The sequence below is a fragment of the Malus domestica genome, chromosome 10, assembly GCF_042453785.1.
Source record: "Malus domestica chromosome 10, GDT2T_hap1".
Taxonomy (NCBI): domain Eukaryota; kingdom Viridiplantae; phylum Streptophyta; class Magnoliopsida; order Rosales; family Rosaceae; genus Malus; species Malus domestica.
In genome coordinates, this window is record NC_091670.1 from 25122393 (window position 1) to 25194481 (window position 72089).

At 38.6% G+C, this 72089-nt stretch overlaps 2 protein-coding genes and 1 long non-coding RNA gene across 5 annotated transcripts; all 3 read left to right on the plus strand.

Moving 5' to 3' along the window:
* The first annotated feature begins 22702 nt into the window (after positions 1–22702).
* LOC103445299 (brefeldin A-inhibited guanine nucleotide-exchange protein 1) lies at positions 22703–31819 on the plus strand. Of its 2 annotated transcripts, none has more exons than XM_008384289.4 (11): positions 22703–23830; positions 24173–24490; positions 25006–25348; positions 25491–25916; positions 26445–26737; positions 27341–27614; positions 27929–28431; positions 28768–29089; positions 29412–29772; positions 29982–30664; positions 31138–31819. In XM_008384289.4, exons 1-11 carry the CDS (start codon positions 22815–22817, stop codon positions 31744–31746), a joined length of 5148 nt encoding a protein of 1715 aa, XP_008382511.3. In that variant the 5' UTR covers positions 22703–22814; the 3' UTR covers positions 31747–31819. The 2 variants fall into 2 exon arrangements, with proteins under 2 accessions (XP_008382511.3, XP_028965675.2); XM_029109842.2 differs by having other exon boundaries at positions 22713–23830; positions 24996–25348.
* Positions 31820–44319: 12500 nt separating this feature from the next.
* LOC103412133 (3-hydroxy-3-methylglutaryl coenzyme A reductase-like) lies at positions 44320–47203 on the plus strand. Its single transcript, XM_008350730.4, has 3 exons — positions 44320–45856; positions 45992–46520; positions 46647–47203. The coding sequence occupies exons 1-3, from the start codon at positions 44814–44816 to the stop codon at positions 46890–46892; spliced, it is 1818 nt and encodes a 605-aa protein (XP_008348952.1). The 5' UTR covers positions 44320–44813; the 3' UTR covers positions 46893–47203.
* A 2639-nt stretch (positions 47204–49842) lies between these two features.
* LOC108172742 (uncharacterized) lies at positions 49843–50400 on the plus strand. 2 transcript variants are annotated; one of them, XR_011572263.1, is made up of 3 exons: positions 49843–49974; positions 50085–50171; positions 50260–50400. It is a non-coding gene; the product is annotated as an uncharacterized lncRNA (long non-coding RNA). The 2 variants fall into 2 exon arrangements; XR_011572262.1 differs by having other exon boundaries at positions 50250–50387.
* Positions 50401–72089: the final 21689 nt, after the last annotated feature.

The following is a 72089-nucleotide window of genomic DNA, read 5'->3' on the forward strand; positions in this document are numbered from 1 at the left end:
CAAAACATGCACCTACTGATAAAAAATGAATAACTTACCCGTGATGACGCGATGATCTTATTCGGCATCCTGTTGTGTTATGACATTAATGTGTCCAGTCACTTGCTGTTCGAACACCCCAATTGCCATATCGTCCACTGCGACTACCCTGGGTACGACTATCAGAAGCTCCTCCAGAACTCTGCTAAAACTTCTGGCTCTACTACTGTGTGCCTGAACTAATGGCTTTGCCATAACCTAAACCGTCGACTCCATAGTAGCCTGAACCACTAACTCCACTATAGCCTGAACTGCTAGTTCCTCCATAGCCTGAGTCAGACGTAATACTCTCAAAAGGTCAGCCGGTAGGGCAGTCACGGGTATAGTATCTGATGCCATCACATCTATAACACAAGTCGGACCTGGTGACACAATCTCCTATTTGGCGTCTGCCACATCGTATACATATTATAACGAGTGAGAAATGGTTGAACGACTGCTTAGATGCCTGAGTACCTTACCTCTCACTAGAGGATTTGGACCCCTGTTCACGACGCTTGAATGATAAGAAGCGTCTCGGGCCGATGTTAGATGATGATGAACACTTCTTAGTATTCCATGATCGAAAACCTCTACCCCGAGAAGGCTGAAAAGACTGGTTAACACACACACCACACACACGCATGGCCCAACACACACACACACACACACACTCACTAAGTCCATGCATGACACAGCCCGCAGGCCAAATAACCAAAAGGGAAACTGGGTTGGTCCAAGTACGGGCTAAGGCCCGTGAGTGTTTTAAGAGGGCCTGGTGGCCTGTAGGGTGTCAGGGAAGAACACCGGAGCTGCTATAGCTCCGGTCGACGGTGAACATATAAACCAATACCCAAACCAAGTACTAAAATGAAGAGGGAAGATAGTAGAGTATTTTCGTACCCTATTTTCACCGTGAACGACCGTGAGTGTGTGTGTTATGTGTGTGTGTGTCCGTGCATGTGTGTGGTGTGTGTCTGTGTCTGTGCACATGTGTGTGTGTGTGTGTGTGTGTGTTGTGTGGTGCATGTGTGCATATGTGCATGTGTGATGTGCTGGCGTGTGTTATGTAGGTTTGGGCTTAAGCCCAAACCACCATTTTTGTTCCTAAACCTATCCAAAACCCAAAACCCAAAACCCAATAGGTCATAACCTTATTTAACCTAAACCTAAACCTTAACCGGATCCAAACCCAAGACCCATTTGCATTTCTTGAAATTCTATAGTTGGGTAGTTTGATAAATTGTACATTTTTGTGCTTAGGTGAAGCTGCTAGTAGGGATTTCCCTAATCCTTTTTTGCATAATTTTGCTATTACGGAGTATCTGTAAGTGGACCCCTTCTAAAATTTGCATAATTTTATAGTTTATTTGCATAAATGAAATGCATGCCTTACGAGTTTATGAACTGATTTTTATGTTAAGCATGTTTATGAAATATGTTGTTTATCGTCTCGTTTTTTGTGAGGAATTAATTGTTGGCCTATATTGAGCTATATTTTAATATATCGTATTTTCTATAAAAACCATGAACTGGTAGACTATCTAATGGATGACGATAGGATGCTAGAACATGTTTTAGAAACCCCTCTTTATAGTATAGACAATTGATAACTTTATACTATGAAGTAGTTATTTATGAGAGGCGTAACTATTTGTGCGTACCTAGTGGACACTATGCCGCCTAGAGCGAGGATTTGGTGTTGGCAGATAGGCTGGGAGAAATAATCCCTACGAGCTGAGGGACATAGAGCAGGCATTGGGCCAGGAGTTGGTAATCTCTGGCTATGGGCGCATAGACCACGGTGCTGGCATAGGGTCGGAAATTATATTTATTCAGTGATCTTACTAGCAGTACATCGCGCTACGAGACGATCTGTGAGACGTTTGATATTTTGTTTTCCACTATGTCTCTTGAGATATTTTTGGCATGCTAGGGTTTTTAGTTAAACTATCACTTATTATGCTAGTAGTTTTCTTTATATAAACTGTGGGGGTTAGTATCTTGATAACTGTTTTATTATTATTGTATATATGAACTTGGTCCACTCACCTTTGTTTTGAGCCCCCATTCAGGACTTAGAATCGAGGCATACAATCCCGGCGTCAAGGCACTTCCGCAGCGGCATTTTCGAGTCCTCTTGGTGTAGAACCTACTCCTTTGTTAACTAAAATTTTATATTATTTCTTTTAGTATTCTAGTTAGTTGTATGCTCTAAACACGTTCCTTAAATGCATATTCTTTATTCTTTTATATTTTTAAGTCTTATTTATTCCTGTATTCTCAGCATTTGCACTTAATAAATGGCTTTCGTCACCCTCAGGTGTCGGTCAGCATGTGCCTATCCTGATATTCGAGGAATATCGGGATCGGGGCATGTCAGGTTTTGAAACTGACTCTGACTATTAGAAGTCAGGAATGGCCGCTCTACTCTTAAGGCTGTCTGGATCATACTATCATAGGTGCCATACTGTGCCACCAATATAAATGGGCCAAACTCGTCCCTCAGAGCGATGTCAAGATGGTACATCATGTCTCGCTGATTCCTGACTATTGAGGGAACATGCTTAACCAAATGCCAGAAATTGCAATCAATCTCTGTAATAGATATATTGCCTTGGCGAATAGCATAAAATTCCTATCTCTTTTTGGCTATGTACTAAAGACTAAGAAAGTAATCTGAGAATAGCTCCTGAAACGTCATCTAGGTCATAGGTGGGTTAGTAGGTCAAGATAGCTCAACTGAGTCCCACCATATCTTAGCACCTATTCTAAGGAAATGACCAACTGTATTTGCTCACTCATCCTCACGACATTTCATGACCCCAAAAACATCTTCAACTTTTTTCTAACCATTCCTCTACTTCCTCACAGGCACCCACAATGTTCAGATCAGTCACCCCGTGACTACGAGCAATCTCTACGTAAATGCGACTTTGACCGCGGTTCCCAGGGAATACATAACATAAAGCAACAGCTAACTGCTGAAATCCACCCAACATACCAGTACGTGGGCGCCGAGGTACATTACCGCCTCGAGGTACATTTCTGCCACGAGTGTTCATAATTCTGAAAAAAAAAAAAATCAAGCAAAGTTTAGCACCACAAAATATTTAACAATTAAGCACAAAAAGACTACAGTCAATGGTGGAAATAACACTCAATGGAAAGAAATAACAACTAATAAAAGAGGGCAACAATCAACTGAAGAACTTAACAGTTAATGAGCAAAATAACAATTTATAGAAGAAAATAGAGATCAATGGAAGGGAATAATAAGCAAAGGAAAGAAATAACAATCAAGGAAATAAGGAGAAATCCTAAGTATGCTTTGGACCCCCAACAATAAAACAAAAGGGAGAAATCCATGAAATCGGATTAAGGAAGCAAAACATTAGCACGAAATCAATAAAAAATCGGACTAACCTGGCTCTGATACCAAACTGACACACCCCAACCCAGATTTCCTAATGACACCTGGATGGCACGTGCGGGCCGACACTCAAGAGTGACGAAAGCCCTAAGTGTATGAACACACATGAATAACAGGAGACAATTAAGAATACAAAAGAATATGTAAACTAAAAATCGTATAAACGACAGAGAAATATGCAGCAAGAAATACTAAGTAACACATTAATGATGTAAAATCCGTAGAAGGAAAAAAAAAATCTACAATTATAAATTCGAAGTCAAAGATATAATATGTCTAGAGCATACAGATAAACAGGATGCTAAAGAAAGATGAACATCAAGTTACAAGGGTCAAGAAGAGTCATAGTAGATGAAAGAAAGCAGAGTCACTGGTAGGGAAAAGCCTCGAAGCTCGAATTGTACTCTTCGTCATTATGTCCTGAGGGGGCGCAAAAACAGAAAAGGTGAGTGGACCATAATTTATAATCATACTAATAATACGAAAAACCATTTATATCAGAACATACTAACCCCTTGTTTTGAAAACATATATATATATATATATATATATATATATATATATATATATAATTATATAATACTACGTATAGGTTTTATGAAAAACCCTAGCATGCCGTATAAAATATTCTTAAAACAAGTATGAGTGGAAATCATGCTCAACAACTGTGTTATCATCGCCCGAAGTCAAGTCCATAAATCTCATCAATGTTGCACTCTCTAAGGGTATCATAGTCGCCCGCAGGCAGTAACTGTCCATCACCCAAAGGTGAAGCTTAAAAAGCTAGCATAACATCCACACCGACACTAGCCTTGGCTAGTGAAGCTGTCCGACACCGCTTTCGACAGTGAAACTAGGGGTATAACATATATCATCTCCCTACTCCTCATCATCCTTGTCCTATGGTCATAGACATCTATACCCGTGGTGTGTGGATGTGCCGTATGATAACCCACTAGATAAGTACAGAGAAACATATCTCAAAACTCGTACTAAAACACTGGAGCTCGAAAGCTCAAAACCTCATTTCATAAATCCATAATAATGCACATATTCATAAATCCATAATATAAATCATAAATGAAAACTATAGAATTCTTATATGTAAATCCAAGAATTCATATCCATAGAAATGCATAAATGCCAACCCATAGTTCATAACCTTTTGGTAGAATGTAGTTTCGATAAATAAAAGGTATTCGTAAAAGTAATTTTAAATCTTAATTTCTCTTAAACCATAATTATAGTAAACTATAAAGGCATAATATAAATCATATTCAAATCATGAAATATGTCAAGCATGCGAGGCTAGTATTTTATTAAAATATATAAGTTAAGAAGGGGTCCACTCACAAATATTCTAACGTGTCATCGGACAAAGGTCAACGAAAGTCAATCTAAGAGGTGAAAAACTCTCATAGCGCGTTTATTAATCTATAATCAAATTGAGAGGAAATGAATTGATAAGGAATTGGATTGAGGAGGAATTGAAATAAGATGAAATCAGAATCAGATTCCTGTTGAAGTTGTTTACTAAAACTGTCCAGAATCGGAATACAATTCCATAAAACTGTTTACTAATTCAGAAGAATCAGAATATAAACCATATGATTACTAAAATGCCTTTGTCTCAAATCAAATATTTTATATACTTTTTTAATAAAATTTGATATAGTATATAATAGTAAGAAAAAATTAAATTGCTTTTTTATTTCATAAACATACTAAAATGATTTTGTTTATTTTTTTTTTATAAATTTAAGTATTGACTTTAATACCTAAATTTTCTCGCTCAAGTTGTAGTTTTTTCTCTAAGCACCGGTCAACGTTATACCGTCAAGGACCCAGAAGAGTTTCCCTCCAACCAGGAGGCTAATTACAGCGCGACATGTGACGACATCAGAAGCCAATCATAGCGCGACACGTGTCAATATCAGAAGCCAATCACAACACGACACGTGTCAATGTCAGGATGAAACTAGAAACTCTCTTCTATAAATAGAAATCATTCTCTCACAATATTTCCTAATGTCATTTGTACTAAATCATTCACTTGTACTCACTAAAGGAGAGCTTGAACCTATGTACTTGTGCAAACCCTTCACAATTAATGAGAACTCCTCTACTCCGTGGACGTAGCCAATCTGGGTGAACCACGTACATCTTGTGTTTGCTTCCCTGTCTCTATCCATTTACATACTTATCCACACTAATGACCGGAGCAATCTAGCGAAGGTCACAAACTTAACACTTTCTGTTGTACCAAAGTCCTCACTGATTTTGTGCATCAACATTTGGCGCCGTCTGTGGGAATGACACTTATTCCCACTCTCTTCAGCTTTGTTAAACTGGTTTCCACCATTCGTACACTCTCTTTTGACCAGGCATCCCTGTCCAACATGGGGAGCGAAGGAAATCACAGCACGCAAAATGACACCCCTCTTGTACTTGGTGTGAGGCAACGAAAGAAGGAAGGAAAGAAGGTTACTCTTCAAGCTAAAGTCGATGAGCTAGAAGCTCAGAACAACAAGATAGCAATGAAGAATGAGGTTCTCCAAGAGCAATATGAGAAGCTCTTTGAGACGCTCCACGAAACTAGGCGTACTCAAACACGTGAGCTCGTTACCCATGTGGACATCAACCATCATTCGGGTGCCCCCTAACACGAAGGGTCGCCTTCCTTCGACAGGGGTATCCCTGATGAGGAGTGAGCTAATCATCAAAATATTGATCAACATGAGACTTCTCTCAACCCAACTGCTTCGACCCGAAGTTGAAAAAGTGGAGGAAGACACCTCCTTATAGAAGGAGTAGAAGGATCGAAAACCGTCTTTCGTGACTGTCGAGATTTCCTAAAGCAATGTCTAGACAATCCCATCCATGTAAGCTCGAAGATCAATAACCCAAGGGTATCTGAAAGACTCGGTCCCCTCACATGTCCCAGGCCGGCTACTAATTTGGGGAAGGGGCAACAAGTCCTAGAGAAACAAGAAGGTATTGGGGACTCAGAGAAGTTTCGACAAACATACCTTGGAAGTCAGTACGGGGAATCCAGGGAAAAATCACATGCTCCTGATCAAACCTTCTTACTTCCAAGAAGAGATGAAGATTTACGAAATAAAGCTCTAGTGGTACATGACTCCACTCAGGACCCTCTTGTCCTATAACTTCTTAAGGAAGTAAACAAGTTGAAGGCCAAACGACAAGTTGAGATACTGATTGGAATCAACCTAGGCCTGACCCTCTTACAAGGAGGATCCTCGACACCCCTTCCAAGCAAAGACAAAGCAGAAGCTTTGCTTGCAACTCTATACTGGAAAGGAGGACCCGATTGAACACCTTAACCTTTTTTTAGTCTACCATGGCATACCGGATGCACACCGACTAAGAGTGATGTCTTCTATTCCCCTCTACCCTCTCTGGTGGAGCTCTAAACTGGTATAGCCGTCTTCCACCTGAGACGGTAGACTTATTTGAGGAATTGAGGAAACTGTTTGTTTCTCAACACATTTTCCAGACCAATCGCTTGCACTCTACAGACGACTTGTACACTATTCGCCAGAAGCCAGGCGAGTCATTACGTATGTATGCTGGCCGCTTCAGCCATGAGTATTCCCTTTGTGCCGAGGCAGACTACAAGACTGCCTTCAAAACCTTCACGACAGGCTTATGTGACTGTTTCTTCAAGTACATGACCAATGCCAACACTTGGAAGACTTACTCTGAGGTGATGGCACATGCTTACAACCATGCCTCCGCCGAGGCAATGACATATCAAGGGAAACCCCCCACAGCCACCCCTTATCAGCAAGTAGGGAGTGGAAGCCAGATCCAACCAAATGAGAAGACCTCGACCTTCCAAACGGCAGCGGTGCCTCCCCCTACTTTACTTAATACTTTGCCAAGTCAACATACATATCAATCTCAGGGCAAAAAGAAAGATTTCCATCCTCACCAGTCTCATTTTAGTAAAAGGAGTAAGGGACACTATCGCGATAACCAAGGGTATCGCCATGATAATCCTTAACCCCAGGTAGTCAACATAGTGGGTGAAGCATGTGTTAGGACAGCCCCTACCCCAAGGTATGAGGCATACAAACATTTAAACGCCACATGCGTGGCCATTTACCCCAGCATAGCACACTTGATACCGAAGCCAAAGTCGAGGCACTCAGATTGTCACCACCTTGTCACCAATATGTTTCTACCCTGAGGAAGAAAGAGGTATCATCCACCCTCACAACGACCCACTGATCGTGGAAGCTCACATAGCCAACTTTGAAATACGACGAATCCTGGTAGACACGGGGGGCTTCGGTTAATATCATGTTTGCTGAAGTTTTCAGGGCACTTAATGTAGCTGAACACTTGCTCGACCGCTCGATTTCCCCTCTGATAAGCTTCTCCGGTGATATCGTGCAACCTTTGAGGAGCATACATTTACCTTTCACTATTGGTACAGGCCTTTACGCAGCTACCATTACCACTAACTTTCTGGTGGTTGATTGCCCAACGACATACAATGTCATTTTCAAACGCACATGCATCAATGATCTCAAGGCCATGGTATCCACACATATGTTGTTGATGAAATTTCCAACCCCTTATGGCAATGGTTACATTAAAGGAGATCAACTTAGTGACGATTATGTTACAACACTTCGGTCAAGCAACAGCACCTGCATGTGCCCAAGGAAACCCTTTCTATACATGACCAAGTCATATAGACCAGCCTAGACGAAGCCAACTTGGATTTTTACAGTTGCAACAGTCAACCCGACGATCCTCGAGATGACTCTTTTACCCAGCAAGCACAACCCGCTGAAGAGTTTGAGAAGATCTCTATCTCAAAAGATTATCCAGATCGCATGGTAAAGATTGGTACCACCTTGTCACCACCCATTCGGTTGGCATTGATCTCTTTTTTGCAAGTGAACACTAAGGTCTTCGCCTGGTCATACAAGGACATGCCAGGCATCTCTCCCGATATAATTTGTCATCACTTAAGTATTGACCCTAAGACCAAGCCAGTGAGACAGAAGCGAAGATCTTATGATGCTGAACGGTACGAGGCAATGAAGGCAGAAGTTGAAAAACTCAAAGGCATAGGCTTTGCCCGCGAAGTTAATTATCCAACGTGGGTAGCAAATGTTTTCCTTGTTAAGAAGAATCCGACCAGGAAGGTCTCCTGCTCCAAAAGGTCTTGTGGAGAATGTGTATCGATTACATCGACCTAAACAAAGGATGCCCGAATGATAACTTTCCCCTTCCTCTCATAAACAGACTTATAGACTCTACGGCAGGGTGTGAACTCCTAAGCTTCATATATGCTTACTCAGGATACAACCAAATCCCCATGAACCTTCCAGACCAAGAACACACAGCCTTCACTACTGACAGGGGACTATATTGCTACAAAGTCATGCCCTTCGGCCTAAAGAATGCAGGAGTGACTTATCAGAGACTAGTCAATTCAATGTTCGTCGAACAGATTGGGAAGAGCATGTAAAGTTTACGTTGATGATATGCTAGTCAAGAGCAAACATGCTGACCAACACATCACCAACCTATCTAAAACTTTCACCATTCTGAAGATGTATTGAATGAGGTTGAACCCCAACAAATGTGCCTTCGGCGTAGGCTCTGGAAAATTCTTAGGCTTCATGATAAGCCAACGAGGTATTGAGGCTAATCTCGAGAAGATCAAAGCAATCCTCTACATGAAGGAGCCAGTAACTTCAAAATACATTTAGAGCCTTACTGGCAAGGTGGCAGCCTTAACTAGGTTCATCTCTAAGGCCACAGACAGATGTGCTCATTTCTTCAAAGCACTTAAGGGAAGTAAGAAGTACATTACATAGACTGATGAATGTGTTGAGGCATTCAAGAACCTCAAAGACTACATGAGTAAAGCCCATTTGCTCTTCAAACCTGAGATTGGTGACTCTCATTATCTATCTGTCGGCATCGGCTTTAGCAGTAAGTTCTGTTCTCATTCGAAAAGATGGTAATATCGAACGGCATGTCTACTACGCTAGCAAGGCCTTACAAGATGCGGAGACATGATACTCCAACATTGAGAAATTGGCTCTAGCATTGGTCATGTTTGCTCGAAAACTTCGCCCTTACTTCCAAGCACACTCCATCATCGTGCTTACCAATCATCCTATTCGACAAATACTCTAAAGTTCTGACACTTCCAGGCGAATGATCAAATAGGCGATAACATTGGGTGAGTTTGACATCTCCTACCAACTAAAGCCAGCTGAGAAGGGCCAAGCAGTGGCAGACTTCATCGCCGACTTCACATATCCTGTTGACATTGTTTCTATGCCTAAATAAATGGTTTCATTACCCTTGGAAACTCATAAAATATAACCAACAGCCCCAGCATGGAGTCTATATGTTGATGGCTCGTCCAACCAACAGGGTTGTGGAGCAAGACTAGTTCTTACGACCCCTGACAAAATGGTGATGAAGTATGCTCTTCGTTTCAAATTTAAGGCGTCGAACAATGAGGCCGAATATAAAGCCCCCCTAGCAGGCTTACATTTGGCCAAACACCTTGGGGTTAAACGAATTGATATCTTCAGTGACTCCCAATTGGTGGTTAACCAAGTCACCAACAACTTTGACGCTAAAGATAGCTCCATAGCAGCATATCTGGCATAAACGCAATTGTTGCTCAAACACTTCCACTACTAGATCACCCAAATTCCTCGAGTGGCAAACAGTCATGCAGATGCTTTGGCTCACCTCGCCTCAGCGGTGGAAGACAAGATTGGGAGAAAAATTCAGGTCGAATTGTTGGCAGTACCAAGCACCATAGATGCGGAAGTGAGCAACTTACAACAAGGAGATAGTTGGATTACCCCGATTTATAGATTCCTTGCTCATGGCACCCTTCCAAATGACAAAGTCCAAGCTAAGCAGATTCGATACAAGGCTACCCGTTACTTGATCATTAATGACCAACTCTACAAGCGGGGTTTTAACCTACCATACCTAAGATGCCTTACGCCCGTAGAGGCGGAAACTGTCATTAGGTAAATACATGAAGGAGTCTGCGGAGATCATGCTGGATCTCGATCTTTAGCATACAAGGCTTTTTGCCAAGGATATTACTGGCCAACACTCCACCAAGATGCCATCATAATATCCCGTTCATGTGATAAGTGTCAACGCTACACAACTATTCCTCACTCCCCTTCCGAGCCGCTCACTCTTATGATCAGCCATTGGCCTTTCGCCCAATGGGGACTTGATTTGATCGGCCCAATGCCTGTAGAGAAGGGCAAGGTTCGCTATGCAATCGTTGCAGTTGACTACTTCACAAAGTAGGCCGAAGTAGAACCCTTGGCAACCATTACTGAGGCAAAAATAGAAGACTTCGTATGGAAGAACATCCTTTGCAGATTCTGCATTCCCAATGCGATAGTCGCTGACAATGGGAGACAGTTTGACAACAATAAGTTTAGGATGTTCTGCTCTAAGTTCAACATCAATTTATGTTTTGCCTCCCCAGCTCATCCCCAGTCTTATGGACAAGTTGAAGCCATCAACAAAATAATCAAGCGAACTTTGAAAACCAGCTTAGATAAGGCTAAAGGTTGTTGGCCAAATTTGTACCCCAAGTTCTTTAGTCATACCATACTTCGTATCGAACATCAACAAGAGAAACCCTATTCTCACTTCCCTTTAGTACAGAGGTAGTTGTCCCAGTTGAGCTTGAGCAAGCAACGTTCTGAGTTCAGAACTACGTGCAAAGCAAAAATGACAAACAACTTACCCTCAACTTAGATCTAGTCGAGGAACACAGAAACCAGACTCATTTGAGGAATGTCGCCCACAAGCAGCGCATCTCCAACTACTATGACTCAAGGGTCAAACCTCATTTTTCAAAGTAGGGGACTGGGTATTGAAGAAAAGATTACTCTGCGACAGAGTCCTGAGTAAAGGAACACTTAGTCCAAACTGGGATGGACCGTTTGAAGTTGTTGGCATCAGTCGCCCTGGCTCTTACAAGCTTAGAAGCTCTGATGGCAAGACCCTTGGCCATCCATGGAACGTTGATCACTTAAAGTACTATTACAAGTAAACTCACATTGTACAAGTGTTAAGCTTCAGCCGTTCGGCATCCTATGTAACGAAGACTATTTGGCATAAATTCAATAAAGAGGTAATTTAGATAACTCAATTATAATCCTCTTACATTCCTAGTAATGAAACACTCGAGTTCAAAGCTTCAACATGAATGCTTCCAACATGAAACAAAGTCTAAGTATATGTCAAAAAGACTATACAAATAAACGAATAGCTTCACAGTATATTCGTTCAATCATACATTCCAACACATTCATACATAAGCCAACTGTGCTTTGAAATGGTTCAACATATTTTGTGTCATTCGACATTTGTTACAATGTGCCTAGACACCTTGCCCTTATTCTCACCAACCAAGTGATGAAAGGTGAAGAAGGAACCCATCTTCATGCCACCAACCAGGTGATGAAATGTACAACCCGTACTCTCCTTCATGCCACCAACCGGGTGATGAAATGTACAACCCGTACTCTAATATCATTTGGTAACTTGTTATTCATGCCACCAACCAGGTGATGAAATGTACAACCCGTACTCTAATATCATTTGGCAACTTGCCATTCATGCCACCAACTAGGTGAAGAAGGAACTCATCTTCATGCCACCGACCAGATGATGAAATGTACAACCCGTACTCTCCTTCATGCCACCTACCAGGTGATGAAATGTACAACCCGTACTCTAATATTATTTGGCAACTTGCCATTCATGCCACCAACCAGGTGATGAAATGTACAACCTGTACTTTCCTTCATGCTACCAACCAGGTGATGAAATGTACAACCCGTACTCTAATATCATTTGGTAACTTGCCATTCATGCCACCAACCAGGGGAAGAAAGAACTCACATTCGTACCACCAACCAAGTAATGAAAGCAACTCATCATTCATTCCACCTACTAGAAGACGAGTGGTACAACTTGTACATGTGAACTCCTAGCATTCACAAATAATCAGAAACCCTCAAGCTTGACAACTCAACTAGAGGAGCACTTATGCCCAACAAGAGTTATAGTCACCAACAAAGTCTTATTGCAAGCCAACAACAACTTCAGTGCATGACATACGAAGATCAAGCTATTCAGCCCTTTTGCATCTGCTTCAAACATTTCCTCTCTGTAACAATGTAAACACTACAACTCGTAGAAAGTTTCATACACTCTTGATTAAGACAATGTGAAGCAAAACCAATTTATGGTGCCAACAAGACCTTCATCAAAGGAGTTCAACCACAATTCTTAAAAGCTTCACACACTCTTGATCAAGACAGTGTGAAGCAAAACTAATTTATGGTGCTAACAAGAGCTTCATCAAAGGAGTTCAACCCCCATAATTCTCAAAAGCTTCACACACTCTTGATCAAGACAGTGTGAAGCAAAACCAATTTATGGTGCCAACAATAAGAGCTTCATCAATGAAGGGCAACCACAATTCTTAAAAGCTTCACACACTCTTGATCAAGACAGTGTGAAGCAAAACCAATTTATGGTGCCAACAAGAGCTTCATCAAAGGAGTTCAACCACAATTCTCAAAAGCATCACACTGTCTTGATCAAGACAGTGTGAAGCAAAACCAATATATGGTGCCAACAAGAGCTTCATCAATGGAGGGCAACCACAATTCTCAAAAGCTTCACACATTTTTTATCAAGACAGTGTGAAGCAAAACCAGTTTATGGTGCCAACAAAAGCTTCATCAAATGAGTTCAACCACAATTCTCAAAAGCTTCACACACTCTTGATCAAGACAGTGTGAAGCAAAACCAATTTATGGTGTCAACAAAAGCTTCATCAATAGAGGGCAACTACAATTCTCAAACCTTCGAAGCAAATTTAAGACTGTTCGAAGCAAATTCAATTTATATGGTTCGTCCAAAACTTCGACTACTACAAGGTGTGGCTCGCATCACAATCTCTTGCTCAACAATGTGGAAGCAAAATTTGTATATGTTGTCTCTTCCACATTTTCAAATTTCTAGTTTCCCAAAAAAAAAAAAAGGAAATTCAACAAAGCTTCATCAATGGAGGACAACTACAGATTCTCAAAAGCTTCACACTATCTTGATCAAGATAGTGTGAAGCAAAATCAATTCATGGTACCCAAAAAAAGCTTCAACTCCAAAGCTTCACCTACAAAGCTTCAACACAAAAGCTTCACCAACAAAAGCTTCATCAATGAAGGACAACTACAGATTCTCAAAAGCTTCACACTATCTTGATCAAGATAGTGTGAAGCAAAATCAATTCATGGTACCCAACAAAAGCTTCAACTCCAAAGCTTCACCTACAAAGCTTCAACACAAAAGCTTCACCAACAAAAGCTTCATCAATAGAGGACAACTACAAATTCTCAAAAGCTTCACACCATCTTGATCAAGATAGTGTGAAGCAAAATCAATTCATGGTACCTAACGAAAGCTTCAACTCCAAAGCTTCACCTACAAAGCTTCAACTCCAAAGCTTCACCTACAAAAGCTTCAACACAAAAGCTTCACCCACAAAAGCTTCACCAATAAAAGCTTCAACACAAAAGCTTCACCAATAAAAGCTTCATCAATGGAGGACAACTACAAATTCTCAAAAGCTTCACACTATCTTGATCCAGATAGTGTGAAGCAAAATCAATTCATGGTACCCAACAAAAGCTTCAACTCCAAAGCTTGACCTACAAAAGCTTGACCCACAAAAGCTCTTCACCCACAAAAGCTTGACTCACAAAAGCTTCACCTAAAAAAGCTTCATCCACAAAAGCTTCACCCACAAAAGCTTCACCCACAAAAGCTTCACCTACAAAAGCTTGACCCATAAAAGCTTGACCCACAAAACTTCACCCACTAAAGCTTCACCTACAAAACTTCAACACAAAAGCTTCACCTACAAAACTTCAACACAAAAGCTTCACACTATCTTGATCAAGATAGTGTGAAGCAAAATCAATTCATGGTGCCCAACAAAGCTTGACCTATAAAAGCTTGACCTATAAAAGCTTGACCCACAAAAGCTTCATCTACAAAAGCTTGACCCACAAAAGCTTGACCTACAAAAGCTTCACCTACAAAAACTTCACCCACAAAAACTTCACCTACAAAAGCTTCACACTATCTTGATCAAGATAGTGTGAAGCAAAAACAATTCATGGTGCCCAACAAAGCTTTAACCTCAAAGCTTCACCTACAAAGCTTCAACACCAAAGCTTTAAAATATATATATTTATTTAATTTTTTTTTCGGAAATTCGAAAAATTCAAAAATTCAGAAATTCGAAAATTTAAAAATTCAAAAATTCGAAAAAAAAATTTTGCCTAGGCCTCATCTTCTTTGGGCCTAACAACTTTCATAACAAATATATATGAAGAAAGAGTTTTGGGCTACCACTTAGAAAGGAAATGCCTCATTCGTCAACTCCCTCGACCGGAGACTTGAAGGACTTCTACCATATGCTGCTGCACCTTGATACTCGGAAGTCTCACGACCACTTAGTGACTTAGATTTTTCAAGTCTCCAAACGAAAAGTTTTCCTCACTAGGGAAATTACGGGAGCACTACCTCAACCTACATGCTTCACTCACAAAGCTTCAACATACAAGCTTCAATAAAAGCAAAAATTCAAAGAACTTAGTGAGGAAGGCCTTGGTGTATTTAACACAATACGTTGAAATGAAGCAAAGTTTGTTTATTGATATCTCAAATAAGTTACAAATATGTACATATATATGAATCAAAATAAACAAACAACAAGGAGCATTCACAAAGGTTGCTCAGGAGAAGTCTCAGCAGTCGGCAGAGCCCCAGAAAGAGGAGGCACCATAGGGTGATTATTCGGAGCCTCAGTACTAGGCAGAACCCTAGAAGGAGGAGGCACTGAAGGTTGATCATTTAGAGCTTCATTACGCGGTACAGCCCCAGAAAACGAAGGCAATAAATGCCTTTGGAACAAACCCACAAACCTCTGATGATCAAGTAAAATCTGACCATCAGATTCCTGCAGCTGGTCGAGCTTCCTCTTCATTTTTGTAGCATAGTCATGTGTGAGCCTGTGCAACTGTTTATTCTCATGCTTGAGCCCTTTGATCTCCTGTTTGAGACTTATCACTTCAACCACCAATGATTCAACTTGGCGAGTTCGAGCAAATAGGCGTTGGGCTATATTAGACACAGAACCTGCACACTGAACACTGAGAGCCAGAGAATCCTTAACAGCTAACTCATCAGACCGTTTGGAAAGTAATCTGTTATCTTTGGGAGTGAGAAGGTTCCTGGTCACCAACGCAGCGGTCATATCATTCTTCATCACAGAGTCCCCAACGGTAAGAGGACCAGTACGGGATAAGAAGAATGAGCGCCATATGTTGTCTTGAGAAGGCATGGCTACCTCTTCACCAAAGTTCAAGTCAAAACGACGGTCGGATATGCCAGACATTCTCAGAAATGATGAAGGAGAAATGAGGTGCAATAAATCTCTGAAGTAAGGGGAAAATTCCTACAAGCAATAACTCTATGAATGAACTCCTTGCACACAATAGGTGCCCTTATAAAAGATAGGGCAACAGGGCCGTTGGTTCAAAACTTGAAGAGGCACCACTCTCCGGATTCCGAAAATGCACCACTCTCCGGATTCCGAAGATGCACCACTTTCCACAAGCAACATCAGCTCCTCGGGTACCACAGATAACTTTGCCAAAGATCTCTGACAAAGTTTAGACACATAAATTTTGAAGGTCCAACTACCATACTATTACCCACAATGGTAAAGGAACAGCACCACTGCTTGATAACTAGAAAGTCTCAATGTGTGTTAACCTCCGTGCTCCGTGGCAAGGTAGACTGGCAAAAATGCCCAACCTTTACTCACATTCGAGAAAACACTCCCAACAAGATTGCTTTCTCAAAAATTGAAGAGGCACTGCTCTCCGAATCTCAAGAGCCAAACTCCTAAAAGGATTGTTTTCTCAAAAATCAAAAAGGCACTGTTCTCTGAATCTTGAGAGCCAGATCCCCGACATGATTGCTTGTTCGAAAACCGAAGAGGCACCGCTCTCCGAACTTCGAGAGCCAGATTTCCTTGGATAAAGCTTGTCTGCAATCTTCACACGCAACATCAGCTTTCCAGATACCACAGACCACTTTTTCAAAGCTCTCTAACAAAGTTAAAACATGTGAAGCTTGCAGCTCCCACTACATTGCTATGACCAAGAAGGGTAAAGGAATAACATTATTACTTGTTCAAAAATCGAAGAGGCACCGCCCTCTGAATCTCGAGAGCCAGACTCTCAACAGGATTACTTTCTCAAAAATCGAAGAGGCACCACTCTCCGAATCTAGAGAGCCAGATCCCCGACATGATTGCTTGTTCAAAAACCGAAGAAGCATCGCTCTCCGAACTTCGAGAGCCAGATTTCCTTGATAAAGCTTGTCTGCAATCTTCACACGCAACATCAGCTTTCCAGATACCACATACCACTTTTTCAAAGTGCTCTGACAAAGTTAAAACACGTGAAGCTTGCAGCTCCCATTACATTGACTAAGAAGGGTAAAGGAATAGCATTACTACTTGTTGTTAGGGAGATTCCTATATATGTCGATCTTCATCCTCCACGGACAGGCAGACTTGCAAAAGTGCTCAACCCTTCCTCATATCTGAGAAGGCACTCCCAATGAAACCTCTCGAAATACTCAACTTTCTTCCCCCTTTCCCAATAATACCTATGCAAACCAGCCACACCAGAGCAAGAGTATCTCATATCATCAGGGTCAAAAGCAAGAGTATCTCATATCATTCTTTTTCCCTGTCTTTTCATTTACCTTTGTTCTTACCTATAAGACAAGGAGAAAGAGAGCAATCAGTTAGCACTTGGAATCAAGCTTCCAATCAGGAACTGACTGCCTGGAACCCCTTGCCTGATTACTTACCTAGCATTGCTTTCGAGTACTCGTCTTCAACATCTTATGCTTCTATAAAAGATACCACATCTGCTTGAGGAACATATAGGGCAAGTGAGAAGGATACAAGGATGGAGACAAGCGCAACAGAACACATGCCGATTCATCTATTACTTCGTCAACAGCAAAAGTATCCCATATCATAAAGGTCGAACGCACTCTTGATTTGATGGACTTGTTTTGACCCTCAAATTCTTGAGTCGGCCTTATACTATGGAGGAAACCAGAAAACCCTCCAGCCCAGTTCAAGAATAAGCATGTGGAAGGTTACTTCTTCAAAAGTAAAAATATCTCATATCACCTCTTTTTCATTTGCTTCTCCTTATCCTTGTTGCTGTTTACGACACAAGGAGAAGAAGAACAATCAACTGGAAGCCGAAGCCGAACCTTCGATCCAGGTTACTTGCTTGGAAGTCTGATTGCTTACCTTGTTTGTTACCTCTTTCGGCAAATCTCTTAACTCGGCGACTTGGGGGACTCCTACTATAGGGTTTTGTATCGCACTTGACCAAGCCCGAAACTACAAGTAAGCTTCAAGTGAAATTGATACATTACCTTGTGCATTTTCATCGGTTAAAGATACCACCCCTGGATGGAGGAAAAATACTTCCAGAGAAGATGTCACAACTACGTATGAGACAGATAAGGCAAGTGAAAATGATACCACACTTCGGTACTTAGAAGTTTCATGATTACTCAATGGCTTGGATCTTGCAAGTCCCTAACCAAGGAGCTTCCCTCACTCGGGAACTTAGGGGAGCACTGTTCGTACCATACTTGACCAATCCCGAAACTACTAAGCACCGGTCAACGTTATACCGTCAAGGACCTAAAAGAGTTTCCCTTAAACCAGGAGGCCAATTATAGCGCGACACATGTCGACATCAGAAACTAATCATAGCGCGACATGTGTCAACATCAGAAGCCAATCACAACACGACACGTGTCAATGTCAAAATGACACCAGAAACTCTCTTCTATAAATAGAGATCATTCTCTCACAATATTTCTTAATGTCATTTTTATTAAATCATTCACTTGTACTCACTAAAGGAGAGCTTGAACCTATGTACTTGTGTAAACCCTTCACAATTAATGAGAACTCCTCTACTCCGTGGACGTAGCCAATCTGGATGAACCACGTACATCTTGTATTTGCTTCCCTGTCTCTATCCAGTTACATACTTATACACACTAATGACCAGAGCAATCTAGCAAAGGTCACAAACTTAACACTTTCTGTTATACCAAAATCCTCATTGATTTTGTGCATCAACAAACCATATGATTACTAAAATGCCATTGTCTCAAATCAAATATTTTATATACTTTTTTAATAAAATTTGATATAGTATATAATAGTAAGAAAAAATTAAATTGCTTTTTGATTTCATAAACATACTAAAATGATTTTGTTTATTTTTTTTTTATAAATTTAAGTATTGACTTTAATACCTAAATTTTCTCGCTCAAGTTGTAGTTTTTTCTCTTCGGCATATGTATGGAGTTGTGCATAATGTGAATGAGCATAGAATTATGCTTAATGAGCTAGAAGGACATGGGTTGGGTGAAAAGAAATGAGCTGGGTGAAGATAGAAAATAAGCTGGGTGAAAAGAAAAATAAGTCTAGGGTTAAAAGAATAATCTTGAAAATAATGAAAGGAAAACTAATGAAAAGAACTTCAAATCTTTACATTTAAATCAAAAACTACCCATTAACTTTATTTTAATAATAAGGACAAAAGACTAAAAAAGAAAAAAAAAACATAACAAACCCAATAGCGTGGGGCGCGTACCCCCCACCCTAGTCCACTTTTTTTCTCCTACCTTTTGTCCCATCATTCAGCTAGATTAATAGTTTTTTTTTTTTTTTTGCATAGAATTAAAAAAAAACTTCGAATTGAATTACATTCTCCTGTTTTATTTTTGTCTCCTGTTTTATTTTTGTGGTGTTGTTTTCTAATAGTAGTCATGATGATGAGAAACTTTTCAATGTGCCCAGAACACGGGATGGTATACTCCATACAAGTTGTGAGAATCTTGTGTTAAAAAAATTAATAACATAAAAAATAAAATTTTTCACCATACTTATATAATGACATATGGTATATCATTTGTATTACAGGCACAAGGAAAAATTTCTTGAAGATGACACCTAAGCTCAATAAATTGGATGGAAAGCTACATTTATTATTGTAGGTATATGAAAAAAGTGAGGAAATTTTAATTTGGTAATTGAAAACAGCTTTTTAAATATAATTACTGAGAATTAAACACTATTTATAAAACTTGACCAATAAGGGTCTAAGTTTCAAACCTTATGAAACTGAACCAAAAATTAAACACTATTTATAAAACTTCACAAATAAGTAGACACTATTAATGAAATTAGACCAATAAGTAGACATCATTTATGACACTAGATCAATAAGTAGACACTATTTATGAAACGAAAATAAGAATTAGGCATAATTTGAACACTGGACTATAAACTATTTATGAAACTAGAGTAAGAACTAGACAATATTTATGAATTATGACCAAGAAATAGGCACTATTTATGAAAGTGGACCAATAACTAGACACTATTTATGAAACCGGACCAATAAAGAGACTATTAATGAAATTGTACCAATTACTATGCATTATTTATGAAACTGGACCCAATAACTAGACATTATTTATGAAACATGATCAAGAATTAGATATCATTTTATGAAAGTGGACAAAAAACTAGACACTATTTATGAAATTGAACCAATAAATAGTATAGTATAGTTCAGTTTCATAAATAGTGCAGTTTCATAAATAGTGTTCAGTTTTATAAACAGTGTTCAGTTTTATAAACAGTGAAAGTGGACAAAAAACTAGACACTATTTATGAAATTGAACCAATAAATAGTATAGTACCGTTCAGTTTCATCAATAGTGCAGTTTCATAAATAGTGTTCAGTTTTATAAACAGTGTTCAGTTTCATAAACAGTGTACATGTACTACGCACGAGTCATGTTTTTTGTTTTTTTTTTTGGTTTTTTTTTAATTGTGTCCTTTTAGTTAAAAATTAAGTTTTTTGGTTTTTCATTAAAATTTAATTCTTTTTCATTAAATAAAGTTTATAGCATGGTTTTTTTGTTAAAATAAACTTAGTTCAAACTCTTTTCATTAAAGTTCCCAATAATGAAAGTAAGTGAGGGTATAAAGGGAAAAAATTTATCATTCCTATTGCTAGAGCAATCCAGAATTCAAATATCTTGTATATGTTGGGAATCTAAATCCTCCAAATTAAGGAATTGAATTCCATTTTTTGTGTGGGCCCCACACACTTTTGATTCCTCCTAATTTTAGTAAACACAAGTATAATCCGTAATCGGAATCGGATTCCTTATTCTCATTCCGATTACGGGTTAGTAAATGCTTATCAGAGTAAAGAAGGTCTCTCACGGAATGAGAGAAGTCTAGAAGCTGGGTATTGTTTTTCAACGAAAATACTTTGACAATATGAAATCAGGAAACTTTGTGCTTGGTATGTATCAGTATCAGCTTTCAAATTGCTGGTATTAGTCTTCCATCACACACCATTTCTTTATTATTTATTCAAATATTTATAGTGACAGATGGTAGAATTTACCAATAAAAAAAGATAGTAGAACAAAACAACTGTTACTGGTAGTAACTGTTAAATCAGATTATGCTTGATGTTGATGGTAACTGGGTCCATATTTGAACTAGAGCGGGTATTTTCTGAATCGAATACTAAAATTAAATCAAAATTTACTGAAACTAAAATTATCAAAATAAAAAATTATCAAACTTTACGGTTCGAGTTTGATAAGCAAACTTGGTTGGTTCGGTTTTATCGTAACCGACCTGAAATTTTTATTAATGTTATAAATATATAAAATATTAGTGTATTTTGTTGAGATTAAACTCAACCGTTGAATTTGATTGTGATTATTTTTAACCATTGGTTCATAAAGATAAACTCGTTCAATCATTTTCTCTCTTCTCCGTCGACTCATTCTCTCTCCATCTCGACTCATTCTCTCTTTATCCCTTTCGACTCACTCTCAGGCTCTCATCCATCATCAGCACTTAGCGGCAAAAGGTGAAATGCCACTTCCACCGCCTCCACCACTTGGTCCAACGACTCAACTATGTCCACCCCCACGTCCGAAGACTAGTTCAACTTCAATAGGAAGCAGTGAGATGAGTCGAAGAAGCTGAAGGCGTTAAGCTTCTACATCAAGCTCTTGATTTGAACTTTAGACTCTTACTTTGAATAATTTGGAAGTGTGATTTTTGGGAAGGATTAGTCCATGAAGTTCCACCTCACTTTAGATTTTGTTCCTAGACTACAAATTCATAATCATTAATTTACGTCTTTGAATTTAACGAAACGTGCACCATTGGTCCTTGCCGTTAACTTTCGTTAGAAAATCTATTAAATCGTTGACGTGGACATATGTGAGTCTCACATTTTATTTTATCAATGTAGTTAAAGTAATGATATGCCGAATGGAAGTCTAGTATTTCCAATGACATGGAGACAAAATTTAAAAGTTAAAAAGTATGTTTAATAGTTTTGTTGCAAATGAAATGTTTTTAATTTTTGTTTCTCTAAGCTATGGAGGAATCGTACTCAAGATATCATGTTACAAACTTATTGTAACATATTTGACTCACTTAAACAATGAATTCGATATTAATTATTATATCAGTATTTCACTTCCTTGTATGAAAAAATCGTTTGCACTAAAAAATAGTCACCAACACAAAAAAAAAAATTGTTTAGGAGAACTCGAAAATATTATTTAGCCATAATCCATTGACGTAAACACAAATCCAGATAACGTAGGTGGCATACTCTAGGTACCGTTTGGTACGCAGATGGGAACGGGACGGGACGGAACAGGACGGAACAGATGATGTAAATATTGAAAAAGATAAGGAGAAATTTTGTCATAAAATGTTATAAATTTGTGTTCCACGGATGTGGAACGGATCGTTCCAGGGGAAGAGGTGGAACGAAAAATCAGCCAAATTTCGTCCCATGGGACAACCGTTCCACAGTTTTTAGACGCACCAACGGAACGGCTCGCCCTGTTCCGTCCATCCCACATACCAAACGGTTCCCTAAGAATTTTCCGATTACGTAATTGTCGGCTCAGCCCTTCCTTCCTTCTCAAACTATAAATACTCTCCCTCTTTTATTTTTCTCTCTCCGAAATAACACCCAAATGAAACGAAGAGAGAGAGAGAAAGAGGGAGATCCGATCGAATTCGAATGCATAGTCCACTGACAATCCAATTCCCAAATCAATGTCCGCTTCCCAAACCTTAGGCGGCCCCTCCCGCGCCGGCCGCCTGCTCGGCCCCTCCCTCGACAAAATCATCAAGAACGCTGCCTGGCGCAAGCACTCCCATTTGGTCTCCGCCTGCAAATCCGCCCTCGACAAGCTCGACTCCGTCACTGACTCCTCCATCATCGATCCCAAGTCCCCCGTCTCCGGCATCTCCCTCGCCGACGCCGAGTTCGCCCTCCGCCCCGTCCTCCTCGCCCTAGATTCGGCTTACCCCAAGGTCGTTGAGCCCGCCATCGACTGCGTCTTCAAGCTTTTCTCCCTTGGTATCTTCCGCGGTGAGATCGACACTTCCGATCCCAAATCTGTGCTTTTCAAGCTCGTCGAGTCGGTGTGTAAGTGCGCGGCGATCAGCGAGGAGCCTATCGAGCTCGGCGTGCTTCGGGTATTGCTCGCCGCCGTGAGATCGCCGCGGGTTTTGATACGCGGTGATTGTTTGGTGAATATTGTTAGGACTTGTTACAATGTGTACCTTGGTGGAGTGAATGGGACCAATCAGATCTGCGCCAAGTCGGTTTTGGCTCAGATTATGGTGATTGTTTTCACCAGAGTAGAGGAGGATTCGGTGAATGTCAGCATTTCTAGGGTTTCGGTGAACGAGTTGTTGGAATTCACTGATAAGAATTTGAACGAAGGGAGCTCCATTTTGTTGTGCCAGAATTTCATCAATGAGGTTATGGATGCGAGCTACGGCGGTCCGGATGGAATCAAAACGGTTGCCTCCCCAGGTCCCAAATTACAAAACGGCAATGCCAGTGGTGAGTCTAATAATGATGGAGCTGAATCCGGCGACTGTGCTAGTAAGATTAGGGATGATGGGTATCTTTTGTTTAAGAATTTGTGTAAGTTGTCCATGAAATACTCATCACAGGAGCACTCTGATGATCAAATTCTCTTGAGGGGTAAAGTATTGTCCTTAGAGCTTTTGAAGGTGGTCATGGACAATGGGGGTCCAATTTGGCGCAACAATGAGAGGCAAGTGATCGTATGCCAATCATACTTGAGTCATTTCATGCTTATAAACGGGTATATAGTGTACTTTTACTTTGAAAGCATAGCAGAGTAGATATCTGGAGAAGTAAACCCAGTTTAAATTAGTGACTAAACAATGTTTAAGACTTTAGAAATTAGCGGTATACAATGCAGGTGCTTTGAGGGGCATTTTCTTCTTGTTAAGGACTTTAAATCTGATATGCTGTATTTTTGTTATTGTTGCTGATATATTGTTGCTGAACATATTGTTTACTTGAGTACACTTTTGCAATATTTTCACGAATCACTGTGAGGAAGCCAATAGTTTGCATTAACTTGGCACAGGTTTCTCAATGCTGTCAAGCAGTTCCTCTGCTTATCACTGTTAAAAAACAGTGCGTTGTCAGTCATGGCCATTTTCCAGCTTCAGTGTTCTATTTTCACCAGCTTGTTATCGAAATTCAGATCAGGATTGAAAGCAGAAATTGGTATATTTTTTCCGATGCTTGTCCTACGCGTGCTTGAGAATGTTCTCCAGCCTAGTTTCTTGCAAAAAATGACAGTCCTCAATCTATTGGAGAAGATCTCTCAGGATTCGCAGATTATCATTGACATTTTTGTCAACTATGACTGTGATGTCGATGCCCCAAACATCTTTGAAAGGTACTGCACTTGTCTGTTACTTTTTTACTTTCCATGTCTTTGATGCCATCAGAACATGAAGTTCCTATGGGTATTCCTTATTTTCTGTTTTGGTATTAATTTGCTTTGAAGCTTGAAGCTTACATATCTGAATGAAAATCTTTAAATTTGGAGGTAGTTGAATTCTACTTAGGAGATAATAACATTTATCTCGTAGTTTAAGGCTGCATATTTAGGACACTTTTGTTCCTGAGCTAGGATTCAGGACTACAACTAGGAAGTTTCCAAATTACTCTTAACCCAATAAGAGCTTGAAAATGGGGCTACATTCTTTTAGCTTAAGCCAATGTGAACGATTGATTTTTCCAAAAACTCTAGCTTGAACCCAGTTTTTCTGCTCTGGGTCTATTTAGCTCTCTCTCACACATACACTCAAAATGCATGCATATTTAATTTTTTTTACCATCATTCCTTTGTAAGCATTGTGTTTTTGTAAAATGTATTAAAACCCTTATAATTCCATCAGATATTTGCAGGATTGTCAATGGCCTTCTGAAAACTGCTCTAGGACCTCCCACTGGTTCAACAACAACATTGTCTCCAGTCCAAGATATCACTTTCCGGCATGAATCCGTAAAGTGCTTGGTTAGCATCATAAATTCAATGGGATCTTGGATGGACCAACAGCTGAGTATGGGAGACTCCTATCTACCGAAGACCAATGAAAGCGACACCTCAGCTGAGAAAACAGAAAATAGTTCGACCCCAAATGGTGAAGAAGGAGCTGCTTTTGATAATGAAGTACATCCAGAAGGAAGTGCTGAAGTTTCAGATGCTGCAACTCTTGAGCAACGTCGAGCTTATAAGCTTGAACTTCAGGTTGAGCTCTGCTTTGTTTATAGCGAAATAGAGTATACAATCATCAGGAATGCAATATGAATTTGTGTTTGTCCCCTCAGTCGATATGCCTCTGGCTAAATATGGCTCTTTCTTTAGTGACATTTTATTGTTTTTAATACAGAAAGGTGTCTCGCTGTTTAATAGGAAGCCTAACAAGGGCATTGAGTTTCTGATAAGCAGCAAAAAAGTTGGTAGTTCCCCAGAAGATGTGGCTTCTTTCCTGAGGAACAACACTGCTGGCCTAAATGAAACCATGATTGGTGATTATTTGGGTGAAAGGGAGGAATTTCCTCTAAAAGTTATGCATGCTTATGTCGATTCCTTTAATTTCAAAGGGATGGATTTCGGTGAAGCAATAAGGTTTTTCCTGCGGGGCTTCAGGTTACCTGGAGAAGCACAGAAAATTGACCGCATCATGGAGAAATTTGCTGAGCGCTATTGTAAATGCAGTCCAAATTCGTTTACAAGTGCAGATACTGCATATGTCCTTGCATACTCTGTGATAATGCTCAATACAGATGCCCATAACAACATGGTGAAAGATAAGGTTTGCATGCATAACATGTTCCTTTATGTTTTATGTCAAACCGCAATGAGTTTTGAGCCCTTTTTCTCTGTTGATAGTTTGCAGTAATTATTTGGGTGAGCTTTTCTTTTCTGTTTTTATTATTCTTAATTTGGATCACATGTAGGTGAATAGTCGGGTTATATTTTTTACATTCCCCAGATGTGGTTTGTCTAAATATAGGAATGTTGCTTTCTGAAGTTATGCCCAGATGTTCCCATTACAGGAGTTGAAATCCTTTTGGGAACATCGTTAATCTCATTTTATATTTTTTTAAAAATGTTGTGTCATTTTTTCTTTTCCTTTTTGTTTTATTTTAGAGGAGGGGGTACTTGAGGGAAATAACATTCTTTTTCTGTAGAATTTTAATATTTTTTTTTTTTAGGTGTGCAACTATAAATCAATAAAGTCTCGTGTTACATCCTCATTTTTATACACATCGTATAGCATTTTAGTGTCTGTCAAAATCTAACTTCTGTCTTCTGACATCTGTGTTCGCCGGTTATTCAGATGACCAAGGCTGACTTCATCCGGAACAACCGAGGAATAGATGATGGAAAGGATCTACCTGAGGAGTATCTTGGTGTCCTATATGATCAAATTGTTAAAAATGAGATTAAGATGAGCGCCGATTCTTCTGTACCACAGAGCAAGCAGGAAAACAGTTTTAATAAATTATTAGGCTTGGATGGTATCCTGAATTTGGTAACTGGGAAGCAGACTGAAGAAAAAGCATTGGGTGCAAATGGTCTTCTTATAAAGCACATTCAAGAGCAATTTAAAGCAAAGTCAGGAAAATCAGAGTAAGCTAATATAATATACAAGATAGAATTATCTTTCTCTTATTAGTAATATATTTTACCTATGACACTGATGGAGCATTGAGAAGTGGGTTAGTGTGGTCATGGTTTAATGAGTATAATATTCTTTTTTAATATCTTATGACACTTGTTTTGACTATGTAGAAGTGACAATCACACCTTCCATTGTTGTTCCTTCTACTGTCAAATACTTAGGTTACTCAGATACCGTTTTGGTACTATCAGTACTGTAGTTGGTTGGGAGAAAACTGAACTCTGCTTGATCATACTTAACCTCATACTTTTATTCAACCAGTTCCAAGCCTGACAGAGGAAGACAGTTGTAGGAGGTTGAAAGCCAATGTCTACATAGTCACATTCTATCAACATCTTTTGTTTATTACACAAAATAATTAAAGTAATTACCCCAATTAGGTCTAAGGCATTGTCGAGTTGGTATGAGTTGGTTTGGGACTTTTTTTTTGAGAAGAGAGTTGGTTTGGGACTTTAAGATCAATTGATCCGACCAATGTGGGATTTGAGCTTGCCTTCTGCCTATTCAGAGTCTGGCAACGTTTGGGAATTCATGTTTTCTTGGTGCTGCAGGTCTATCTATCATGCTGTGACAGATGTGGCAATTTTGAGGTTTATGGTGGAGGTCTGCTGGGGTCCTATGTTGGCTGCATTTAGTGTGACTCTTGACCAAAGTGATGACAGGCTTGCTACTTCTCAATGCTTACAAGGTTTTCGGCATGCTGTTCATGTTACTGCTTTGATGGGAATGCAGACCCAGAGAGATGCATTTGTCACTTCAGTAGCAAAGTTTACTTATCTACATAATGCTGCAGATATGAGGCAAAAAAATGTTGATGCTGTGAAGGTAAGTGCATGTTCAGTATATTTATTGAAAGAGCAAGTTAAGCATGTATCTGGATTTTCACATGTAACACCATTCCCCACATATATTATAATTGTAAAACAAATTTGATCAATTTGCATTACAATTTTCTTTCTTGACCCTTTTCATATAACAAATGATACCATAGAAATTTAGGGCTTAGGGTTACTGTTGGCAGAATATAGCACCAAACGTTTATTGCTTGCATTCTTTGGATAGTACAGGTGTCTGTGCTCAGTATGTTTCTGTGCAATGTCCTTTTATATCAGTTTTACCTATACATTTACTGTTTGCAGGCAATAATATCAATTGCCATTGAAGATGGTAATCATCTTCAGGAAGCATGGGAACACATATTAACGTGTCTTTCCCGAATCGAGCATTTGCAACTGTTGGGAGAAGGTGCACCCACTGATGCATCCTTTTTTACTGGATCAAAGGTCGAAACAGAGGAAAAATCACCAAAGCCTACTGGACTTTCTTCTCTGACGAAAAAAGGAACTATACAGAATCCAGCTGTGATGGCTGTTGTTCGTGGGGGTTCGTATGACAGTACTAGTGTCCGGGTGAACACTTCTGGACTGGTAACTCCAGAACAGATTAATAACTTCATTTCAAACTTGAATTTGCTGGATCAGATTGGGAATTTTGAGTTGAATCATGTATTTGCTCATAGCCAAAGATTAAACAGTGAAGCAATAGTGGCTTTTGTGAAGGCCTTGTGCAAAGTTTCCATGGCAGAGTTGCAATCTCCAACAGATCCTCGCGTATTCAGCCTCACAAAAATAGTTGAAATAGCGTAAGAGTCTTTTCTCCTCTATATTAGATTCTGTTGCGTGAGCACAATGACAGCAGAATTTATATTTTATTGTGAGATTACGCATGAAAACTTAAAATTTTCAAGCTCCCAAATGGCATGCTAAGCATGAAGTCCATGCAATCTTTTTCTCAATTCAAACTCTTTAGTACTTCTCCATGTTCTTTTTCTTGCAGATATATTCATTGCTTCTTGTCTTCACCTTTCTCTCACATTGATTATTAATTTTTCCTGATAATCAGACATGCAACTTCATCTGAACAAAATGAGAAGTTGGGATGAATTTTACGATCACAAAATAAATATCTTTCTTTGCAGGCATTACAATATGAACCGCATCAGATTAGTGTGGTCTCGCATATGGAATGTTCTCTCAGATTTCTTTGTATCAGTTGGCTTGTCAGAGAACCTCTCAGTTGCAATATTTGTGATGGATTCATTACGTCAGCTTGCTATGAAATTCTTAGAGCGCGAGGAGCTGGCAAATTACAACTTCCAGAATGAATTTTTGAGACCATTTGTGATTGTTATGCAAAAAAGCAACTCTACAGAAATTAGGGAATTAATTGTTCGGTGCATTTCACAAATGGTCCTCAGCCGTGTCAATCATGTGAAATCTGGCTGGAAAAGTGTATTTCTGGTATGCTATTGGGTTACAAGTTGAATGATTTATAGTGTAGATTAGTTAAATTTTGAAGATTTGTGATCCAAATTGAACTATTGCCACTGTGAAGTTTCAAATGATAAATTCAGGCAGTAACACAAAATATTGGTAATAAGTTCCCTCTATTTCTCTCGTTAGAGCTGTAAAGTTTATTTTTAAGCCTTTGTGTCTTATCATTCTAATGATCTCGAAGTAGGCTTGGGTTTGTTTTCCACAGCTTTAAGTAAAAAAATTCTAGTTATTTGCAAAATGACAGAAATAATGCCTTGTTTCTCACGTCATGCTGTTCTTTCATCAGGTTTTTACAGCAGCGGCAGCTGATGAGCGGAAAAATATTGTCTTGTTGGCCTTTGAGACCATGGAAAAAATCGTCAGAGAATACTTCCCCTATATAACAGAGACAGAGACAATGACTTTTACTGATTGTGTTAGATGCCTCTTAACCTTCACGAATAGCAGATTCAATAGTGATGTTAGCCTCAACGCTATTGCATTTCTCCGGTACTGTGCTGTCAAACTTGCTGAAGGAGGGCTTGTTTACAACAAGAGGAGTGAGCTTGATGTTTCATCCCTTCCAACAGCGAATGAGGATGCTTCAAATGGAGTGACTTTCAATGAGAAAGATGAACATGCATCCTTTTGGGTTCCATTGCTAACAGGTAACTTGATTTAATGCTAGCTTCCAGGAAAGTGCTACAACTTCTTAGCTTTGGGTAGTCGGTTTTATTTCTCTTCGATTCTATTTTGGATTCTTTCCATTATACTTGTCTTTTTTTATATCTATAGAGAAAGGTCTTGTTGGTCTTCAGTCTTTTCAAATTGATTCATCCTTTTCTTTCATTACTTAAATATTCTATTGTTGTCACAGGTTTGTCAAAGCTAACATCAGATCCTAGATCAGCAATCAGGAAGGGTTCTTTGGAAGTTCTTTTCAACATTCTAAAGGATCATGGTCATCTCTTCTCATGCTCCTTTTGGACTGCGATATTCAATTCTGTTGTTTACCCCATATTTAGCTGTGTATGCGGTAAGAAAGACACACATATGGAAAAAGACCAGTCTTCACCAGTTTCAGTATCTCCGCGTCCTGATGGAAGCACATGGGATTCTGAAACTTCTGCAGTTGCAGCAGACTGTTTCATAGATCTATTTGTCAGTTTTTTCGATACAGTAAGGCCGCAACTACCAGGTGTGGTATCCATTCTGACAGGACTCATACGAAGTCCTGTTCAGGGTCCCGCTAGCACTGGGGTTGCAGGTTTAGTGCGTTTGGCTGGTGAAGTTGGTGACAAGCTTTCAGAAGATGAATGGAGAGAGATCTTTCTGGCTTTAAAAGAAGCAACCACATCTTCCGTGCCTGGATTTATGAAGGTGTTAAGAACCATGGACGACATCAATATTCCCGGTCTTTCTCAATCTTATAGCGATATAGATTTGTCATCTGATCATGGGTTTACAAATGATGATCTTGAGGATGATAATCTGCAGACAGCATCATATTTGGTATCAAGAATGAAGAGTCATATTGCTATGCAGCTACTTATCATACAGGTTTTCTTCCTCCCCTTTCAGCCTTCGCATGCATTCAGGCATGATTTATGTTTGTAGTTCTTCCTTCCCCTTGCTCATAAATACAGCATGCATGCAAATATGATGTTCGTGTGATTGCTTAATTGCTCGTATTTTGATGTCTGTTGTGTCAATGCTTATGGTCACACAGTCACGCTTATGACATAATGAACTCGGAATTTGATTTTTTATTTCTAGCATATGTATGGTACCAAGTGTCCATGCTACTGATGCTAGTTAACTGAGACCTTCATGTATATTTTATTGACTTATAATATTGTAGACTAGCCGACATTCACCTCTCCTAGACCCTGCGTAAAGCGGGAGCCTTGTGCACTGGGTACGACGATAATATTGTAGACATGTAAATTACAGTTTAAAGTTAGAGCTATGCTTGCGAACCATGTCAAAACTGTGGAATTTTCATTATTTTCTCTTGTTTCTTCTCTCTTCAGGTTGCTACTGATTTGTACAAGTTACACCTTGAATCGTTATCAGTTGGCAACATTTCAATCCTCCTTGAAATATTTTCCCTCATTGCATCCCATGCTCACCAACTGAACTCAGAGACAATTCTGCACAAGAAGCTGCAAAAAGTGTGCTCCGTCCTGGAACTCACTTCCCCACCTCTGGTTCATTTCGAGAATGATTCTTACAAGAACTACTTAAGCTTCCTCCAAAACGCCCTCGTGGACAATCCTTCTCTGTCGAAGGAGATGAACATAGAAGCCAAACTCGTTGGAGTGTGTGAAAGTATATTGCAGATATACCTAAAGTGTACCGAGCTTCATTCTGCCGAGCAGAGGCCTGCCGATCAGCCAGTTTTGCACTGGATTCTTCCCTTGGGCACAGCAAAGAAGGAAGAATTGGCCGCGAGGACCGACATAGCCGTGTCAGCGTTGCAGGTATTGAACAGTCTGGAAAAGGTTTCGTTTAGGAGGCACGTCTCTCGGTTATTTCCGTTGTTAGCAGATCTTGTGAGGAGTGAGCACACATCTGGAGAAGTTCAGCTTGTTCTAAGCAACATATTCCAATCATGTATAGGCCCAATGGTAATGCAATAATATCTCTATTTTTTGTGAGACACTTGATTAATACACATTGCCATCATCAAATCACAATTTTCTTCTCCTCGAACAGACTGGAGCCACAGAGAGAGCCATTAATATAATTTCCATTAAATTTTGTAGTTTATACAAAATCAAGGCTGGATTTTCCCACCTTTTGAAGAGTGTATCATCTAATGTGTCAATAATATCTACATCTATTACAGTACGAGGGTCATAGTCAGTGAGACCCAAAACTGTCTCTGGTATGATTTTCGCGACGGGTTTTGTTTCAAGTTATATCTCCTAAATGGTCATCGTGCATTTTTTTGGATTCGACAGTCATAACGATTTTGAAATGCCCATAATAACTCCTCTCCTGTTATTGATTTGATTAATAGTTCATTTTCAAGCAGTGTTCAAAATATTGATATAGATGAAAATATTGATATGCAAATATATAAATCAAACCAGTCAATCGATTATTAATTAATACATAATCGTTCGAACACTAGTTGAGAATGAAAACGGCTCTTTTTCTCATAACTGAAATGTTTATGCCTTTAATTTTTTTTTTCTTTTTTTTGGAAACTATGCTTTTAATCTCATACACAAAAACACAAAACCCATGAATAAAAAACGGAAAAAAAGTATAAAACTTTTAGTCTTATTCAAGATATGCCAATTTTGTAGATCCACAAAAATAAAAACCCACAAATCCGATCTCACCCTGAACTTTCTCTATCGAAAGACTTGTCTCTCACTCTATACAGGGATGCCAATGACGTTCAAATCACTAAAACAATGAAAAAAATATGAAGTCTTATCTCGTGTGAAGCATTCGAAACGTCGATTTTGTGTTCCATTGGTCAAAAGTAATTTTTCGCAATCAACGTGTTTGTAGTTTCATTGGTTAGAGTTTTATGCTACAATGGAGGGTGAGTGACATGCCCTGACCACGATATCCCCAAATACTAGGATGAGCATGTGTTGGCAGACACCCGGGGGTGATGAAGCCATTTGAACATGCATGCAAGTTATAAAGAAGGACAAAGGTAACTAAAATAAGTAAATTTAAATATAATGAAATATGCAAATGCAGGACCGTGTTCAGTACATACAATTAATTGAGATGCGGACGGAAAATTATGGAATAAATGAGATTACAAGGAAAGTGGGTCCTACACTGAGGGAACTCAAAGATACCGTTATGGGAGTGCCTCGATACCAGGATTGTACGCCTCGTTTCTAATTCATATTTGGAAGTCCAATGGTGGCTGGAGATGGCCGGAAAATGGCCTGAAAGGCGACAGGTTCGCGGGAAAACTGGGTTCTTCGCCGGAAACTCGAAATGAAATGAACAGATTGGTACCCTCATCAACGGCTAACTCGTCATGGTTTGGCTGGAAAATGACCTAGAAGGTCGTGGGTTCACCGGAAAACTTTCTCGACGACTGACTAACCATGGTTTGGTCGAAAAAGGGCTCGAAAGCCGTTAGATAGTTTGTTGGAAAACTGAGGAAGAGTCCCCTCGTCGTTTCTGGGTTTCCCCGGAGTGCAGGGGAGGTGATGGTGGTTGTCGTTGTTGTTGTTGTGGTTGTATGTGTGTATGTGTGTGCACTCATGCTTAGGAGAAGAGAGAGTGCAGAGAGATGAAGGTGAGAGAGAAAGGGGGAGAAAGATAGTGATGGGAAGAGAGAAGAGAACCATGGGAGAGAAAGGAGAAGGAGAGAGTTCCAAAAGATTGGGGACTCCTCCTTAGGTCCCACGTGGCACACACAACAATGCCACATGTGCCAATTAATAGCAAAAGGATCACAATGCCCTTGGAGTTCCAAACTTCGTAGAATCTTCGTTATAACTCCAAATTACATTCTATTTACGCCCATGCATTCGTAGCGACGAGTACTACAAGAATACATTAATATAATAGGTTATACATTGCATGGTACGAGGGTCAACAAAAGTCAATGATTTCGTCTTGAAAGGCATTTTCATAAAATCACACATTTAAAAATTATAAAACCGAAATTTTAGAAACTGGTCATTACAGTGAGGGGTTTTGAGAATTGAAGATAAATTTGTTAATGTTTTGCTAGTTTAACAAGTGAACACTGTCGAAAAACTACTTTAAGTTGTCTTCTTAACTTTTCATCTCCAACAATACTCTCTATTTTAACAGCATTATAACATTTTATTATTAACAATTCATTCTACTTAATATTTTATTATCAGTAATTTTAAATTAAAAAAAAAACTCAACCCACTCATTTTCTAAAACCACATTTTCTCTCTTCCTTTTCTCCTTGGCACACAGGTGCCTCATTAAGTTTTATTAATTTTTTAACATTTGAATGTCATGTAGTATTACGGTCTAGTTGTATTTATGTTCAATTGTAACTAAGAGATATTAGGTTCGATTCTCACAAAGGCAATTTTAACCACGTTATTATGGCTTGCCCATTGTGAGGCTTAGCCCATGACACGTCCCGACCTCGATATTCTCTGAATACCCGGATAGGCACGTGCTGGCCGACACCCGAGGGTGACGAAAGCCATGTATTGAATACAAGAGTAATGATTAGGAGAAAATGAACATGAATAATCATTAGAATCTAAAGGTAATAAACAAAGTTTAAGGAAATATCTAGAGTGCACAGAATACGTTCTAATTCAAGATCACAAAAGGAAATATCATTACAAGATATCATACAAATGAGTGATAGACTGCTACTGGTAGGGGAATGCCTCGTACGTTGTGTTGTAGTCCTCGTTTCTAAGACCTGAATGGGGGCGCAAAACAAAGGTGAGTGGACCAAGTTCATATATATACAATAATAATAAAACAATTATCAAGATACTAACCCCCACAGTTTATATAAAGAAAACTACTAGCATAATAACTGATAGGTTTACTGAAAATCCTAGCATGCCAAAAACATCTCAAAAGACAGATCGCGGAAATCAAAAAATAAATCGTCTCACAGATCGTCTCGTAAGTGCGGTGTGCTGTCAGTAAGATCACTGAATAAATATAACTCCTGGCTCTATGCCAGCACCGTGGTTTCTGTGCTCGTAGCCAGAGATTACCAATTGTCGGCCCAATGCCTACTCCGTGTCCCTCAGCCCGTAGCTAGGGATTATTTTTCCTGGCCTAACTGCCAACACCAGATCCTCGCCCCAGGCGGCATAGCGTCCACTAGGTACGCACAAATAATAATGCCTCTCAAATATAACCACTTCATAGTATAAAGTCATTCATCGTCTATACTATAAAGAGGGGTTTTGAAAACATGTTCTAGCATCCTACCGTCATCCATCAGATAGTTTACCAGTTCATGGTTTTTATAAAAAATACGATATATTAAAATATAGCTCAATTAATTTCTTACAAAATAACGAGACGAAAATCAACATTTCAATAAACATATGTTTGTACCATATTTAGGACCTCCGTATTTAGACCTCGTATAAATACTTGGGGGACTCAAATGTAATTATGTAATAAATGAAGGGGCAAATATGTAATAAGTGAGGAGCCCTTATTCTATAAAAGGACTCATCACTCTCCTCATTAGGCGGGGTCAAGGTTTAGGCCATGGGAAGAGAGAAAACATCTCAGAGAGGGCAAACACAGAAAATAGGCTAGAGAGCACACTGCTTCTAGCCTTCTTGTATATTAACCATTCAGAGTGAAACAATATCAACATCAGTGTGGACGTAGCCCAAACATTGGGGTAAACCACGATACATCTTGTATTCTTTACTTTCTTGCAGATTCACGGTCGGATTTATGTTGTTCTAAGACCCTCCGATTTTGTGCATCAACAACATGCTTAACATAAAATCAGTTCATAAACTCGTAAGGCATGCATTTCATTTATGCAAATAAACTATAAAATTATGCAAATTTTAGAAGAGGTCCACTCACAGATACTTCGTAGCAGCATAATTGTGCGAAAAATGATTAGGGAGGTCCCAACTAGAAACTTCACCTAAGCACAAATGTACAATTTATCAAACTACCCAACTATAGAATTTCAAGAAATGGAAATGGATCTTGGGTTTGGATCCGGATTAGGGTTTAGGTTTAGGTTAAATAGGGTTAGGACTTATTGGGTTTTGGGTTTGGATAGTTTAGGAACAAAAGGGTGGTTTGGGCTTGAGCCCAAACCCACACAACACACATACACACACGCCAGCACACTTGTACTCACATACGCACACATAGTACAGAACCCCACCCCACACAGTACACATATACACTCACATCATACACACACACACACACAAGCACACATCTATACATAACAACACACACTCACACGGGTGCACATTATACACATCACACACCTACACACGCACACACGCAACACACCACACACGTGCGCCACACACACAAACCACATACACTCACACATTCACACGGACACACCCACACACACAGTTAACACACACACACACACACATCGCAGCCCACACCACACATACATTGTACTGCACACACATACACGACATTGTCCAACAAACAATAAGGTAATTAATTACCTGGGTTCGAATTCAAAGGGGTCTGTGCACCCACAGCAACAAACTCGCCGGAGTTCATCCTTGCACACTTTCTGTGAACTGGAAAATAGAGATTGAGGTGCATGCAAGGGTTAAGGCTTGAATAAAGGGTTCAAAACCTCATCCCAGTTATCACAGAGACAAAAAGGAAGAGATTAGATGCACTAAGACACCCACCAACTTCGAACTCGACGACATTTCGCTGGAGTTTGTCGTCGGAGCTGGGTTCTTAGCAAAGAGAAGAGTTGAGGTCAAAACCCTCGAGTTTTGCCATAAAACCAACATCACAAATCATAAAACAACATGCATAACCCAAAAATTTGAAGAAGGAACAGAAGTCTCACTTGGGTTCGAGTTTTAGAGCTTTGAAGCTCTCGACTTCAATGGCAGAACATTCCACGATGCTCTGATGGTGCAAGCAAGGGTAATGTTGAGTTCGTTGAGTCTCAAGGATTCCAAATATATGAATTTTTTGTTCGATTTTGTGAGGGAGCTAAGGTGAGGGCTAGGTGAAGCTCTCGGAGCTAAGAGAGAGAGAGAGAGAGAGAGAGAGAGAGAGAGAGAGAGAGAGAGATGGATTTCAGAAAATGCAGAGGGAGAGCTCGGGAAGAGAAGAAAGCTAGGGAGCTGCCACTTGGCAGTTTAGGAGGAATGAGGTAACTAGATCGACGACCAGGATTAAATGAGATAAAAGACTAAATTGATAGACCTAAACATGTTTCAGGGAGGAATATAGAAATATAGATAAAAATGTAGGGGTGGGTATAACAGCCCACTCCTCCACCCCCATAGTGTAAATAATATTGCTTGTTCAAAAAAAAAATATATATATATATATATATGAACAGTGAGTCCATAAACTTAAAAAAGAAGTGATAAGGAGACTCTCTCAATGTAGAACTCTCTATGGATTCTCAGTCACCTCATAGTTTAACGTAAATTCTCGTGCTAACGTTATAAAACATTGTACCAAAAACATGAGGTAACAAAGAGTCCTTAGAGAATCTCACTTTTGAGAGAGTTTCCTTAGCATTTCTCAAACTTAAAAGACAAGTGTTTACTTTGCTATTATATAGAGTCTCCTAGAGATGATTTTTTTTAGATTTGACTGTTTAAACTAGCAATAATGTGATTTAATTTTGCTTTTGGTGAGAATCTAACATAAGACTTCTTACTCACAAGTAAAAAGAAATACTACTAAACTGTAGTACTAAGTGATGAAATGTTTTAAGTTGTTCAATGATGTCTTGTACACCTAAACCTATTCTTCGTGATGTTTCACTTCTTTGTCTGTTATCTAACACCTTGACCGTAGGATAGTCAAAATATTATAAGCTTTGAAGTTTAAACAATTAATCAGCGACAATTTAATTTATGTTTAGATGCTCTATTATTGAACAAGCATGAATAACGTGGTCAATGTGAAAAATAATTAAAATCTTTTCAATATTCAGTTCATGCATGTTTTTTTAACAAACAATATTATCTAAGGAAAACTAATGAAAATGGCTTGAAAATTTTGAGTTTTAATGATAAAGACAAAATAAAGGGTAAAGTGAATAGTACCAGGATTGACTTTTTAGTGTAAAAATGTGGTTTTTCGTTAAAGTGAACAGTACCGGATGCTTTTCATTAAAGTTTCCTATTATCTATCTAAAAAGAGAAAATACATTTTATTTATATATTTGAAAAATAGAAAACAAGAAAGATGGCATGGGGATTTGGTTCATAAATAGTAAAACCAACGTAATGGGTTTCTTAATTTATTTTTTTATATTTATATTTTATTAAAATGCATAATTATTCTACTGCTCAAAAGTTTATCTTTTTGTATAGTCGGTACCCAAATTATTCTACTGCTCAAAAGTTTATCTTTTTGTTTAGTCGGTACCCAAAATTTATCTGAAATCATTTCTTCAAAGCTATGTTATATATCAACATGTCACGCATATATTGTTTTTTTTTTTAACTAGAACTAGCTAATGGCTTCACCACGGCAATTTATTCGGAAGTGGAAAAGATTTACAGAATAATTTCAACCTCTTTCTGACCATCATCATGTGTTTTACCAACGTTAGATATCAGATCCAGAATATTCCGTGTAAATAAATTCGTCCCTAAAAGTGTCATGCATATAATCCAATGAGTCATGGCACACTTCCAAAACCCCACACGTACTATAATATTTTCATGGGAAAATATTAAAACTTTCAATGTTTATCTCAATTTTTTCTTGGGATAGGACCAAAAATATATATTATTTTTGCAAATATATAACTGTAAATGAAGTCACAAGGCTTCAGAAAAATAATCATTCACCTTCAATCTTAATTTTTTTTTTCACGGAATAGGACCAAAATTTATACACATAAATATTTCCAGACATAATATATATATAACCAAAGGCCCTTTTGGAGTCACCGGCTTCACTAAAAATTTTAGGACAAAAATGCCTTCTAAACAAAAAAGTTCAAAAGTAATCCAAAATAATGTACCAAATAATGCAGCGGTATTTTTATCATATAAACAGTGTTTTTTAATAATTAATTCTTTTTGTACATCTTTTTTTAATTAGTAACTCACAATAAGCTAGTAATAATGTGATTCAATTAGTTGTTTATTAAATATTATTTTCTCTATTTTTAAATAGTTTCAAAATATCTTAGAAGACGTGTAATGCCGGTTATAAAAAAGGTCTTTCGATGTACATCGATTTCTGTTGTATCAAGACAAAAATCATTTTAATCAAGGATATTAATTAATATTTGGACTTACAAAACAAAACAAGATTAATTATAATTAGAACTATTATTCGCTGCTGAAAAAGAGTAGCAAGTGCTGCTGAAATCTAATCACAAATGGACAAGTGTCCAAGCATAATTTTCAATTTCAATTATTCGAACACGTGTTCATTTTAAAATTTCAGCGACATTTAATTGCTACTTTTCTTTTAGCAACGAAGCATGATTGTATGATTATATTTTCTCACTGGATGGCGGTCTTAAACCCCCAATAGTATTATTTAGTAAGTCCATTTTAGAAGCCACTTTAGTCCCTATCAAACCTCCAATATGCATTATTGAACAAGAATGGTTGCAACGATTAATTATAATTCAGTGCACTACTACCCTCTTCATCCTCCTATACTTTGCTCAAGATCTATACACGTTTCCTCTTTATCTTCCATCCACAATAATCATTTCGTTTTGTCGAATCATTAAAACGATAGGACAGACACTCACTAATGCATCCCTTAATTTTGACGTCACTCAAAGGTGTACTGTTTAATTTGTTTATTTCAATGTTCGTAAAATCATAGTTCATCGTTTGACTCTTGTCTAAGCAAATTTCTGTTTTCGGGTGTGATTGATACACTAAGAAATTTGAAAGGAAAACAACAACATTTGTGTACCAAGTCCTAGATGTTGACTAGAAGAAATAAGAAGAGGAGTACGTATATATGCACAAGTCACTATACCACCAATATTGTATTTCATGTTCATATAATTGATGGTGTGCATTGAATTTTTTAGTCCTCGTAAAAGAAATAGGCGCCAACCACATCAGACTATAAAAATTAATAAAATGATGGTAATATATAATTAATTACGTACGTTTCAGATTTAATTCTGATAAATTAATTAAGCATTTAGAAAGGAAATAGGGAGAAAGGGTCATCGTTGGATAAACAAGTTGAGCTAATGACTCCAACAATGATGACAACAAAATTCAATAATTAGTCACTTTTGATGCTTTTGTTTTTGTATTTCATTGTATTTTTAGCTAATTAACTTAGAGCTTGTTTGGATGTGGTTTTAAAATGACTGAAAGCGTTTTTAGTAAAAATATTTTTAGAAACAATCCTTAGTAAAAATGTTAGTAAATCTTGGAAAAACACTTAAAGTGCTTTATGGAAGAAGCACATAACCGGTGTTTCTTGTAGAAAGCACTTCAAATGCTTTTGGAACCAAAAAATATTTCCTAAAAGCACTTTCAGTTATTTTAAAAACACATTTAAACGAGCCCTTAGAGAAATTAAAGAGAGTAAGATTCCCATAAAATAGAGAAGTAGGAAATTAATGAGAGGTGATACAATGTATGAAAGTTGAAATATAAAAATATCATAAATAAACAATGAGTCAAAATGATTTGACAAAAAATTGAGAGTATTTTTTCATTTTCTCTTTATTTAAGGAAAATTTTCATGGAAATACCAAAATGATTGACACTAGACAAACTCAGAGATCAATTTAAATCTCAGAGACCAAAATGAGGATTTATGTCAATTTCAGATACTATTTTGGCTAAAAAGCATTTTCCAAATATGCTGAGATCAAAACCTTTTTTTTCTGTTTCCTTTTTTTTTTATTTTTTATTATAAGGGATATCCTATACAAAATAAGAGGTTTTAACCCAAAACATAGTAAGTAATGAAAGTTGAGGTTTCACAATAAAATAAATTAGTAATATGAAAGTATCACAATTCCTTATAAATTATTGCAGAGTTTGGTCCTTCAATGATGTAAAACTTTATCCTCTACATTTTCAAGATAAATTACATAGGAACGCTCTAATCAATAAGACAATCAATCACTTACTTTATTTAATCTACATCAAAATCCCTCAACATCAACAGGTTTTTGCATGTCAAAATGCACGTGAGAAGCATTTTAGCAAGCTAGGTCATGACATGCACACGTCTCACACTATCAATGAATATATGATTTTGTGTATGAATTTTGCATATGCGTGAAACTCGTTTTGCACAAGTGGTCCCAAAACAAAAAAACAAAGCTCCTTGCTCCACAAACTCTAATTAGTAACTAGTAGAAACTGCTGAAATAAAAGCAGCAAGTCCTGCTGCAAACTCAATTGAAAATAAATACGTGTTTATTTGTTTGGAGTAATGTTGGTTTACCTTTTTACCTTTTTAATTGTTTAGCCACGTGTCTATTTGTGATTGGACACTTGTTCATTTCAGCAAAACTTACTGCTTTTCTTTCATCGACCAATCACCATTCTTACACAATTAAATCTTCTCTTGACATGTTACCGTGTTTTAGACCAATTGAACCGTTAATTGAATGAAGTTGTGTCCCGACGTGTAGTGTTAGTTAATATTCTAATAACTTGGCATATTAGGACATCTTCATCGGCTAAAGAGCGTGGAGGTTTATGTTTTAGTCTTCTAAAATATTATATTTTAAAGTGTAGTCTCGAATGTATTTTTTATTTCCAGCAATATACATTATTCTTTTATGAATACAACAATATATTTACCCTAAAGTTTAGGAAAATAAATTAGTTTCGAATTCATCATTCAAGATATTCAAACCTAGAATCTATCACTCATAAGTGAAGATGAATATAAATTAGTTTTGAATTCATCATTCAGGATATTCAAATCTAGAATCTATCACTCATAAGTGAAGATGAATACTATTATACCGTAATACTAAGTAACCCTAGTATTCCACACTATTAATTACTGTATTTGGATAGAAAGAGAGAAGGATAGATAAGAACTCCACCAGAGCTCCATAAAATGCTTTGTCGGAGGGTTAAGTATAACCCGTTCGAGACTATAAGATGACTACTTGGAGACAGTCCTACTTGCAGACTAGAATATAACCTTGTTGTTGGAGACAAAAACTGCACACATTTCTGACCAAAAATGACCTACATGCATATTATGCTAGTTATTGTCCCGTTAGTGTGTATATATATATATATATATATATATATATATATATATATATATATATAACCTTGTTATATAAAGATAATATATAGCATATGATTAACAAAAGTAAGCTATAAGGTAGTTGTGCATTATTAACAAAACCAAGTTGGGAACCTTGTGCTTTTTTGACTTTGAGTTTGCTAAAAAGTGACTGCCACTTCTTAATTCAACTATTCTCCTTTGGTTGGCCGATATAAATACAACAACTATTTAAATATCTTTTTCAAGTTTTGGGAAATAAATAAATAAATAAATTTTTTTCAAGTAATGAACTATCTTGAACGTGATAAATGTTAATGAGATTATCTTAAAACGGGACACTTTGCCACCTCAAATTTTTATGTCAAATTTGACTCCAAATCACAAAACTTTCAAATCCAGTCAATAAATAACATTTCGGTTGGAAATACTTTTGATGTCAAATATGCACAGTGACATTCCACCTAGGATTTTGACATCTCCTTTGGAGATGCTCTTAGAACATCTCTAAAGGAGGTGTCAATTTTAAAACATCATAATGATATTTAATGGCTTATGTGGTAATTTGACATTTTGAACAATTTTTTGCTCCACCTTATATGTTAAATAATAATGTTATTTTAAATTTTCATCTCTTTGTGAGGTCCAATTATTGAGATATCCAATCAAATACTTATAATACACAACAACAGTTATTATATATTGCATCAAATCTATTAAAAAATTATTAAACAATTTTGTTTGTTGCTGTCAAAATTTGACAGATTGACTCAGAGCCATGTACGAATTTGAATGCTCGGTTGAAGAGAGATTGTTGCTATTTTTTACTATTGTATTCTTGACATCTCCTTTGAAGACGCTCTTAGCATTTCTCCTTTGCCATATTTGCTTGATCACACTTGATTAATATTAATAGTAGTTATCATTCGGAGGAAAATAAAAACATGTATGGGAATCTTATATGTATTTTATTTTAGCTTATGAATAGTGATTAGAACGAGAGAGACTACTTTCTCAAGAGATCTTATTTTTGGGCAAACAAAAAGAAAAAGAAGATTTCTACACAACTTTACATATTAAAAAAGAAAATTAATAAAGGTAGCCTCCTATATATGCATATGATACTGTTTTCTTAAGAAGATTACAATATTTCATTCATTGATAAAGGGTATTACAAATATATATCATGAAGCACTTAGCCTAAAAGGGTCCTTGCAAACTAGATCTAAAATATTACAATAAAACATCACTAATCGTAAAGCAATTAGTAGACTTAAAGCACTCGTCCGAGCTCACCCAGAACCATGCGTTTACACAGATCAATAAAACTGTTAAACTTCGTGATACAAGGAGATCATGTGAGAACAAAATTTCAAACCATTAATTGAGATAGGGAGTATGATGCATGTGGGTCGATCACATCACCTAATCACCGTCACAATCCCAAAATACCAAATGGAGTAGATCTAGCAAATCAAACAGCTCCGCCTTTCACACGTAGATCCAAAAGACGTAGAACACCAAAACGAAAATTAAAATCATGCACTCTCCTATAGAGAGCAATTAAACTAGCAAACTCTCATACAAAGAGAAATAAAACCAAACTCCAGGACAATTCCTAAAAGTTATCAAATAGAAACAAATATAACTTTTTTGGCCTGTAGCCTGTACAAATATAAAAGATAACTTCTGATACTATCTAATTGTTTCCAAAATTAGGAGCAGGATTCTCTCCCTTCCAATTCCCATCATCTTCCCTCATCTCCTCTCACACTTTGCTTTTTGTCTCATTGTCTCTACAAAAAAAAAAAAAAATCGATATAAAATGTTAACATAGCTTAATCATAACTATTCAAGTAAGAGGATAGGAAATGGGAGAGAGTTTAGAAGGGGAGAGAATCCTCCTCCCCAAAATTATGAGCACTACTAAGATTTAAAAGAAAGTTGGCATGCTAACCATCATGCATGTGTAAAGATAGGTTTGAATTTTACAATACAATTCACATAAGCAATGCCTTCTGGAAGCGCTTCGCTATGAAGTGTTGTTGAACCTGGCAACCTGCTAGGGTTTAATTGTTGTAAGTAGTGTTCGGTTCTTTCTGCCTCCCCTACACAACCAATCTATAATTAAACATTGATACACTCAATGCATCTACGACTCACAGTCACACACTTATTTTCTCATCTAACTCTTAAATGTAACCATAAAAGGCTGCACATTAACTCAAATTACCAAAAAAATAACCAAACCTAAATTTAGCTTCCGTGGAGGATATAAAGATAGAACCTAAAACCCTAAAAATAACTGAGCAAAGATAGGGATAAAGACAAACAACCAACCAACCATCCAATATAATCGGAAACACAAATATAATTTTCTTACAAAAAATAAAAAAAACCTGTAAGAAAATGAAAAATAAAATAAAAGTAAGAAAGAGGTCGGAAAGATGAAACAAAACAAGAGGTGTACTCCTTTGACTATTTATTTTATGCCTTGTAACTCCGACACGTGCCGATAGGACACTCTTTACTCCTTCCCTTCTGCGTAGCTTCCCCACCCTCGCACGCGTACGCCAGCTTACTTCCTATATAAACCCCCCTAAACACTCGCTCCACCATTCAAACAGACTCAACGGCAAACATACCAACAAATTTAAGTTAAAAAATTCAATCATTTTTGTGAGTTTCCCGTTTTGCCCACAAGCCTCAGTACTCGCTGTCCTTTTCCTCTCGATCTCCTCCGCCGCTCGATCGCCGCCGGCGCATTTTAGCATCACCAGCCGCGTCAACACACCCGATGGACGTCCGAAGGCGATCGACGATGGACACACCTGCCACCAAGGCCAGAAGTGGGCCGATCAAAGTGAAAGTGGTGGACCACGAGAACGACGTCGTCGTTGGGGCCAAGGCCTCCGACGCCCTCCCGCTGCCGCTGTACCTGACTAATGCTGTCTTCTTTACTCTCTTCTTCTCCGTCGTCTACTTCCTTCTCACTCGGTGGCGCGAGAAGATCAGGACATCCACCCCGCTCCACGTCGTGGACCTCTCCGAGATCGTCGCGATAGTCGCGTTCGTCGCCTCCTTCATCTACTTGCTCGGATTCTTCGGGATCGATTTCGTGCAGTCGCTCATTCTCCGCCCCAACAACGACGTCTGGGCTGCCGATGATGAGGAGGAGCACGAGCGCTTGATTTTGAAAGACGACGCACGGAAAGTGCCGTGTGGGGCAGGGCTCGACTGCAGCCCAATTCCACAAATTGCCCCTGTTGCTGCCGCCCCCAAAGCTGTTGCACAGAAGGTGTTTGATAAAGAGGTAGTCCTCTCCACTCCCTGCGATTTCACCACCCAGCCGTTGACGGAGGAAGATGAGGAGGTGGTCAAGTCCGTCGTGGCGGGAACCATCCCTTCGTACTCTCTGGAGTCAAAGCTCGGAGATTGCAAGAGGGCGGCAGCTATCAGGCGCGAGGCGCTGCAGAGGATTACAGGGAAGTCTCTCACTGGTCTGCCATTGGAGGGTTTCGATTACGAGTCAATTTTGGGTCAGTGCTGCGAGATGCCAGTCGGGTACGTTCAGATTCCGGTTGGGATTGCCGGGCCTCTTATGCTCGACGGCAGAGAGTTCTCCGTGCCAATGGCCACCACCGAAGGTTGCTTGGTTGCCAGCACCAACCGTGGCTGCAAAGCTATCAACTTGTCCGGCGGAGCCACCAGTGTGTTGCTGAGAGATGGGATGACCAGAGCGCCTTGTGTGAGGTTCAACTCTGCTAAGAGAGCTGCCGAGTTGAAGTTCTACTTGGAAGACCCCAACAATTATGACACCTTGTCCACGGTTTTCAACAGGTAATTTGAACTTTTCTGTACTGATTTGTATGATTACTTTGATCGGTTTGTTTGATTAAAGCTTGAAGTTGTTGCTTTTTAATAATTTTTTGGGTTTAAACTTTTAATTAACTGGGTTTGGGTTTGATTCTTCAGGTCGAGCAGATTCGGTAGGCTTCAGACAATTAAGTGTGCCATTGCTGGGAAGAACTTGTACATGAGATTCACCTGCAGCACTGGTGATGCTATGGGGATGAACATGGTCTCCAAAGGTGTGCAAAACGTTTTGGATTTCCTCCAGAACGACTTCCCTGACATGGATGTGATTGGAATTTCGGGCAACTACTGCTCAGACAAGAAGCCCGCCGCAGTGAACTGGATCGAAGGCCGCGGCAAGTCAGTGGTCTGCGAGGCTGTGATCAAGGGCGATGTGGTGCAGAAGGTGTTGAAAACCAATGTGGCGTCGCTCTGTGAACTTAACATGCTCAAGAACCTTACTGGGTCTGCAATGGCTGGAGCTCTCGGTGGCTTCAATGCGCATGCCAGCAACATCGTCTCTGCAATCTACATCGCCACCGGCCAAGACCCAGCTCAGAATGTGGAGAGTTCTCACTGCATTACCATGATGGAACCCATCAACGATGGAAAGGACCTTCACGTGTCTGTCACCATGCCTTCCATTGAGGTAAATTGATTGTCCCTTGATGTTTTTTTACAGTGCTTGGAAATTGGAATCTAGGATTGTTCATACATTGATGTATTTTGATCCTAGAGATGAAGTCTTACATTGGTGTTTGATTGTTCTGTCCAGGTTGGTACGGTTGGAGGTGGGACGCAGCTTGCATCGCAGTCAGCTTGTCTGAACCTGCTCGGAGTGAAGGGTGCTAACAGAGAGGCACCAGGATCAAATGCAAGATTGTTGGCCACTGTTGTGGCTGGTTCTGTTCTTGCTGGAGAGCTTTCTCTCATGTCTGCTATTTCAGCTGGACAGCTTGTGAAAAGTCACATGAAATACAACAGATCAAGCAAAGATGTCTCAGCTGTTGCTTCCGCTTAAGAACTCGAGGGGCCCTAACTTCACCGGCTTACAGAAGCCGAAAGTATGGCCGGAAAGATGTCGAAAGAATAACGGCGGCATGAATCAGTTGTCGATTTGGCATGGGGAGGAAGAGGATCGAGAAATAATGAACAGAACAAACGTACAGCAGGGCTTATGAAAGAAGGATTGTACTATTTGTATTCTTTTTTTTGTTTACTTTTTTTATTTCGGTGTTAATTTATAACTTTTCATGCCTTTGTATGAAAGAAATCGTGTAAATTATGATGAAAAGTTTTAGTAGCAATTAATTCACTCGAAAGTTCTTCAAATGCAAGTTCTTTTTCTTTTCATCTTTTTATTTAAATGCAATGTCTCGGGCCTATAATATAACGCTTTGTAATTTAATTTTTCATCAGACATTGTGTTATTTACCGATCCAACAAGTTTCTCTCTTATTTATGTGAAAAATGAAATTACCTATCCAGCAACTTTATAATGTAATGACATCTAGAGGTGAATACAAGTTTCTCTCCTATTTATGTAATCTCTTTTATGATTGGGGTGTTATGTGCAGTGTTATTTTCACGTGCTTAATTGTAAAACTCCAATGATTTATTTCGGTGTTTGCTTGATTTTTTTTGGGATCAACATCAATGACGATGGTGCTTTCGGGTTTATTGTTATTAATGTTTTAAAAGGCGAAAACGAAGCAAAGGTGTTTCATGAATAGGGGTCTGCTTAGACGAAAGTCTTGAGGTGTCAGGCAAAGCCACACGAGATCTAAAATTATTAATATAAATATTTTATGAAACTGTTATTAGGCCATCTCCAACCGATGGCTGGCCAGAGGGCTCGTTTTAGCCCTCTGGCCCTCCAAGATTCTCCAAGATATTAATATTTTAATGAACAGTACAGGGCCATATTTGCCTCCGTCTCCAACCGAGGGCCAGAGGGCCAGAGGGCTCGTTTTAGCCCTGTCACAAAAAACCGTCTCCAACCGAGGGCCAAAGGGCCATAGGGCCAAACATAATTTATATGTTGGTTAATGTTATTTAATGTTATTAAATGTTTTTAAAAATGTTGTTTAAGTTTCATGTTGTTAAATGTTTTTTTATGTTGTATAATTTGTATGTTGGTTAATGTTATTTAATGTTATTTCATATTGTTTAATGTTGTTTCATGTTACTTAATTTAATTTAATGTTGTATAAATGGCCTAGGAAAAAAATAGAATTGAAAAAAATTATGAAACAAATTTTGTGAAATAGAAGTTATAGGAAATAAAATATGAATCAAATTTTGTAAAATAGAATTTATAGGAAAAAAATAGAATTTAAAAAAAAATTGAAACAAATTTTGTAAAATAGAATTGAAAAAAAATATGAAACAAAATTTGATTAATATGAAAAGGAAAAAAAAGGAGAAAAAAAAAGTTTAAAAAAAAAAAAAAAGGCCTAATAATACAACGGCTACTAGCCGTTGTATTAAAAAACATTCAAACTATTAGTGTCGGTTATAACCGACACTAATAGTAGAACTATTAAAAATAAAATAAAACCTGTTTAATGCTGTCGGTTTTAACCGACAGCAATAGAAAACATTAAAAAAAAAAATAAGCCAGCCCGGGGCTGGCTGGCTGGCCGAAAGCAGCCAGCCCTCCAGCCCTCTCCGATCCCGTGGGGCCCTCCCAGATTCCAGAGCCCTCTGGCCTAGCCCTCGGTTGGAGACGGTTTTAGGGCTATTTTCGGCCCTCTGGACCCTTCGGTTGGAGATGGCCTTAGCATTCCAAAATTTTCATTCTAAATTTCTCACAAATGTATTTTTCTTTCTAATTATAAAAAGTTTGAAGTACAAAATAAGATTTTTATAATGTGAATAACATTCCCATATTTTATATATAATATAATCAACAATAGAGTCGAAATCAAATATTGTAGAAGAATAATCAACAATCAAATAAAAATTTCTTCTTTGTAGGTGAGAAGCCCTAACTTTAAAATAAATAATAAAAAAAAGTCACATATAACGCTTCAGACACGTCTCAACCACATTTAATCGAATTTAAGCCTACTCCCACTTAAGCAAATAACCCCCTCCTCAAAGGCCAACTAGGCACGCCTCAAGGCTATTTTTAAAACACTGATTGTTATGTCTGTTTTTCTCTCCAACTTTAGGCTATCCACTATGCATGCAAGTTGATAACATTTTTTTGTTCAAAAACAGATGGCTTGTGAATATTTTTTTTCTTTTCCTACTAGCTTTTTAATTTGTTTTTTCAAGTATTCATTTTCTTTTGTCGGTTTAGCATACGCAAAGTACAGACAGCAAATTTTTTCAAGAACAAGGAGAGAGATTAGTGGACCCTAATAATATTTAGGCAATCGATCAATCTAGATTGGCGGGGAAGCTCACATGTGGTCTTTGAGTGTCTTGGAAGTTTAGATCTTCAAAGTTTAGTAAATGAGAAATGTCAGCCGTGGCTGGCTGCTGCAGGCGAGTAAGTTGACTTGATCAAAGTCGGTTGGCTTGCCAATTTGGACCGAACCCTAATTGTAGTCTGTTTATGCTGGCAGTAATCGGCAACCACCATTGAGGCATTGACTACAACTGCTACAGTAAGTGCCTTTCACTTTTTAAATAGTTAAAATATTTCGTTTTTAAATGTGCGTGGTGATGTTGGATTGCATTGCTTTGCTACTTGCTACGACCAAGTAATGAGACAATAGGACTTAAATTGCAGTCTCAGTTTTTGGCTGCATATAATTACACACACACACACACATATATATATATATATATATACACACACACATACACGTGTGTGTGTCTCGATTGGTCTATTCTGATTTTATGATAGTTGGTGAAGATTAAAAAAAAAAAATATGCATTTCATATCTCAATTAAAAAAACCTCTTGCATACAACGATGAGTATATATATGCAACGTTCAGTATCTCTTGATAGGCTGATCACGTCTTCGTTATTGTACGCAAGAACTTCTTCTCCTCAAATATTTCATTTGCACGCGAACTAGGTGTTTTCTTGCATCAAAGGAGCTTGCCACATGAAAACCTAGATCTGGTTTGATATGCAATCTCATAGGTGGATCTTAAGATTTTTGTGCGCTTATTTTCTTCTAAGTGGACGCCCACTAACAATTGTTATCACACTAAATTTCAATAGCTTGTGATGAATCATTACCCATTTTACAGATATTGAAACTTTGAGGAATAATCAGTAGAGGATTGAATGATGAACAGCTTCCAGTATATTGACCCATGAAAGATATATTTCTACTGGTAAATCCTACATTAAACTCATTACAGTCGAGATTTACTTTTTATTTAAATAAAAGTGATATTCTTATTCTGAACTAGCACTAAGAAGAGAAGAAGTTTGAGCTCGGAGCACAGTGTGAACAAAAATACTCAAGTACGAGAGCCATCCTCGACGACTTACTAGGTTGATGCCTTTTTGACTCATGTGATAAGTGGGACACTCAAAATGGTGATGAAGTAAATGAGGCTGTTGGCAGCACCGAAAACAGAACAAACATGTTGAAGCTTGAATGCATGGGTGAATAATGGTGATAAACGACTGAACATACGAGGATGACGACAGATGGAGTGGATCACAATTCACATGGCCTTGCTCTCTCCATGTCTCTCCGTGTCCTATGCTATCAATTGGATTATCTTCCATCTTTGATAACTCTATTAAACCAATTAATTAATGTGCTATTCGATTCATGCTTATCTGTATAATTAATTAATTAATTAATTAATTAATTAATGAAATTAGTGAGTGAAACGTATGGGAGCTCGTCATCATTTGTGCCCTTTACTGAAAGCTATCATATATTATATGATGAAATTGCAAAGATTCCTCAGGTCCAAGTTTTAGGTTGCATCCAAGTTTTCACCCACAAAACCAATGAACAAGCACATAGAAAACGTTGGAGTTTTGTTCCCCTTAAAAATAATATTATCAGATGAATCCAATCCATTTAGGGTAATGTTAGGAAGACAAATTTATAAATAAAATTTTGTAAACTAAATGATATGTAAGTTGATAGTTGAATTGTTACTAAAACATTGATAAAAGTGTTCATTCTGATTACTAGTACATCATTTAGTTTGACCTACGAATTCAATCTCCCTAGCATTGTCCTTCTATTTTATTGATTTAGATGCAAGTTTTATAGTTCAAGCAATTAAAATATTATTCATATTTGGCGTCCAGTGTTCGATCATCCTTCCACATTATCTCTTATACAAAAAGTTGGATTTACAAACCTTTTCTTTGTCACCGATTGTGATATTTCTTTGACCCTATTGCAGTAACCTATCATGTTTCCACCCAACTTAGCATGTGTTTCTTTAATCGTTTGATTTTCCTTGGTTAAGATGGTTACGGTTGAAAATTTTAATAATATTATTATTATATTAAATTTATTAATTGAATGGAAATTAGAAGTGGAGTATTTTGGTAGAAAGATGTGTCTACTCGAATAAAGAGTTGCAACTTTTTACTCGAATAAAGAGCATGAATAATCACATGTTTTTTTAAAGATGTATCTCACATTCTATAAATAAGGAAGCCCGCTATAATCATTATAGAACTTTTCATTGTTTACGTAATCATATATAGAGTGCACTCAATATTAGAGAGTCTCATTGAGTCCATATGAGAGAGTTTTCAACACAATCGTGGTTCATGGAGTCTTGTGATTTGGAGTGCTACTATTACAAGGACGTGGTCGTTGTATATTGGGAGACATGTGCCAATCAAACATGAGCATCGTAGTAGGGCGTAAACTTGTCTTAAGGACAAAGTGTCCAACACTTGCCTCGACCGTATTTTCTAGGTTTTTCTAATCCATTATATCATGTTCATTTAACATTGGTTACTCATGTGTATGCATTATTGTGATATATAATTGCATGAATTATTTCTTGATTTTCTATGTGATTTATTATAGCAATTAGACCCTAATTTTTCCAACAATCTTAAGACAAGTTTAAGGTTTAGTTGCTACCAAAGGTTGATCAAATAAAGTTTGCTTGTGAGAAAATCACGTACGGGTGAAAATATGGTATTCGATTACATGGATTTTGTCATTTTGGTACGTTGTTTGTTTGTCATTGAAAATTATGAATAATATGTGATTAGATGAGAGCAAATGCATGATTAATATATGGTTATGGTATGCATGTTTATTACAAAGCAGGATTCAATGCATCAAATCCTGGTTTACGGTTGGATACCATGTGTATACTTTGAAAGACTTACTTACACTTGTTGACTTCTTAAATTTGCAGTTTTTCTTTTCTTTTAAGTCTGGAGATTTAAACAAACATCTATAGATTTTTGGTTGGTTTCGACTGACCAATTGGAAGTCTCAAAGTACCTTTTGAAACTAATGCAACCCTTTTAAAGGTTACATCGTTGATCAAATGACACAATTGGTGTCTTGGGTATTGTATAGAACTGGTACATTACATGAAAGACATGAGAGACATTACCAAATTTGGTATGTAATATTCTCAATGTGATGTTCAGTTGCATCCCTTACCGTTGCATATTCGTGTTCAACTCATGAATAAAACTTACAGTGATATATATCATGACTATGATCATATTCCTGATAAGAATTTAACGAAAAAGCATGATCATTTAGTATGGGTCATTTGGTTCTTTCCAAATGAATTAGCGAGTTTCAGAAGTCGTAACTCTCTTTCATTAGTATGGATATATGTGTGATCTTTTGTCTGAATTAATTATAAACTGCTTGGAGATGTCACCCACCAAATTGGTACTTTTGTTTATTACTTGCGTGTTCTGCTTATTGCAAAACTGGTATATGGCAATACCTTTTCCAGGCGGTGGTATCTAGCAGTGAAGTTAAATCAGTTAGCAATGGATGCATATCGGAATTTTTAAGTGAAATGTACTTGCATAAGTTTGTTTACTGAGAACTACATCTGTCAACATGAAGGGTGTTTGTACTATACTTGACCAATGTTGAAACTACTGAGCACCGGTCAACGTTATACCGTCAAGGACCCAGAAGAGTTTCCCTCCAACCAGGAGGCCAATCACAGCGCGACATGTGTCGACATCAGAAGCCAATCATAGCGCAACACGTGTCAACATCAGAAGCCAATCACAACACGACACGTGTCAATGTCATAATGAAACTAGAAACTCTCTTCTATAAATAGAGATCATTCTCTCACAATATTTCCTAATGTCATTTGTACTAAATCATTCACTAGTACTCACTAAAGGAGAGCTTGAACCTATGTACTTGTGTAAACCCTTCACAATTAATGAGAACTCATCTACTTCGTGGACGTAGCCAATTTGGGTGAACCACGTACATCTTGTGTTTGCTTCCTTGTCTCTATCCATTTGCATACTTATCCACACTAGTGACCAGAGCAATCTAGCAAAGGTCACAAACTTGACACTTTCTGTTGTACCAAAGTCCTTACTGATTTTGTGCATCAACATTTGGCACCGTCTGTGGGAACGACACTCATTCCCACTCTCTTCAGCTTTGTTAAGCTGGTTTCCACCATTCGTACACTCTTTTTTGACCAGCATCCCTTTCCAACATGGGGAACGCATGAAGCCACAACACACAGAATGACACCCCTCTTGCACCTGGTGAAAAGCAACGAAAGAAGGAACAAAAGAAGTTTACTCTTCAGGTTAAAGTCGATGAGCTGGAGGCTTAGAACAACAAGATAGCGATGAAGAATGAGATCCTCCAAGAGCAGTATGAGAAGGTCTTCGAGATGCTCCATGAGTCTAGATATACTAAAACACACGAGCTCATCACCCATGTGGAAGTCAACCATCAACTGGGTGCCCCCCAACACGGAGGGTCATTTGCCCTCCACATGGGTATTCCCATTGAGGAGTGAGCTACTCATCGAAATTGCGAGCAACATGAGACTTCTTTCAACCCAGCTGTTTCGACCCGAAGCAAGAGGAGTGGAGGAAGGCACCTCCTTACAAAAGGAATGGAAGGATCGAAAGCCATCTTTCGCGACTGTTGAGACTTCCTAAAGCAATGTCGAGACAATCCCATCCATGTAAGCTTGAAGATCAATGACCCAAGGGTCTCTGAAAGACTCGGTCCCCTCCCATGTCTCAGGCCAACTACCAATTTGGGGAAGAGGCAACAAGTCCTAGAGAAAAACGAAGGTATAGGGGACTCAGAGATGTTCCGACAGACATACCTTGGAAGTCAGTACGGCGGGTCCAGGGAAAAATCACATGCTCTTGATCAAACCTTCCTACTTCCAAGAGGAGATGGAGATTTACGAAAGAAAGCTCCAATGGTACATGATTCCACTCAGGACCCTCTTGTCCTACAACTCTTTAAGGAAGTAAACAAGTTGAAGGCTAAACGACAAGCTGAGATACCTGATTGGAACCAACCTAGGCCTAACCCTCTTACAAAAAGGATCCTCGACACCCCCTCCAAGCAAAGACAAAGCAGAAGCTTGTCTTGCAACTCAATACAGGAAAAGAGGACCCGATTGAACACCTTAACCTTTTTGAGTCCATCATGGCATACCAGATGCACACCGACAAAGAGCGATGTCTTCTCTTCCCATCCACCCTCTCTGGCGGAGCTCTAAACTGGTATTGTCGTCTTCTACCTGAGACAGTAGATTCATTTGAGGAATTAAAGAAAATGTTTATTTCTCAACACATTTTCCAGACCGATCGCTTGCACTCTACGGATAACTTGTACACTATTCGCCAGAAGCCAGACGAATCATTACGTATGTATGCTGGCCGCTTCAGCCATTAGTATTCCCGTTGTGCCAAGGCAGACGACAAGACTGTCCTCAAAGCCTTCACAGCAGGCCTACGTGATTGTTTCTTTAAGTACATGATCAATGCCAACACTTGGAAGACTTACTCTGAGGTGATGACACAAGCTTACAACCATGCCTCCGTCGAGGCAAGGACATATCAAGGGAAACTCCCCACAGCCACCCCTTATCAGCAAGTAGGAAGTGGAAGCCAGATCCAACCAAATGAGAAGACCTCGACCTTCCAGACGGCAGCGGTGCCTCCCCCTGCCTTACTTAATACTTTGCCAAGTTAACAGACATATCAATCTCAGGGCAAAAGGAAAGATTTCCATCCTCACCAGTCTCACTTTAGTAAAAGGAGTAAGGGACATTACCGCAATAACCAAGGGTATCACCATGATAATCCCCGACCCCAGGCAGTTAACACAGTGGGTCAAGCACGTGTCAGGACAGCCCTTACCCCGAGGTATGAGGCATACACACCTTTGAACGCCACATGCGTGGCCATTTACCCTAGCATAGCACACCTGATACCGAAGCCAAAGTCGAGGCACCCGGATTACAAGCCCACGAAAAACACGGGCACGTTTTGCTGCTACCACGAGCATAACGGCCATGACCGTGAGAAGTGTATCATCCTTCGTGATCATATTAAAGCTTTGGCACGTGAAGGAAAAATTGATCAATTCCTTCTCCACCCTCTAAGGGGTAACCGTAACCAACGCCAGGTGAATGTGATATATTCCATAAGTGGTGGCACATCCATATCTAAATCTTCCAACAGGGCCATGAAAAATAGTGAACGAGCTTTAAGGTCTGGCCACCAAGTGTTTCACGTGGAAGGCATCAAGGGAGGTAAGTATCAAAAGCCTAATTGGGATTCAATATATTTCTACCCTGAGGAAGAAAGGGGTATCATCTACCCTCACAACGACCCACTTATCGTGGAAGCTCACATAACCAACTTTGAAGTACGACGAATCCTGGTAGACATGGGGGCTTCGGTTAATATCATGTTTGCTGAAGCTTTCAAGGCACTTAATGTAGCTGAACACTTGGTCGATCGCTCGATTTCTCGATTTCCCATTTGATAAGCTTCTCTGGTGATATCGTGCAACCTTTGGGGAGCATACACTTACATTTCACCATTGGTACATGCCCTTACACAGCTACCATTACCACTAACTTCCTGGTGGTTGATTGCCCAACAACATACAATGTCATCTTCGGATGCACAGGCATCAATGATCTCAAGGACATGGTATCCACACATATGTTGTTGATGAAATTTCCAACCTCCTATGGCAATGGTTACATCATAGGAGATCAACTTAGTGCACGATCATGTTACAACACTTCGGTCAAGCAACAGCACCTGCCTGTGCCCAAAGAAACCCTTTCTATACATGACCAAGTCATAAAGACCAACCCAGATGAAGCCAACTTGGATCTTCACGATGGCAACAATTAACCCGACGATGCTCGAGATGACTCTTTCACCCAGCAAGCACAACCCGCTGAAGAGTTAGAGAATGTCTCTATCTCAAAAGATTATCCAGATCGCATGGTGAAGATTGGCACCACCTTCTCACCACCTATTCGATTGGCATTGATCTTTTTTTTTGCAAGAGAACACTGAGGTTTTCGCCTGGTCATACGAGGACATGTCAGGCATCTCTCCCAATATCATATGTCATTTCTTGAGTATTGACCCCAAGATCAAACTGGTGAGACAGAAGCGAAGATCTTATGACGCTGAACGATATGAAGCAATGAAGGCAGAAGTTGAAAAACTCAAGGGCATAGGCTTCGTTCGCGAAGTCAATTACCCAACATGGGTAGCAAATGTGGTCTTTGTTAAGAAAAATCCAACCAAAGAAAGTCTCTTGCTCCAAAAGGTCTTGTGGAGAATATGTGTCGACTACACCGACCTAAACAAAGGATGCCCGAATGATAGCTTTCCTTTTCCTCTCATTGACAGACTTATAGACTCTACGGCAATATGTGAACTCATGACCTTCATGGATGCTTACTCAGGATACAATCAAATCCTCATGAACCCTTCGGACCAAGAACACACAGCCTTCACTACTGACAGGGGACTATATTGCTATAAAGTCATGCCCTTCAACCTAAAGAATGCATGAGCGACTTATCAAAGACTAGTCAATTCAATGTTCGCCGAACAGATTGGGAAGAGCATGGAAGTTTACGTTGATGATATGCTAGTCATGAGCAAACATGCTGACCAACATATCACTAACCTATCTAACACTTTCACCATTCATAAAAGGTATCGAATGAGGTTGTATCTCAACAAATGTGCCTTCGACGTAGGCTTGACAAATTCTTAGGCTTTATGATAAGCCAACAAGGCATTAAGGCTAATCCCGAGAAGATCAAAGCAATCCTTGACATGAAAGAACCGGTAACTTCAAAAGACATCCAGAGCTTTACTGGCAAGGTGGCAGCCTTAACTAGGTTCATCTCTAATGCCACAAACAGATGCGTTCCTTTCTTCAAAACACTTAAGGGAAGTAAGAAGTACATTACATGGACTGATGAATATGCCAAGGCATTCAAGAACCTCAAAGACTACATGAGCAAAGCCTCTCTACTCTCCAAACCTGAGGTTGGTGACACTCTCATTATCTATTTGTCGGTATCGGCTTCAGCAGTAAGTTCCGTTTTCATTCGAAAGGATAGTAATGTCGAACGACCTGTCTACTACACTAGCAATGCCTTACAAGATACAGAGACACGATACTCAAACATTGAGAAATTTGCTCTAACATTGGTCATGTCTGCTCGAAAACTTTGCCCTTACTTCCAAGCACACTCCATCATCGTGCTTACCAATCATCATTTTCGACATATACTCCAAAACACTGACATTTCGGGTGAATGATAAAATGGGCGATAACATTAGGTGAGTTTGGCATCTCCTACCAACCAAAGCCAGCTGAGAAGGGCCAAGCAGTGGCAGATTTCATCGTCGACTTCACATATCTTGTTAACATTCTTTCTACGCCTAAAGAAGTGGTTTCATTACCCTCGGAAGCTCAGAAAATAGAACCAACAGCCCCAACATGGAGTCTATATGTTGATGGCTCGTCCAACCAACAGGGTTGTAGAGCAGGACTAGTCGTTACGACCTCTAACAAAGTGGCGATGGAGTATGTTCTTCGTTTCAAATTCAAGGCGTTGAACAATAAGGCTGAATATGAAGCCCTCCTAGCAGGCTTATGTTTGGCCAAACACCTTGGGGTTAAACGAATTGATATCTTCAGTGACTCCCAATTAGTGGTTAACCAGGTCACCAACAACTTTGACGCTAAGGATAGCTGCATGCCAGTATATCTGGCATAAACACAATTGTTGCTCAAGCACTTCCACTACCAGATCACCCAAATTCCTCAAGCGGCAAACAGTCATGCAGATGTTTTGGCTCACCTCGCCTCAGCGGTGGAAGACAAGATTGGGAGAAAAATTCAGGTCGAATTGTTGGCAGCACCAAACACCATAGTTGCGGAAGTGTGCAACTTGCAACAGAAAGATAGTTAGATTACCCCAATTTATAGACTCATTGCTCATGGCACCCTTCCAAATGAAAAAGTCCAAGCTAAGTAGATTCGATACAAGGCTACCCATTACTTGATCATTAATAACCAACTCTACAAGCGGGGTTTTAACCTACCATACCTAAGATGCCTTACGCCCACAAAGGCGAAAATTGTCATTCGGGAAATACATGAAGGAGTCTGCGGAGATCATGCTGGATCTCGATCCCTAGCACACAAGGCTTTTCGCCAAGGATTTTACTGGCCAACACTCCACCAAGATGCCATCAGAATATCTTGCTCATGTGATAAGTGTTAACGCTACGTAATTATTCTTCACTCCCCTCCCGAGCCGCTCACTCCTATGATCAGCCCTTGGCCCTTCGCCCAATAGGGACTTGATTTGATCGGCCCTATACCTGCAGGGAAGGGTAAGGTTCGCTCTGCAATCGTTGCAGTTGACTACTTCACAAAGTGGGCTGAAGTAGAACCATTGGCAACCATTACTGAGGCAAAAATAGAAAACTTCGTATGGAAGAACATCCTTTGTAGATTCGGCATTCCCAATGCGATAGTCACTGACAACGGGCGACAGTTCGACAACAATAAGTTCAGGATGTTTTGCTCGAAGTTCAAATCAATTTATGTTTTGCCTCCCCAGCTCCTCCCCAGTCTAATGGACAAGTCGAATCCATCAACAAAATAATCAAGCGAACTTTGAAAACTAGCTTGGATAAGGCTAAAGGTTGTTGGCCAGAATTTGTACCCCAAGTTCTTTGGTCATACCGCACTTCGTATCGGACATCAACAAAAGAAACCCCATTCTCACTTGCCTTTAATACAGAGGCAGTTGTCCTAGTTGAGCTTGAACAAGCAACGTTCTGAGTCCAGAACTACGTACAAAGCGAAAATGACAAACAACTTACCCTCAACTTTGATCTAGTCGAGGAACACAGAAACCAGGCTCACTTGAGGAATGTCGCCTATAAGTAATGCATCTCCAACTAATATGACTCAAGGGTCAAACCTCATTCTTTCAAAGTGGGGGACTGGGTATTAAAGAAAAGATTACTCTGGGACAGAGTCTCGAGTGAAGGAACACTTAGTCCAAACTGGGATGGACCATTTGAAGTTGTTGGCATCAGTTGCCCTAGCTCCTACAAGCTTAAAAGCTCCGATGGCAAGACCCTTGGCCATCCATGGAACGCTGATCACTTGAAGTTCTATTACAAGTAAACTCACATTGTACAAGTGTTGAGCTTCAGCCGTTCGGCATCCTATGTAACGAAGAATATTTGGCATGAATTCAATAAAGATGTGATTTAGACAACTCGATCCTAATCCTCTTACATTCCTTGCAATGAAACATTCGTGTTCAAAGCTTCAACATGAATGCTTCCAACATGAAACAAAGTCTAAGTATATGACAACAAGACTATCCAAATAAACGAACAGCTTCACAGTATATTCGTTCAATCATACATTCCAACACATTCATACATAAGCCAACTGTGCTTCGAAGGTTTAACATACTTTGTGTCATTTGATACTGATGCAAAAATTAACTTAACACACAAATTAAACCCTCTTGTTTTCAATTGTAGTAAAGAATGTAAGTAGGGATCGTTCTAGGCCGGAGATTATGAGGGATTGCTAAAACACTTGAAACTGACTTAAAAATGTAAAATTAAGTTTAAAACACTAAACTAGACTCAAAGAATTCAAAACAAACTCAAAGAACTCAAAACAATCTAAAAACACTCAAATCTGCCTAAAAACACAAACTGGGCAGATTTGGACTCTAAACACACTTTTGGAAGAATTTTGGTTTCAACTTGGTTCGAAATACTTAAAAGCACAAACTAAATCAGTTTCTAACTAATATGACTCAACAAGGTAAAAAGGCTTTTGGTTTTGATGAATAAGAAAACAAAACAAGTAAATTAAAGAACTAATGAAATCTGCACGAATTTGAGTAAATTGAATGGATGGAAGGCTAGCTAGGAGGTTCTTCTCCACACATGACACACTTGCAAACAAAACGATTTCCAGTTGCTTTTCAATAAACTGCAAATTCTCAACGCCCCAGATTAACTGTGAATTGCACTAATTAACCCTCAGATTCTCCTAATTTCATTGAATTGGATGATTGCATACAACAACCCAAAGCATTCCCCACAAGTTCCCTACATGAATTGCATAATAGAGATACAAGCAAGAATCATTAAGTTCTATGAAAATCATAAGCATTGACGAAACACTTGTAACTATGAATTGCATGAAACTTATGCTAAGAATTTACTTAACACGGTTGTGACGAGCAACCTTCACTACTTGTGAATATAAGCTCATAACGATTAGGTGAAACTCCCTTATATCCTAGCATTAGATTTATGCATGAAAATTAAGCGTGCACTCTTAACCAACATACACAAATCAGTTTTAATTCAAATGGATAAGTAAATTGAATTCACAACTTATGAATCACAACTGAAAGTAATCAAATCATATTGCAAGCATGAACATGGTTTCGAATTCCCCCTAGCTAAGGGGGGGTTTAGTTCCTTATACTCACAAAGCAAAGATAAACAAATTTAGACATTGCAAATAAAAGAATGAAAACACCTAAAAACGCTCCAACAATCCAACTTGAATGGCAAATACATCCAAGGGTCCTCATTCTTCTCTTTGTTGCGGCACAAGTGTCTAGGATGTGTATGGATATATGGAAAGGTTAGGAATGTATTTAGGATTGGTGAATGTCTCGACCAAGGGAAGAAAATTGTATTTGTGTTTGTGAAATGTGGGATTTATGGATGTATGGATGGAATGGATTGGAGCTCTTTTGATGGATCAAGATTGTTCTTAGGAAGGGGAATGGTGGATGTATTTATAGGCTAAGGAGAGGACCACTTCAATTCGTTGCATGTGCAGTTTGTATGGGTGTGATGTCCATGTTTCCCTTTACATTTGCACACACATGACCTCCATCATTTCAGCCACAAAATAAACACATTTTCTGCCATGTTTCTCCTTTACATTTACACACATGTTTTTCATCATTTCAGCCACAAATCAACCCATTTTCTGCCCATGTGTGTGTCTTTCTTTGCCCATGTGTGTGTGTTTCCTTTGCCCATGTGTGTGTGTTTTCCCTTTGCATTTGCACACACATGTTCTTCATTATTTCAGCCAACAATCCACCCAATTTCTGCCCATGCCAAGCCCTCCATGCTGTGCAGTTTGCATATGTGTAGCTGTCCATGTTTCTCTTTTGCATGTGCCATGCCTTCTCTTTCTAGCTGTGCATTTCCACTTGCTCCAAAGCCAAATGGGTGCAATCATAACCCCATTTGCAGCTGAGTGTTGATGAAAAAACAAAACACCAAACAAGTGCCTTTACTTTCTCATTTTATTAGCCAAATCTGCTTAGCCCTTTTCTGAACCTTTTAGTGTTACAATGCCCATAACTTCTTCTAGAAAAATGATATTAACAATCCGTGAATTGCTCCAGAAAATAGACATCCGTAGCTTTCCAAGCATGTAAGGCTTATTTTCGCATTCTTTATGAGCTATTCGTAACATGCTTCCAAAGTCAGCTAATCTGCACAGGCAGTTTTGACGAATTTGTTACTTAATATCTCACTTATGCTACTTTTCTTTTCTTTGCTTGATAAATCATACAAAACACAAAAACATAGTAAATAGCTCAAAAATATAAGGAACTAACTAAGAAAAGACAAGTGAATTTTATGTAAAATATATATAAATATGAGCTTATCAGATACTTGCTACAATGTGCCTCAACACCTTGCCCTTATTCTCACCAACCAGGTGATGAAATGTGAAGAATGAACTCATCTTCATGCCACCAACCAGGTGATGAAATGGACAACCTGTACTCTCCTTCATGCCATTAACCAGGTGATGAAATGTACAACCCATACTCTAATATCATTTGGTAACTTGTCACTCATGCCACCAACCAGGTGAAGAAGGAACTCATCTTCATGCCACCAACCTGGTGATGAAATGTACAACCCGTACTCTAATATCATTTGGCAACTTGCCATTCAAGCCACCAACTAGGTGATGAAATGTACAACCCGTACTCTCCTTCATGCCACCAACCAGGTTATGAAATGTACAACCCGTACTCTAATATCATTTGGCAACTTGTCACTCATGCCACTAACCAGGTGATGAAATGTACAACCTGTACTCTCCTTCATGCCACCAACCAAGTGATGAAATGTACAACATGTACTCTAATATCATTTGGCAACTTGCCATTGATGCCACCAACCAGGTGAGGAAGGAACTCATCCTCGTGCCCCCAATCAGGTGATGAAATGTGATGAAAGGTGATGAAAGAACTCACCTTCGTACCACCAACCAAGGGATGAAAGCAACTCACCATTCATTCCACCTACTAGAAGACGAGTGGTACAACTTGTACATGTGAGCTCCTAGCATTCACAAATAATCAAAAACCCTCAAGTTTAACAACTTAACAAGGGGAGCACCTATGCCCAACAAGAGTTATAGTCACCAACAAAGTCTTATTGTAAGCCAACAACAACTTCAGTGCATGGCATATGAAGATCAAGCTATTCAGCCCTCTTGCATCTGCTTCAAACATTTCCTCTCTGTAACAATGCAAACACCACAACTCGTAGAAAGTTTCACACACTCTTGATTAAGATAGTGTGAAGCAAAACCAATTTATGGTGCCAACAAGAGCTTCATCAAAGGAGTTCAACCACAATTCTTAAAAGCTTCACACACTCTTGATCAAGATAGTGTGAAGCAAAACTAATTTATGGTGCCAACAAAAGCTTCATCAAAGGAGTTCAACCCCCATAATTCTCAAAAGCTTCATACACTCTTGATCAAAACAGTGTGAAGCAAAACCAATTTATGGTGCCAACAAAAGCTTCATCAACGGAGGTCAACCATAATTCTCAAAAGCTTCACACACTATTGATCAAGACAGTGTGAAGCAAAACCAATTTATGGTGCCAACAAGAGCTTCATCAATAGAGTTTAACCACAATTCTCAAAAGCTTCACACACTCTTGATTAAGACAGTGTGAAGCAAAACCAATTTATGGTGCCAACAAGAGCTTCATCAATGGAGGGCAACCACAATTCTCAAAAAATTCACACACTCTTGATCAAGACAGTGTGAAGGAAAACCAATTTATGGTGCCAACAAGAGCTTCATCAAATGAGTTCAACCACAATCCTCAAAAGCTTCACACACTCTTGATCAAGACAGTTTGAAGCAAATTCAATGTATATGGTTCATCCAAACCTTCGACTACTACAAGATGTGGCTTGCATCACAATCTCTTGCTCAACAGTGTAGAAGCAAAATTTGTATATGTTGTCTCTTCCACATTTTCAAATTTCTAGTTTCCAAAAAAAAAAATGGGAAATTCAACAAATTGCTAGTTTTTCAAAAAAAAAAATTGGGAAATTCAACAAAGCTTCATCAATGGAGGACAACAACAAATTCTCAAAAGATTCACACTATACCCTATCTTGATCAAGATAGTGTAAAGCAAAATCAATTCATGGTACCCAACGAAGCTTCACCACAAAAGTTTCACCAATGGAGGACAACTACAAATTCTTAAAAGCTTCACACTATCTTGATCAAGATAGTGTGAAGCAAAATCGATTCATGGTACCCAACAAAAGCTTCAACTCCAAAGCTTCACCTACAAAGCTTCAATTCCAAAGCTTCACCTACAAAAGCTTCAACACAAAAGCTTCACCTACAAAGCTTCAACTCCAAAGCTTCACCTACAAAGCTTCAACACAAAAGCTTCATCCACAAAAGCTTCACCCATAAAAGCTTCACTTACAAAAGCTTCACCCATAAAAGCTTCACCCACCACAAAAGCTTCACCAACCATAAAAGCTTCACCTACAAAAGCTTCACCCACAAAAGCTTTACCCATAAAAGCTTCACCAACAAAAGCTTCACCCACCACAAAAGCTTCACCTACAAAAGCTTCACCTACAAAAGCTTCACCTACAAAGCTTCAACACAAAAGCTTCACACTATCTTGATCAAGATAGTGTGAAGCAAAATCAATTCATGGTACCCAACAAAGCTTCAACCTCAAAGCTTCACCTATAAAGTTTCAACACCAAAGCTTCACCTACAAAGCTTAAAATATATACATATATATATATATATTTCATAAATTCAAAAATTCGAAAACTCGAAAAAAAAAATTGCCTAGGCCTTCTTTTCTTTGGGCCTAACAACTTTCATAACAAATATATATGAAGGAGGAGATTTGGACTACCACTTAGAAAGGAAATGCCACATTCGTCAACTCCCTCGACCGGAGACTTAGGGGACTTCTACCATATACTATTGCACCTTGATACTTGGAAGTCTCACGACCACTCAGTGACTTGGATTTTTCAAGTCTTCAACTGAGAAGTTTTCCTCACTCGGGGAAATTAAGGGAGCATTACCTTAAACTACATGCTTCACTCACAAAGCTTCAACATACAAGCTTCAACAAAAGAAAAAATTCAAAGAACTTAGTGAAGAATGCTTTGGTGTATTTAACACAATACGTTGAAATGAAGCAAAGCTTATTTTTTGACATCTCCGATAAGTTACAAATATGTACATATACATGAGTCAAAATAAACAAACAAGAGGGAGCCTTCACAAAGGTTGCTTAGGAGAAGTCTCAGCAGTCGCTAAAGCCCCAAAAAGAGAAGGCACCGGAGGGTGATCATTCAGCCCCTCAGTACTAGGCAGAACCCTAGAAAGAGGAGGTACCGAAGGTTGATCATTTAGAGCTTCAGTACGCAGTACAGCCCCAGAAGACAAAGGCAATAAATGCTTTTGGAACAAACCCACAAACTTATGATGATCAAGTAAAATCTGACCATCAGATTCTTGCAGCTGGTCGAGCTTCATCTTCATGTTTGTAGCATAGTCATGTGTGAGCATGTGCAACTATTTATTCTCATGCTTGAGCCATCCGATCTCCTGTTTGAGACTTATCACTTCAGCCACCAATAATTCAACTTGACGGGTTCGAGCAAATAGGCATTGGGCCATATTAGACACAAAACCTATACATTGAACACTGAGAGCCAGAGAATCCTTAACAGCCAACTCATTAGACCGTTTGGAAAATAGTCTGCTATCTTTGGAAGTGAGAAGGTTCTTGGCCACCACCGCAGCTGTCATATCATTCTTCATCATAGAGTCCCTAACGGTAAGAGGACCAGTAGGGGATAAGAAGGATAGGCACCATATGTTGTCTTGAGAGGGCATGGTTGCCTCTTCACCAAAGTTCAAGTCAAAACGACGGTCGGATGGGCCAGACATTCTCAAAAATGATGAAGGAGAAATGAAGTGCAATAAATCTCTGAAGTACAAAAATAAGGCGAAAATTCCTACAAGCAATAACTCTCTGAACGTACTTCCTGCACACAATTGGTGCCCCTATAAAAGAAAGGGCAACAGGGCCATTGGTTCAAAAATCGAAGAGGCACCACTCTCCGGATTTCGAGAAGCAGATTTTCCTGAGTAAAATATGTCGACAATCCCCACACGCAACATTAGCTCATTGGGTACCACAGATAACTTTGCCAAAGATCTCTGACAAAGTTTAGACACGTAAATTTTGAAGGTCCAGCTACCTTACTATTACCCACAAGGGTAAAGGAACAACACCACTGCTTGATAACTGGAAAGTCCCTATGTGTGTCAACCTCTGTGCTCTGTGGCAAGGCAGACTGGCAAAAATGCCCAACCTTTACTCACATTTGAGAAAACACTCCCAACAAGATTGCTTGCTCAAAAATCGAAAAGGCACAGCTCTTCGAATCTCGAGAGCCAGACTCCCAACAGGATTACTTACTCAAAAATCGACGAGGCACCGCCCTCCGAATCTCGAGAGCCAGACTCCCAATAGGATTACTTGCTCAAAAATCGAAGAGGCACATCTCTCCGAATCTCGAGAGCCAGACTCCCAACAAGATTACTTGCTCAAAAATCGAAGAGGCACCGCTCTCCAAATCTTAAGAGCCAAACTCCCAACAAGATTACTTTCTCAAAAATCAAAGAAGCACTGTTCTCCCAATCTCGAGAGCCAGATCCCCGACAAAATTGCTTGTTCGAAAATCGAAGAGGCACCGCTCTCCGAACTTCGAGAGATAGATTTCCTTATATAAAGCTTGTCTGCAATCTTCACACGCAACCTTAGGTTTCCAGATACCACAGACCACTTTTTCAAAGTGCTATGACAAAGTTAAAACACGTGAATCTTGCAGCTCACACTACATTGCTATGGTGGAGAAGGGTAAAGGAACAGCGTTACCACTCACTGTTGGGACAATTCCTATATATGTCGACCTTTATCCTCCACAGCCAGGCAGACCTGCAAATAAAAAAAATGCTCAACTTTTCTTCACATTCGAGAGGGCACTCTCAGCAGTCTCTCGAAATACTCAGCTTATTTTCCTCCTGATAATACCTCTGTAAACAAGCCACACCAGAGCAAAAGTATCTCATATCATCAGGGTTAAAAGCAAGAGTATCTCATATCATGCTTTTTCCCTGTATTTTCCTTTGGCCTTGTTCTTACCTACATCATAAGGAGAAAAAGAGCAATCACTCAGCACTTGGAATCAAGCTTCTAGTCAGGAACTGACTGCCTGGAACCCCTTGCCTGATTACTTACCTAGCATTGCTCTCGAGTACTCATCTTCAACATCTTATGTTTCCAGAGAAGATACCACATCTGCCTGAGGAACAGATGGGGCAAGTAATCAGGATACAAGGAAGCATGTGGAGATAAGCGTAACAGAATACATGCTGAAACATCCACTACTTCGTCAATAGCAAAAGTATCCCATATCATCAGGATCGAACATACTCTAGATTTGATGGACTTGTTTTGACCCTTAAATTCTTGAGTCGGCCTTATACTCTGAAGGAAACCAAAAAACCCTCCAGCCCAGTTCAAGAATAAGCCTGTGGAAAGTTACTTCTTCAAAAGCAAAAGTATCTTATATCATCTCTTCTCCATTTGCTTCTCTTTATCCTTGTTACTGTTTACGACATAAGGAAAGGGAGAACAATCAATTGGAAGCTGAAGTCGAACCTCCGATCCAGGTTGCTTGCTTGGAAGTCTGATTGCTTACTTTGTCTGTTACCTCATTCGGCAAATCTCCTAGCTCAGCGACTTGGGGGACTCCTACTACATGGTTTGTATCGCGCTTGACCAAGCCTGAAACTATAAGTAAGCTTCAAGTCAAATTGATACATTAGCTTGTGCATCTCCATCGATTAAAGATACCACCCCTGGATGGAGGAAAAGTACTTCCAGAGAAGATGCCACATCTACCTATGAGACAAATAGGGCAAGTGAAGACGATACCACACTTTGGTACTTAGAAGTTTCATGATTACTCAGTGGCTTGGATCTTGCAAGTCCCCAACCGATGAGCTTCCCTCACTCGGGAACTTAGGGGAGCACTGTTTGTACCATACTTGACCAATCCCGAAACTACTGAGTACCGGTCAACGTTATACCATCAAGGACCCAGAAGAGTTTCCCTCTAACCAAGAGGCCAATCACAACGCGACACGTGTCGACATCAAAAGCCAATCATAGCGCAACACGTGTCAACATCAGAAGCCAATCACAACACGACATGTGTCAATGTCAAAATGAAACTAGAAACTCTCTTCTATAAATAGGGATCATTCTCTCACAATATTTCTTAATGTCATTTGTACTAAATCATTCACTAGTACTCACTAAAGGAGAGCTTGAACCTATGTACTTGTGTAAACCCTTCACAATTAATGAGAACTCATCTACTTCGTGGACGTAGCCAATTTGGGTGAACCACATACATCTTGTGTTTGCTTCCCTATCTCTATCCATTTGCATACTTATCCACACTAGTGACCGGAGCAATCTAGCGAAGGTCACAAACTTGATACTTTCTATTGTACCAAAGTCCTCACTGATTTTGTGCATCAACAAAGGGTATAAACCAAAACCACAATATTGACTGGTGAATTTTATTGGGGTTTTTAAATCGAACAGATGCATCACTTGTCATTATTCCATTAAAAGGGATTAATATGGCTTAAATGGTACGTGGGCAAGGAATTCATCATTTCAGAAATGAAAGTGGCTTAATTAATGATATATATTATATGTATCATGTACTGTGTAGATGCAAAATTAATTTCAAGAAACAGAAACAAAACTCAATAGTATGTTCTTAATTAAGTATTTTATTTGCTTGATGAGTATATTAACATTGCAAATATATATGATGGCAAAATAAGTATGAGAGATTATATTCACACACCTCAAATTACTTCTCCCACACCTTTTTAATTTTTTAATATTTTCTACACACCACTAACACTTGATAGAAAAATATTAAAAAATTAAAAAGGTGTGGGAGAAGTAATTTAGGGTGTGTGAATATAATCTCCCAAGAAGTATTCCCTCAAAGGGAAGAAAATTTAGATCATGTTTGGTCTAATAATTAGAAGCCTAATTAAGGAGACAAGTGACTTGGTATGTTTGTAGGCTTAAGGGCCTATGAAGATAGATGAGAGAAATTTATCTACCTAAGTTTTCAATTTCTTTTAAGTATGATGAATGAATTATTGATGGCAATTGAAAAGCAACCACAATGTAATGGAATTGTGGGGGTGGCTTAGATATCTATGAGAAATGATCTATACTAGAGAAGAAAGAAAAAATAATTGCTTCTAGAAAGAAATAAAGATTATCTCATTTAACTATAATTTTAAGGTATTTGAATGGTTGGAGATCTTCTAACAAAATACCTTAAATGTGGGGGAGTTTACTCAAGCATAGGCAAATTACTTAGTAAGTCCCCATATATGTTTGGAAGACTTAACATTGGAAAACAACTACTTTCGAATGAAATATAATTTCATAAATGGAAGTGTGCACCATATGAGATAGTTATCAACCTAGTGGATCCAATTAATTAAAGGTTAGACTAGAGAGAAAGTTGTATCATCGAGGGGAATGAGTTAAAAGCCTATGTCTTTAAGAATCTCCATAATGGCAACCCAACCTAGCTGACTGGAGATCCCAAGATCTAGGTTCAAAGGGACAATCGAATTGTGGATGATTCAATGGGAGCATTGCAGAGATAATCTCCTACCCATGTCCTATGATGAAACAGTGTTATCTGAAGTGTATTTAGGATAAGCTTTGCTTTTAATGATTCCTATACTTGGAAATAACAAGTGGGGTATTGCAGGATACTATTAATGGGAAATCACCTATCTTGAGTGAGGAATTGGGCCGTTCCTGTGAAATTTTTTTGAAGGGCTTAGTTCTCTAAAAGCACTCATGAGAAATCAAAAATTGTTCAAGGTAAAAAATGAACACAACTGAGCAACCACGGAGTGTCTGGAAGGGTATTGTGTGATTAGTATTGTCTTGGTTTACACAAACGGTTGACCAGTTCAAGACATCGTGTTCACTGATTAGCCAACTAAATCCGATAGTAATTCACTACGGAAAGTTCGAAGCCAAAACACACCTATCCCGGTACTTTTCCTACTGAATTCTCTCTCTAGTGTATGCATTGTCATTTACATAGTATTGAGGCAATATCCATTCATGTGAGGGATTGTTGGAAAATTTAATAATATTATTATTATATTAAACTTATTAATTGAATGGAAATTAGAAGCGGAGCCTTTTGGTAGAAAGATGTGTCTACTCAAATGAAGAGTTGCAACTTTTGACTCTTCATGAATAGCCACATTTTTTTCAAGGAGGTATCTCACATTCTATAAATAGGGAAGCCCCCTATAATCATTATAGAACTTTTCATTGTTTACATAATCATGCATAGAGTGCACTAAATATTAGAGAGTCTCATTGAGTCTATATGAGAGAGTTTTCAACACAATCGTGGTTCATGGAGCCTTGTGATTTGGAATGCTACTATTACAAGGACGTGATCGTTGTATCTTAGGAGACATGCGCCAATTAAACATGAGCACCGTAGTGGGGCGTAGATTTGTCTTAAGGAAAAAGTGTCCAACACTTGCCTCAACCGTATTTTCTAGGTTTTTCTAATCCATTATATCATGTTCATAAAAAATTGGTTACTCATGTACATGCATTATTGTGTTATATAATTGCATGAATTATTTCTTGATTTTCTATGTGATTTATTATAGCAATTAGACCCTAATTTTTCCAACAACTTATACGATCTAGTGGTATTCCTCTTCACTTGTAAGTGAGAGGTTTTTGATTTGAATCTCGTCAAAGGCAAATGTGAACCGCATTATTGTTAGTCCATTGTGAGGCTTAGCCAAATCATCCACCCACTTAGTGTTAAAACATCCTTTGTTGAAAAAAAAAATTTCTCTTGCAACTATTTCATAGTTTTGATAACGTTATTCGGCAATTTATGATTGCCATGTGTTTAAAAAGTGAACCATTAGTTCAATAAGAACTTGCCACAAGATTAAATAATTGCACGAGAGAACCCTTCCCCACAAAAGGTTTATAGTTCAAATGTTCAAGCAGTTAAGTGTATTTAGCCTTGCAATCAAGACCACATATTTGATTCCCTACTCCTCCAATATCATATACAATATAAAAAATCGTCTTATATTTTTCTTTTTCTTTTTTATCAACCGAAAAATGATAATTTGAACTTGAAATCTCTTTCAAATTTCAGTATTAAGAGCACGGTGTAGTTATTGCCAATAAAGTGGATGGGACATATATCTCACCTAGAAATAGAGTGCATATGTTAAATTGATATAGGGTTTTATTATAAATGATCTCTGAAATTGACCCTCATCATCAAGGTGGTTCCTAAAATTGAAAATCAATAAATGTAGTCCCTGAAAATAGGTGTAGCAAATCAATATGGTCATTCCGTCACAATTCTGTTAATAATTCAGTTAAATGCTCATGTGGCACATAAATGGGACTCATAAAATTTACGGATTTTTATGTGGTCCTTGAAAATAGGTGTCGCAAATCAATGTGGTCATTCCGTCACAATTCTGTTAATAATTCAGTTAAATGCTGATGTGGCACAGAAATGGGACCCATTAAATTTACGAATTTTTATCATAAATGATCCCTGAAATTGAAAATCGATTAATATAGTCCTTGAAAATAGATGTTACAAATTAATATGATCATGCCACCACAATTATGTAAATTTTTTTGTTATGTACTAATGTGGGTTTTATAATTAATTAAATTAGTTGTCTAAATACCTTTTTACACAATGGAATTTTTTTTTTTCTTATAGCAAGGCCTACTCCGAAGAGAGATCCCTTCCATAAATTCTCAAGGGTGTGTGGAAATAGTTTTCAACCAACAATAGACGCACCTCGTGTATAACCTTATTATCTCAAGGCAGACCTCGCTGTTCTTTGCATCACCAGACCACCGGGGAAGCGCCAAACAAGCTCACCGAAATTAAGGTTGCGAGGATGTTGTTTGCCTAAATGTTAACGGTGATGTCCCAGAAGTTATTGCCAATCGGCCAGGGTGTCGAAGTGTGTAAAGATAGGTATATTGAGAATTGTTTTTTAGAAAATAAAAGCGAATGAGGTAGAGAAATGTGGATTGAGATCAAAGGTGATTGCAAAACTGGGTTTTTGGGTTGACAACTTTTTTATTAACTATTAAATTATTAAGTGTATTTTCAATTTTTTTAATTTAATTAGACTTTTATGACCCATTTATGTGTCACATCAACACATATAGAATTTTTGACAAAA

Bases quoted from the DNA above. Each gene is read 5' to 3' on its own strand.
- LOC103445299 (XM_008384289.4), top strand. From the start codon at position 22,815: ATGTCCGCTTCCCAAACCTTAGGCGGCCCCTCCCGCGCCGGCCGCCTG. The intron at 24,491-25,005 runs GTACTGCACTTG...AGATATTTGCAG, and splicing joins GCCCCAAACATCTTTGAAAG to GATTGTCAATGGCCTTCTGA. The intron at 25,349-25,490 runs GTTGAGCTCTGC...TTTTTAATACAG, and splicing joins CTTATAAGCTTGAACTTCAG to AAAGGTGTCTCGCTGTTTAA.
- LOC103412133 (XM_008350730.4), top strand. From the start codon at position 44,814: ATGGACGTCCGAAGGCGATCGACGATGGACACACCTGCCACCAAGGCC. The intron at 45,857-45,991 runs GTAATTTGAACT...TTGATTCTTCAG, and splicing joins TTGTCCACGGTTTTCAACAG to GTCGAGCAGATTCGGTAGGC. The intron at 46,521-46,646 runs GTAAATTGATTG...TGTTCTGTCCAG, and splicing joins TCACCATGCCTTCCATTGAG to GTTGGTACGGTTGGAGGTGG.